Source organism: Anas acuta, chromosome 2 (assembly GCF_963932015.1).
Source record: "Anas acuta chromosome 2, bAnaAcu1.1, whole genome shotgun sequence".
NCBI classification, from domain to species: domain Eukaryota; kingdom Metazoa; phylum Chordata; class Aves; order Anseriformes; family Anatidae; genus Anas; species Anas acuta.
In genome coordinates, this window is record NC_088980.1 from 125,846,501 (window position 1) to 125,917,045 (window position 70,545).

The window sequence follows — 70,545 nt, forward strand, 5'->3', positions numbered from 1 at the left end:
TTCTTCGTCTACGTTTGTTTGCTCTCTCCATCTCATTCAAAGCAGTCAGGACTGGTTTGCTTCCCCCTTCTCTGGAAATTTGCACTAGGAACCATTGTTAGAATCAGAATCCTGATCTGAGAGCACGATGAAAAATGTTGCACTCCAACTTGGACATTGGGGAGGAAAATGTTCATGCATACGTCAGTATGGTACTCAAACAGCTGCTTACACCTTTTAACTTTTAAACCTGAGAAGCAACAGGTAGTTTCTACGTTGCCCCCGGGGATAGTGTACTCTTCTGTACTTTGCTTCTATACAAACAGCTCAAAATTTTAAAGTCATGTTGTCGCTCATACCACCAAACAACCTTGCACGGCATTACACATTCCCCCCCAAATAGATCTTGCCCTGAATGCGAGACCAGACAAGGAAATAATGCCGGCACGTAAAACTAACTCGTAAATACATCTCTTTTTGGCTTTTTTTGTTTTGTTTTGTTTTGTTTTGATGCTTTGTGGGGCTTAGCTGTACTTCAGTGAGAAGAATGTCTTCTGGTGTGAACTGAAATTATACCTCTATGCCACAATGTCCCTCTATTTTTATTTTTTTTTGGGGGGGGGGATGGGGAGGGGAGAGGAGGGTGTTGATAACTCCTTGTGGACACCTGAAGGAGTTGCAAAATAATAAAATTTTTGTCATTGTTGTTTTTCTTTTCCATCTGGTCATAAAATGAAGGTCCCATTTTCTGGCTTTTGGCAGAGTACAAGTGTGCTGAAACCGTTCACGTTACGTAGACTGTATTTGTCTGAAATGATAGTATCATACCTATAGTCTGCTGCAGGCTCAAAAGCAGCCTATGCCTCCTGGACTGTTTTATGCCTTTGCTTTTGTTACTACGTCCTTGTAAGTCTTCAACAGGGAAATGAAATTACCCTATACAGAAGAAACACCATCCAGAAGAAACTTCAGGTGCTAGGGCCTGAATTTTCACTGAAACCAAAGGCAGGTATCTTACTGACGTGAAGAAAGGGGCTTTAATCTATCCTGGTTTGTTTACTAATGAAGGAGCGTGAAAGAGATGCATGTCCTTGTCTCTGAAGAGGAGGTGAAGGAACAGCTAGTGCAAGGAACACAAAATTCAGTTATGCCGAACTAACAGGTGGTTGTATCCCAGCTTGGAGACCGCAACACAGAATCACCTAGGTTGGAAGAGACCTCCAAGATCACATAGTCCAACCTCTGACGTAACACTAACAAGTCCGCTACTAAGCCGTATCCCTAAGCTCCACAACTAAACATTTTTTAAAGACCTCCAGGGATGGTGACTCGACCACTCCCCTGGGCAGCCCGTTCCAATGCCTAACAACCCTTTTGGTGAAGAAGTTCTTCCTAACATCCAGCTTACACCTCCCCTGGTGCAACTTTAGCCCATTCCCCCTCGTCCTATCACTAGGCACATGTGAGAACAGACCAACCCCCACCTCGCTACAGCCTCCTTTAAGGTATCTGTAGAGTGCGATAAGGTCACCCCTGAGCCTCCTCTTCCCCAGACCGAACAATCTCAGCTCCCTCAGCCGCTCCTCATAAGACTTGTTCTCCAGATCCCTCACCAGCTTTGTTGCCCTTCCCTGGACTCACTGGAGCCCCTCAATATCCTTCTTGTAGTGAGGGGCCCAGAACTGAACATAGTACTTGGGGTGCAGCCTCACCCCAGAGCCAAGTACAGGGGCACAATGGCTTCCTTAGTCGTGCTGGCCACGCTGTTTCTTGTATGAGCCAGGATGCTGTTGGCCTTCTTGGCCACCTGAGCACACTGCTGGCTCATATTCAGTCGACTAGCCACCAGTACTCTCAGGTCTTTCTCTGCCAGGCAGCTTTCTAACCACTCAGATGGCTTTTCCAACCAGCTTCAAACTTCCAGATCTAGAGGAACGCTTCGGCTGCAGCCTAAAAGCCACGTGCACGTAAGCTGTCGCAACCCAGCCAACCTTCTTCCCATGACCTGCCAGGAAACAGCAATGTAGGCACGTAACCAAATTAAAGCCAAAACTCGCAGCCCAGTCCTTGACCTGAATAGTGAGTGAGGATCCGGAGCCTGGCATTTATGCGTGATAGCTTCTATGCAGCCGAAGTAAATACACCCCAGGTGCCCTGAGCTGGAGGACCACGATGGTGGGAATGATCAACTCCCAACTGACCCTGAACGTGTGCGGGATTTGCTGCTCCACCTGGATCTATACAAGTCCGCGGGACCGGGTGGGATTCATCCCAGGGTGCTTAAGGAGCTGGCTGGCGCCATTGCGGGACCTCTCTCAATTATTTTTCAATGATCTTGTGAATCTGGAAAGGTCCCAGTGGACTGGAAGGTGGCAAATGTCGTACCAATTTTCAAGAAGGGCAAGAAAATAGACCGTGGCAACTACAGGCCTGTCAGTCTCACATCAGCACCTGGTAAAATCCTGGAGAAGATGATCCTTGAAATTCTTGAAGCGCACCTGGGGGACAATGCAGTCATTGGTCCCAGCCAACATGGGTTCATGAGGGGTAGGTCCTGCCTAACAAATCTGAATTCCTTTTATGATAAGATCACCCATCTAGTTGATCAAGGGAAACCAGCTGACGTGATCTTTTTGGACTTGAGCAAAGCTTTTGACACGGTTTCCCGTGGGATCCTACTGGACAAAATGTCCAGCATACAACTTAACAAGCACATCATATGGTGGGTGAGCAATTGGCTGACAGGCAGGGCTCAAGGGCTTGTGGTAAATGGGGCCACATCAGGCTGGCGCACGGTCACTAGTGGGGTCCCTCAAGGCTCCATTTTAGGGCCGGTCCTCTTCAATGTTTTTATAAACGATTTAGATGTAGAACTAGAAGGTGTTTTGAGCAAATTTGCTGATGGCACCAAACTTGGAGGAGCTGTAGACTCAGATGAGGGTGGAAAGGCCTTGCAGAGAGATTTGGGCAGACTGGAGAGATGGGCGATCACCAACCGCATGAAGATTAACAAGAGCAAGTGCCGGGTCCTGCACCTGGGACGGGGCAACCCTGGCTATACGTACCGACTGGGTGACGAGATGCTGGAGAGCAGCCCCGCAGAGAGGGATCCGGGGGCGGTCATTGATAGCAAGTTGAACATGAGCCAGCAGTGTGCCCTGGCAGCCAGGAGGGCCAACCATATCCAGGGGTGCATCAAGCACGGCATTGCTGGTCGATCGAGGGAAGTGATTGTTCTGCTCTACTCTGCGCTGGTGTGGCTTCACTTCGAGTACTGCATGAAGTTCTGGGCACCACAGTACAAGAAGGACATTAAACTGCTGGAGGGTGTCGAGAGGAGGGCGACGAAGATGGTGAAGGGCCTAGGGGGGAAGCCATATGAGGAGCGGCTGAGGTCACTGGGCCTCTTCAGCCTGGGGAAGGGGAGGCTGAGGGGGGACCTCATTGCAGCGTACAACTTCCTCACGTGGGGGAGTGCAGAGGCAGGTGCTGACCTATTCTCCGTAATCACCAGTGATAGGACCCATGGGAACAGTGTTAAGCTGAGGCAGGGAAGGTTTAGGCTGGACGTCAGCAAGAGGTTCTTCACCGAGAGGAGGGTGGTCGCACACTGGAACAGGCTCCCCAGGGAACTAGTCACTGCACCAAGCCTGTCTGAATTTAAGAAGTGATTGGACTGTGCACTTAGTCACGTGGTCTAAACTTTTGGGTAGACCTGTGCGGTGCCAGGAGTTGGACTTGATGATCCTTACGGGTCCCTTCCAGCTCAGGATATTCTATGATTCTATAAATAGCGTAGTCAGAGGTCATGGGGCTAGATTTAGAAAAGTCCTGCATAAGGAAGGGATCTCAGAGAAGAAAATGTAAATAACATTAATATCAAGAAAAGGAATTCTGATTGCTAAATTCTTTATCTGTCATGACTAGACAGATGAAAATCTATGGCGGCAAGTTTGCCTTTAAGGTCATTTTCTTTTTTATTAATTTCTTTTATTTATTTGTATTTATTTTTTTTAACAGGCTCTGCATTAATTTTGCTCACAGAATGACTAACAGAAATATGACCCTTGTGCACCTTTTGTAGTTAATTCATCAGGTCAACTGTAACCACTAAGCCCCTTGTCAGGTTATTTCTACTAGTGATAAGGAGCAATAGACCTTAAAACTTTGAAGCCACGTAGACGAGCTTATTCCACAAGGTCTCTTGGCTCCACCCTTGTTAAGTGAAACCTGCCAGGTGTAGGTCATTTGACCTTTGCTATATAGGAAGCCTGAGGACTTGTGGAGGAATTGCCTCCCCAGGAGAGACTGAGGCTTGGGTAGCCTGGGGTGTTTTTCTCTCATGGTGAATTGGGCTCAATGTTCCCTACTAGGCTACTTTTCCTTCATGTTTTCTGCTCTCTCTGTGAAATAGTTTTAGAGACTCTATGAGCTAGTTAAATTGGTGGTGCCTTCTTCAGAAAAACCCTGGTGGCACTATTTCACTGCGAAGCACTTTGGGAGTGACTCGAGTTCAGAAGACAGCAGGTCAAGGGAGGTGATTGTCCCGCTCTACTCTGCGCTGGTGCAGCCTCACCTCGAGTACTGTGTGCAGTTCTGGGCACCACAGTATAAAAAGGACATGAAACTGTTGGAGAGTGTCCAGAGGAGGGCTACGAAGATGGTGAAAGGCCTGTAGGGGAAGACGTACGAGGAACGGCTAAGGGCACTGGGTCTGTTCAGCCTGGAGAAGAGGAGGCTGAGGGGAGACCTCATCACAGTCTACAACTTCCTCGTAAGGGGGTGTCGAGAGGCAGGAGACCTTTTCTCCATTAACACCAGTGACAGGACCCGTGAGAACGGGGTTAAGCTGAGGCAGGGGAAATTTAGGCTTGACATCAGGAGGGGGTTCTTCACAGAGAGGGTGGTTGCACACTGGAACAGGCTCCCCAGGGAAGTGGTCACTGCACCGAGCCTGTCTGAATTTAAGAAGAGATTGGACTGTGCACTTAGTCACATGGTCTGAACTTTTGGGTAGACCTGTGCGGTGTCAAGAGTTGGACTTGATGATCCTTAAGGGTCCCTTCCAACTCAGGATATTCTAAGTATTCCTGGGTTCTGTGGTTGTTACTGTTGAGGAGTTTGAGTACTTCCTTCACCTTGTCTGTTTTCTGTGAAATTACTTAGGTGGATTCTAAGCTCCCTTCCAAGCACTGGAGGAAAAAAAAAAAAAAGGCCTCAGAAGCCCAAGTGCACACAGGTCAGCCTGATGCCGAAGAAGGTTCTTAAGCATTTGGAAGATTGAAAAATGGGCTGTGTGAAAAAGGTGCCTTAATGTGAATGCAGATTTTGCCTTGTGGTAAGTAGAAGCAGGTTGGGATGGATACTGGTGGAAAGATTGCTACTTTGACTAAGTGGAAATTGTGAGAATGTGTTGTTGTTAATGAAAGAAATGCTGTTTTCACAATATGCAGGTCAAAAGCAGTATGAAGAAAGTCTGTCATTTTCCCTTCAGGCCTGGGTCTCAGCTGGGGACTGCTTCCTGAACAGGTCGAGCAACTTGAAGAGAATTGAAGTTCCTCCCAAGCTCTATGAACCAGGGACTCAGCTATCAGGGGTAAGCGTCTTTCTGTGCAATAAAGGGCGCAGAAGTGAGGCGCAGAAGTGAGGCGCAGAAGTGAGGCGCAGAAGTGAGGCGCAGAAGTGAGGCGCAGAAGTGAGGCGCAGAAGTGAGGCGCAGAAGTGAGGCGCAGAAGTGAGGCGCAGAAGTGAGGCGCAGAAGTGAGGCGCAGAAGTGAGGCGCAGAAGTGAGGCGCAGAAGTGAGGCGCAGAAGTGAGGCGCAGAAGTGAGGCGCAGAAGTGAGGCGCAGAAGTGAGGCGCAGAAGTGAGGCGCAGAAGTGAGGCGCAGAAGTGAGGCGCAGAAGTGAGGCGCAGAAGTGAGGCGCAGAAGTGAGGCGCAGAAGTGAGGCGCAGAAGTGAGGCGCAGAAGTGAGGCGCAGAAGTGAGGCGCAGAAGTGAGGCGCAGAAGTGAGGCGCAGAAGTGAGGCGCAGAAGTGAGGCGCAGAAGTGAGGCGCAGAAGTGAGGCGCAGAAGTGAGGCGCAGAAGTGAGGCGCAGAAGTGAGGCGCAGAAGTGAGGCGCAGAAGTGAGGCGCAGAAGTGAGGCGCAGAAGTGAGGCGCAGAAGTGAGGCGCAGAAGTGAGGCGCAGAAGTGAGGCGCAGAAGTGAGGCGCAGAAGTGAGGCGCAGAAGTGAGGCGCAGAAGTGAGGCGCAGAAGTGAGGCGCAGAAGTGAGGCGCAGAAGTGAGGCGCAGAAGTGAGGCGCAGAAGTGAGGCGCAGAAGTGAGGCGCAGAAGTGAGGCGCAGAAGTGAGGCGCAGAAGTGAGGCGCAGAAGTGAGGCGCAGAAGTGAGGCGCAGAAGTGAGGCGCAGAAGTGAGGCGCAGAAGTGAGGCGCAGAAGTGAGGCGCAGAAGTGAGGCGCAGAAGTGAGGCGCAGAAGTGAGGCGCAGAAGTGAGGCGCAGAAGTGAGGCGCAGAAGTGAGGCGCAGAAGTGAGGCGCAGAAGTGAGGCGCAGAAGTGAGGCGCAGAAGTGAGGCGCAGAAGTGAGGCGCAGAAGTGAGGCGCAGAAGTGAGGCGCAGAAGTGAGGCGCAGAAGTGAGGCGCAGAAGTGAGGCGCAGAAGTGAGGCGCAGAAGTGAGGCGCAGAAGTGAGGCGCAGAAGTGAGGCGCAGAAGTGAGGCGCAGAAGTGAGGCGCAGAAGTGAGGCGCAGAAGTGAGGCGCAGAAGTGAGGCGCAGAAGTGAGGCGCAGAAGTGAGGCGCAGAAGTGAGGCGCAGAAGTGAGGCGCAGAAGTGAGGCGCAGAAGTGAGGCGCAGAAGTGAGGCGCAGAAGTGAGGCGCAGAAGTGAGGCGCAGAAGTGAGGCGCAGAAGTGAGGCGCAGAAGTGAGGCGCAGAAGTGAGGCGCAGAAGTGAGGCGCAGAAGTGAGGCGCAGAAGTGAGGCGCAGAAGTGAGGCGCAGAAGTGAGGCGCAGAAGTGAGGCGCAGAAGTGAGGCGCAGAAGTGAGGCGCAGAAGTGAGGCGCAGAAGTGAGGCGCAGAAGTGAGGCGCAGAAGTGAGGCGCAGAAGTGAGGCGCAGAAGTGAGGCGCAGAAGTGAGGCGCAGAAGTGAGGCGCAGAAGTGAGGCGCAGAAGTGAGGCGCAGAAGTGAGGCGCAGAAGTGAGGCGCAGAAGTGAGGCGCAGAAGTGAGGCGCAGAAGTGAGGCGCAGAAGTGAGGCGCAGAAGTGAGGCGCAGAAGTGAGGCGCAGAAGTGAGGCGCAGAAGTGAGGCGCAGAAGTGAGGCGCAGAAGTGAGGCGCAGAAGTGAGGCGCAGAAGTGAGGCGCAGAAGTGAGGCGCAGAAGTGAGGCGCAGAAGTGAGGCGCAGAAGTGAGGCGCAGAAGTGAGGCGCAGAAGTGAGGCGCAGAAGTGAGGCGCAGAAGTGAGGCGCAGAAGTGAGGCGCAGAAGTGAGGCGCAGAAGTGAGGCGCAGAAGTGAGGCGCAGAAGTGAGGCGCAGAAGTGAGGCGCAGAAGTGAGGCGCAGAAGTGAGGCGCAGAAGTGAGGCGCAGAAGTGAGGCGCAGAAGTGAGGCGCAGAAGTGAGGCGCAGAAGTGAGGCGCAGAAGTGAGGCGCAGAAGTGAGGCGCAGAAGTGAGGCGCAGAAGTGAGGCGCAGAAGTGAGGCGCAGAAGTGAGGCGCAGAAGTGAGGCGCAGAAGTGAGGCGCAGAAGTGAGGCGCAGAAGTGAGGCGCAGAAGTGAGGCGCAGAAGTGAGGCGCAGAAGTGAGGCGCAGAAGTGAGGCGCAGAAGTGAGGCGCAGAAGTGAGGCGCAGAAGTGAGGCGCAGAAGTGAGGCGCAGAAGTGAGGCGCAGAAGTGAGGCGCAGAAGTGAGGCGCAGAAGTGAGGCGCAGAAGTGAGGCGCAGAAGTGAGGCGCAGAAGTGAGGCGCAGAAGTGAGGCGCAGAAGTGAGGCGCAGAAGTGAGGCGCAGAAGTGAGGCGCAGAAGTGAGGCGCAGAAGTGAGGCGCAGAAGTGAGGCGCAGAAGTGAGGCGCAGAAGTGAGGCGCAGAAGTGAGGCGCAGAAGTGAGGCGCAGAAGTGAGGCGCAGAAGTGAGGCGCAGAAGTGAGGCGCAGAAGTGAGGCGCAGAAGTGAGGCGCAGAAGTGAGGCGCAGAAGTGAGGCGCAGAAGTGAGGCGCAGAAGTGAGGCGCAGAAGTGAGGCGCAGAAGTGAGGCGCAGAAGTGAGGCGCAGAAGTGAGGCGCAGAAGTGAGGCGCAGAAGTGAGGCGCAGAAGTGAGGCGCAGAAGTGAGGCGCAGAAGTGAGGCGCAGAAGTGAGGCGCAGAAGTGAGGCGCAGAAGTGAGGCGCAGAAGTGAGGCGCAGAAGTGAGGCGCAGAAGTGAGGCGCAGAAGTGAGGCGCAGAAGTGAGGCGCAGAAGTGAGGCGCAGAAGTGAGGCGCAGAAGTGAGGCGCAGAAGTGAGGCGCAGAAGTGAGGCGCAGAAGTGAGGCGCAGAAGTGAGGCGCAGAAGTGAGGCGCAGAAGTGAGGCGCAGAAGTGAGGCGCAGAAGTGAGGCGCAGAAGTGAGGCGCAGAAGTGAGGCGCAGAAGTGAGGCGCAGAAGTGAGGCGCAGAAGTGAGGCGCAGAAGTGAGGCGCAGAAGTGAGGCGCAGAAGTGAGGCGCAGAAGTGAGGCGCAGAAGTGAGGCGCAGAAGTGAGGCGCAGAAGTGAGGCGCAGAAGTGAGGCGCAGAAGTGAGGCGCAGAAGTGAGGCGCAGAAGTGAGGCGCAGAAGTGAGGCGCAGAAGTGAGGCGCAGAAGTGAGGCGCAGAAGTGAGGCGCAGAAGTGAGGCGCAGAAGTGAGGCGCAGAAGTGAGGCGCAGAAGTGAGGCGCAGAAGTGAGGCGCAGAAGTGAGGCGCAGAAGTGAGGCGCAGAAGTGAGGCGCAGAAGTGAGGCGCAGAAGTGAGGCGCAGAAGTGAGGCGCAGAAGTGAGGCGCAGAAGTGAGGCGCAGAAGTGAGGCGCAGAAGTGAGGCGCAGAAGTGAGGCGCAGAAGTGAGGCGCAGAAGTGAGGCGCAGAAGTGAGGCGCAGAAGTGAGGCGCAGAAGTGAGGCGCAGAAGTGAGGCGCAGAAGTGAGGCGCAGAAGTGAGGCGCAGAAGTGAGGCGCAGAAGTGAGGCGCAGAAGTGAGGCGCAGAAGTGAGGCGCAGAAGTGAGGCGCAGAAGTGAGGCGCAGAAGTGAGGCGCAGAAGTGAGGCGCAGAAGTGAGGCGCAGAAGTGAGGCGCAGAAGTGAGGCGCAGAAGTGAGGCGCAGAAGTGAGGCGCAGAAGTGAGGCGCAGAAGTGAGGCGCAGAAGTGAGGCGCAGAAGTGAGGCGCAGAAGTGAGGCGCAGAAGTGAGGCGCAGAAGTGAGGCGCAGAAGTGAGGCGCAGAAGTGAGGCGCAGAAGTGAGGCGCAGAAGTGAGGCGCAGAAGTGAGGCGCAGAAGTGAGGCGCAGAAGTGAGGCGCAGAAGTGAGGCGCAGAAGTGAGGCGCAGAAGTGAGGCGCAGAAGTGAGGCGCAGAAGTGAGGCGCAGAAGTGAGGCGCAGAAGTGAGGCGCAGAAGTGAGGCGCAGAAGTGAGGCGCAGAAGTGAGGCGCAGAAGTGAGGCGCAGAAGTGAGGCGCAGAAGTGAGGCGCAGAAGTGAGGCGCAGAAGTGAGGCGCAGAAGTGAGGCGCAGAAGTGAGGCGCAGAAGTGAGGCGCAGAAGTGAGGCGCAGAAGTGAGGCGCAGAAGTGAGGCGCAGAAGTGAGGCGCAGAAGTGAGGCGCAGAAGTGAGGCGCAGAAGTGAGGCGCAGAAGTGAGGCGCAGAAGTGAGGCGCAGAAGTGAGGCGCAGAAGTGAGGCGCAGAAGTGAGGCGCAGAAGTGAGGCGCAGAAGTGAGGCGCAGAAGTGAGGCGCAGAAGTGAGGCGCAGAAGTGAGGCGCAGAAGTGAGGCGCAGAAGTGAGGCGCAGAAGTGAGGCGCAGAAGTGAGGCGCAGAAGTGAGGCGCAGAAGTGAGGCGCAGAAGTGAGGCGCAGAAGTGAGGCGCAGAAGTGAGGCGCAGAAGTGAGGCGCAGAAGTGAGGCGCAGAAGTGAGGCGCAGAAGTGAGGCGCAGAAGTGAGGCGCAGAAGTGAGGCGCAGAAGTGAGGCGCAGAAGTGAGGCGCAGAAGTGAGGCGCAGAAGTGAGGCGCAGAAGTGAGGCGCAGAAGTGAGGCGCAGAAGTGAGGCGCAGAAGTGAGGCGCAGAAGTGAGGCGCAGAAGTGAGGCGCAGAAGTGAGGCGCAGAAGTGAGGCGCAGAAGTGAGGCGCAGAAGTGAGGCGCAGAAGTGAGGCGCAGAAGTGAGGCGCAGAAGTGAGGCGCAGAAGTGAGGCGCAGAAGTGAGGCGCAGAAGTGAGGCGCAGAAGTGAGGCGCAGAAGTGAGGCGCAGAAGTGAGGCGCAGAAGTGAGGCGCAGAAGTGAGGCGCAGAAGTGAGGCGCAGAAGTGAGGCGCAGAAGTGAGGCGCAGAAGTGAGGCGCAGAAGTGAGGCGCAGAAGTGAGGCGCAGAAGTGAGGCGCAGAAGTGAGGCGCAGAAGTGAGGCGCAGAAGTGAGGCGCAGAAGTGAGGCGCAGAAGTGAGGCGCAGAAGTGAGGCGCAGAAGTGAGGCGCAGAAGTGAGGCGCAGAAGTGAGGCGCAGAAGTGAGGCGCAGAAGTGAGGCGCAGAAGTGAGGCGCAGAAGTGAGGCGCAGAAGTGAGGCGCAGAAGTGAGGCGCAGAAGTGAGGCGCAGAAGTGAGGCGCAGAAGTGAGGCGCAGAAGTGAGGCGCAGAAGTGAGGCGCAGAAGTGAGGCGCAGAAGTGAGGCGCAGAAGTGAGGCGCAGAAGTGAGGCGCAGAAGTGAGGCGCAGAAGTGAGGCGCAGAAGTGAGGCGCAGAAGTGAGGCGCAGAAGTGAGGCGCAGAAGTGAGGCGCAGAAGTGAGGCGCAGAAGTGAGGCGCAGAAGTGAGGCGCAGAAGTGAGGCGCAGAAGTGAGGCGCAGAAGTGAGGCGCAGAAGTGAGGCGCAGAAGTGAGGCGCAGAAGTGAGGCGCAGAAGTGAGGCGCAGAAGTGAGGCGCAGAAGTGAGGCGCAGAAGTGAGGCGCAGAAGTGAGGCGCAGAAGTGAGGCGCAGAAGTGAGGCGCAGAAGTGAGGCGCAGAAGTGAGGCGCAGAAGTGAGGCGCAGAAGTGAGGCGCAGAAGTGAGGCGCAGAAGTGAGGCGCAGAAGTGAGGCGCAGAAGTGAGGCGCAGAAGTGAGGCGCAGAAGTGAGGCGCAGAAGTGAGGCGCAGAAGTGAGGCGCAGAAGTGAGGCGCAGAAGTGAGGCGCAGAAGTGAGGCGCAGAAGTGAGGCGCAGAAGTGAGGCGCAGAAGTGAGGCGCAGAAGTGAGGCGCAGAAGTGAGGCGCAGAAGTGAGGCGCAGAAGTGAGGCGCAGAAGTGAGGCGCAGAAGTGAGGCGCAGAAGTGAGGCGCAGAAGTGAGGCGCAGAAGTGAGGCGCAGAAGTGAGGCGCAGAAGTGAGGCGCAGAAGTGAGGCGCAGAAGTGAGGCGCAGAAGTGAGGCGCAGAAGTGAGGCGCAGAAGTGAGGCGCAGAAGTGAGGCGCAGAAGTGAGGCGCAGAAGTGAGGCGCAGAAGTGAGGCGCAGAAGTGAGGCGCAGAAGTGAGGCGCAGAAGTGAGGCGCAGAAGTGAGGCGCAGAAGTGAGGCGCAGAAGTGAGGCGCAGAAGTGAGGCGCAGAAGTGAGGCGCAGAAGTGAGGCGCAGAGTGAGGCGCAGAAGTGAGGCGCAGAAGTGAGGCGCAGAAGTGAGGCGCAGAAGTGAGGCGCAGAAGTGAGGCGCAGAAGTGAGGCGCAGAAGTGAGGCGCAGAAGTGAGGCGCAGAAGTGAGGCGCAGAAGTGAGGCGCAGAAGTGAGGCGCAGAAGTGAGGCGCAGAAGTGAGGCGCAGAAGTGAGGCGCAGAAGTGAGGCGCAGAAGTGAGGCGCAGAAGTGAGGCGCAGAAGTGAGGCGCAGAAGTGAGGCGCAGAAGTGAGGCGCAGAAGTGAGGCGCAGAAGTGAGGCGCAGAAGTGAGGCGCAGAAGTGAGGCGCAGAAGTGAGGCGCAGAAGTGAGGCGCAGAAGTGAGGCGCAGAAGTGAGGCGCAGAAGTGAGGCGCAGAAGTGAGGCGCAGAAGTGAGGCGCAGAAGTGAGGCGCAGAAGTGAGGCGCAGAAGTGAGGCGCAGAAGTGAGGCGCAGAAGTGAGGCGCAGAAGTGAGGCGCAGAAGTGAGGCGCAGAAGTGAGGCGCAGAAGTGAGGCGCAGAAGTGAGGCGCAGAAGTGAGGCGCAGAAGTGAGGCGCAGAAGTGAGGCGCAGAAGTGAGGCGCAGAAGTGAGGCGCAGAAGTGAGGCGCAGAAGTGAGGCGCAGAAGTGAGGCGCAGAAGTGAGGCGCAGAAGTGAGGCGCAGAAGTGAGGCGCAGAAGTGAGGCGCAGAAGTGAGGCGCAGAAGTGAGGCGCAGAAGTGAGGCGCAGAAGTGAGGCGCAGAAGTGAGGCGCAGAAGTGAGGCGCAGAAGTGAGGCGCAGAAGTGAGGCGCAGAAGTGAGGCGCAGAAGTGAGGCGCAGAAGTGAGGCGCAGAAGTGAGGCGCAGAAGTGAGGCGCAGAAGTGAGGCGCAGAAGTGAGGCGCAGAAGTGAGGCGCAGAAGTGAGGCGCAGAAGTGAGGCGCAGAAGTGAGGCGCAGAAGTGAGGCGCAGAAGTGGAAGTGAGGCGCAGAAGTGAGGCGCAGAAGTGAGGCGCAGAAGTGAGGCGCAGAAGTGAGGCGCAGAAGTGAGGCGCAGAAGTGAGGCGCAGAAGTGAGGCGCAGAAGTGAGGCGCAGAAGTGAGGCGCAGAAGTGAGGCGCAGAAGTGAGGCGCAGAAGTGAGGCGCAGAAGTGAGGCGCAGAAGTGAGGCGCAGAAGTGAGGCGCAGAAGTGAGGCGCAGAAGTGAGGCGCAGAAGTGAGGCGCAGAAGTGAGGCGCAGAAGTGAGGCGCAGAAGTGAGGCGCAGAAGTGAGGCGCAGAAGTGAGGCGCAGAAGTGAGGCGCAGAAGTGAGGCGCAGAAGTGAGGCGCAGAAGTGAGGCGCAGAAGTGAGGCGCAGAAGTGAGGCGCAGAAGTGAGGCGCAGAAGTGAGGCGCAGAAGTGAGGCGCAGAAGTGAGGCGCAGAAGTGAGGCGCAGAAGTGAGGCGCAGAAGTGAGGCGCAGAAGTGAGGCGCAGAAGTGAGGCGCAGAAGTGAGGCGCAGAAGTGAGGCGCAGAAGTGAGGCGCAGAAGTGAGGCGCAGAAGTGAGGCGCAGAAGTGAGGCGCAGAAGTGAGGCGCAGAAGTGAGGCGCAGAAGTGAGGCGCAGAAGTGAGGCGCAGAAGTGAGGCGCAGAAGTGAGGCGCAGAAGTGAGGCGCAGAAGTGAGGCGCAGAAGTGAGGCGCAGAAGTGAGGCGCAGAAGTGAGGCGCAGAAGTGAGGCGCAGAAGTGAGGCGCAGAAGTGAGGCGCAGAAGTGAGGCGCAGAAGTGAGGCGCAGAAGTGAGGCGCAGAAGTGAGGCGCAGAAGTGAGGCGCAGAAGTGAGGCGCAGAAGTGAGGCGCAGAAGTGAGGCGCAGAAGTGAGGCGCAGAAGTGAGGCGCAGAAGTGAGGCGCAGAAGTGAGGCGCAGAAGTGAGGCGCAGAGAAGTGAGGCGCAGAAGTGAGGCGCAGAAGTGAGGCGCAGAAGTGAGGCGCAGAAGTGAGGCGCAGAAGTGAGGCGCAGAAGTGAGGCGCAGAAGTGAGGCGCAGAAGTGAGGCGCAGAAGTGAGGCGCAGAAGTGAGGCGCAGAAGTGAGGCGCAGAAGTGAGGCGCAGAAGTGAGGCGCAGAAGTGAGGCGCAGAAGTGAGGCGCAGAAGTGAGGCGCAGAAGTGAGGCGCAGAAGTGAGGCGCAGAAGTGAGGCGCAGAAGTGAGGCGCAGAAGTGAGGCGCAGAAGTGAGGCGCAGAAGTGAGGCGCAGAAGTGAGGCGCAGAAGTGAGGCGCAGAAGTGAGGCGCAGAAGTGAGGCGCAGAAGTGAGGCGCAGAAGTGAGGCGCAGAAGTGAGGCGCAGAAGTGAGGCGCAGAAGTGAGGCGCAGAAGTGAGGCGCAGAAGTGAGGCGCAGAAGTGAGGCGCAGAAGTGAGGCGCAGAAGTGAGGCGCAGAAGTGAGGCGCAGAAGTGAGGCGCAGAAGTGAGGCGCAGAAGTGAGGCGCAGAAGTGAGGCGCAGAAGTGAGGCGCAGAAGTGAGGCGCAGAAGTGAGGCGCAGAAGTGAGGCGCAGAAGTGAGGCGCAGAAGTGAGGCGCAGAAGTGAGGCGCAGAAGTGAGGCGCAGAAGTGAGGCGCAGAAGTGAGGCGCAGAAGTGAGGCGCAGAAGTGAGGCGCAGAAGTGAGGCGCAGAAGTGAGGCGCAGAAGTGAGGCGCAGAAGTGAGGCGCAGAAGTGAGGCGCAGAAGTGAGGCGCAGAAGTGAGGCGCAGAAGTGAGGCGCAGAAGTGAGGCGCAGAAGTGAGGCGCAGAAGTGAGGCGCAGAAGTGAGGCGCAGAAGTGAGGCGCAGAAGTGAGGCGCAGAAGTGAGGCGCAGAAGTGAGGCGCAGAAGTGAGGCGCAGAAGTGAGGCGCAGAAGTGAGGCGCAGAAGTGAGGCGCAGAAGTGAGGCGCAGAAGTGAGGCGCAGAAGTGAGGCGCAGAAGTGAGGCGCAGAAGTGAGGCGCAGAAGTGAGGCGCAGAAGTGAGGCGCAGAAGTGAGGCGCAGAAGTGAGGCGCAGAAGTGAGGCGCAGAAGTGAGGCGCAGAAGTGAGGCGCAGAAGTGAGGCGCAGAAGTGAGGCGCAGAAGTGAGGCGCAGAAGTGAGGCGCAGAAGTGAGGCGCAGAAGTGAGGCGCAGAAGTGAGGCGCAGAAGTGAGGCGCAGAAGTGAGGCGCAGAAGTGAGGCGCAGAAGTGAGGCGCAGAAGTGAGGCGCAGAAGTGAGGCGCAGAAGTGAGGCGCAGAAGTGAGGCGCAGAAGTGAGGCGCAGAAGTGAGGCGCAGAAGTGAGGCGCAGAAGTGAGGCGCAGAAGTGAGGCGCAGAAGTGAGGCGCAGAAGTGAGGCGCAGAAGTGAGGCGCAGAAGTGAGGCGCAGAAGTGAGGCGCAGAAGTGAGGCGCAGAAGTGAGGCGCAGAAGTGAGGCGCAGAAGTGAGGCGCAGAAGTGAGGCGCAGAAGTGAGGCGCAGAAGTGAGGCGCAGAAGTGAGGCGCAGAAGTGAGGCGCAGAAGTGAGGCGCAGAAGTGAGGCGCAGAAGTGAGGCGCAGAAGTGAGGCGCAGAAGTGAGGCGCAGAAGTGAGGCGCAGAAGTGAGGCGCAGAAGTGAGGCGCAGAAGTGAGGCGCAGAAGTGAGGCGCAGAAGTGAGGCGCAGAAGTGAGGCGCAGAAGTGAGGCGCAGAAGTGAGGCGCAGAAGTGAGGCGCAGAAGTGAGGCGCAGAAGTGAGGCGCAGAAGTGAGGCGCAGAAGTGAGGCGCAGAAGTGAGGCGCAGAAGTGAGGCGCAGAAGTGAGGCGCAGAAGTGAGGCGCAGAAGTGAGGCGCAGAAGTGAGGCGCAGAAGTGAGGCGCAGAAGTGAGGCGCAGAAGTGAGGCGCAGAAGTGAGGCGCAGAAGTGAGGCGCAGAAGTGAGGCGCAGAAGTGAGGCGCAGAAGTGAGGCGCAGAAGTGAGGCGCAGAAGTGAGGCGCAGAAGTGAGGCGCAGAAGTGAGGCGCAGAAGTGAGGCGCAGAAGTGAGGCGCAGAAGTGAGGCGCAGAAGTGAGGCGCAGAAGTGAGGCGCAGAAGTGAGGCGCAGAAGTGAGGCGCAGAAGTGAGGCGCAGAAGTGAGGCGCAGAAGTGAGGCGCAGAAGTGAGGCGCAGAAGTGAGGCGCAGAAGTGAGGCGCAGAAGTGAGGCGCAGAAGTGAGGCGCAGAAGTGAGGCGCAGAAGTGAGGCGCAGAAGTGAGGCGCAGAAGTGAGGCGCAGAAGTGAGGCGCAGAAGTGAGGCGCAGAGTGAGGCGCAGAAGTGAGGCGCAGAAGTGAGGCGCAGAAGTGAGGCGCAGAAGTGAGGCGCAGAAGTGAGGCGCAGAAGTGAGGCGCAGAAGTGAGGCGCAGAAGTGAGGCGCAGAAGTGAGGCGCAGAAGTGAGGCGCAGAAGTGAGGCGCAGAAGTGAGGCGCAGAAGTGAGGCGCAGAAGTGAGGCGCAGAAGTGAGGCGCAGAAGTGAGGCGCAGAAGTGAGGCGCAGAAGTGAGGCGCAGAAGTGAGGCGCAGAAGTGAGGCGCAGAAGTGAGGCGCAGAAGTGAGGCGCAGAAGTGAGGCGCAGAAGTGAGGCGCAGAAGTGAGGCGCAGAAGTGAGGCGCAGAAGTGAGGCGCAGAAGTGAGGCGCAGAAGTGAGGCGCAGAAGTGAGGCGCAGAAGTGAGGCGCAGAAGTGAGGCGCAGAAGTGAGGCGCAGAAGTGAGGCGCAGAAGTGAGGCGCAGAAGGAGGCGCAGAAGTGAGGCGCAGAAGTGAGGCGCAGAAGTGAGGCGCAGAAGTGAGGCGCAGAAGTGAGGCGCAGAAGTGAGGCGCAGAAGTGAGGCGCAGAAGTGAGGCGCAGAAGTGAGGCGCAGAAGTGAGGCGCAGAAGTGAGGCGCAGAAGTGAGGCGCAGAAGTGAGGCGCAGAAGTGAGGCGCAGAAGTGAGGCGCAGAAGTGAGGCGCAGAAGTGAGGCGCAGAAGTGAGGCGCAGAAGTGAGGCGCAGAAGTGAGGCGCAGAAGTGAGGCGCAGAAGTGAGGCGCAGAAGTGAGGCGCAGAAGTGAGGCGCAGAAGTGAGGCGCAGAAGTGAGGCGCAGAAGTGAGGCGCAGAAGTGAGGCGCAGAAGTGAGGCGCAGAAGTGAGGCGCAGAAGTGAGGCGCAGAAGTGAGGCGCAGAAGTGAGGCGCAGAAGTGAGGCGCAGAAGTGAGGCGCAGAAGTGAGGCGCAGAAGTGAGGCGCAGAAGTGAGGCGCAGAAGTGAGGCGCAGAAGTGAGGCGCAGAAGTGAGGCGCAGAAGTGAGGCGCAGAAGTGAGGCGCAGAAGTGAGGCGCAGAAGTGAGGCGCAGAAGTGAGGCGCAGAAGTGAGGCGCAGAAGTGAGGCGCAGAAGTGAGGCGCAGAAGTGAGGCGCAGAAGTGAGGCGCAGAAGTGAGGCGCAGAAGTGAGGCGCAGAAGTGAGGCGCAGAAGTGAGGCGCAGAAGTGAGGCGCAGAAGTGAGGCGCAGAAGTGAGGCGCAGAAGTGAGGCGCAGAAGTGAGGCGCAGAAGTGAGGCGCAGAAGTGAGGCGCAGAAGTGAGGCGCAGAAGTGAGGCGCAGAAGTGAGGCGCAGAAGTGAGGCGCAGAAGTGAGGCGCAGAAGTGAGGCGCAGAAGTGAGGCGCAGAAGTGAGGCGCAGAAGTGAGGCGCAGAAGTGAGGCGCAGAAGTGAGGCGCAGAAGTGAGGCGCAGAAGTGAGGCGCAGAAGTGAGGCGCAGAAGTGAGGCGCAGAAGTGAGGCGCAGAAGTGAGGCGCAGAAGTGAGGCGCAGAAGTGAGGCGCAGAAGTGAGGCGCAGAAGTGAGGCGCAGAAGTGAGGCGCAGAAGTGAGGCGCAGAAGTGAGGCGCAGAAGTGAGGCGCAGAAGTGAGGCGCAGAAGTGAGGCGCAGAAGTGAGGCGCAGAAGTGAGGCGCAGAAGTGAGGCGCAGAAGTGAGGCGCAGAAGTGAGGCGCAGAAGTGAGGCGCAGAAGTGAGGCGCAGAAGTGAGGCGCAGAAGTGAGGCGCAGAAGTGAGGCGCAGAAGTGAGGCGCAGAAGTGAGGCGCAGAAGTGAGGCGCAGAAGTGAGGCGCAGAAGTGAGGCGCAGAAGTGAGGCGCAGAAGTGAGGCGCAGAAGTGAGGCGCAGAAGTGAGGCGCAGAAGTGAGGCGCAGAAGTGAGGCGCAGAAGTGAGGCGCAGAAGTGAGGCGCAGAAGTGAGGCGCAGAAGTGAGGCGCAGAAGTGAGGCGCAGAAGTGAGGCGCAGAAGTGAGGCGCAGAAGTGAGGCGCAGAAGTGAGGCGCAGAAGTGAGGCGCAGAAGTGAGGCGCAGAAGTGAGGCGCAGAAGTGAGGCGCAGAAGTGAGGCGCAGAAGTGAGGCGCAGAAGTGAGGCGCAGAAGTGAGGCGCAGAAGTGAGGCGCAGAAGTGAGGCGCAGAAGTGAGGCGCAGAAGTGAGGCGCAGAAGTGAGGCGCAGAAGTGAGGCGCAGAAGTGAGGCGCAGAAGTGAGGCGCAGAAGTGAGGCGCAGAAGTGAGGCGCAGAAGTGAGGCGCAGAAGTGAGGCGCAGAAGTGAGGCGCAGAAGTGAGGCGCAGAAGTGAGGCGCAGAAGTGAGGCGCAGAAGTGAGGCGCAGAAGTGAGGCGCAGAAGTGAGGCGCAGAAGTGAGGCGCAGAAGTGAGGCGCAGAAGTGAGGCGCAGAAGTGAGGCGCAGAAGTGAGGCGCAGAAGTGAGGCGCAGAAGTGAGGCGCAGAAGTGAGGCGCAGAAGTGAGGCGCAGAAGTGAGGCGCAGAAGTGAGGCGCAGAAGTGAGGCGCAGAAGTGAGGCGCAGAAGTGAGGCGCAGAAGTGAGGCGCAGAAGTGAGGCGCAGAAGTGAGGCGCAGAAGTGAGGCGCAGAAGTGAGGCGCAGAAGTGAGGCGCAGAAGTGAGGCGCAGAAGTGAGGCGCAGAAGTGAGGCGCAGAAGTGAGGCGCAGAAGTGAGGCGCAGAAGTGAGGCGCCCCACCAGCTCTCCTTGCTGCCTTGCCACCCTGACACAGCAGGTAGTGCAGGCCTCATGCCTGAGACGTGATCAGCAACTGCACCCCCTGAGCTGTCTACAGGGTGGGGTGAGATATAGAACAAGTGTTTTTTGTTTGTGTGTTTGTTTGTTTTGGAGGCTGTGTTTGTTTGTTTAAATCAAATGCCTTACAGGACCTTACTTCATGTACCCTCTTCCCCTCCCCCCCCAGTTCAATTTTCCTTGATGGTGTCTAAAATAAATAATAAAATTGACAAACCTTTTCTCTTGCCATTGAAAGGACACAAGTGGAGACAAAAACAATGTGTATTATTCTGCATTTTTACTTCTTGCTAGTGCTACAAGCGATGTGCGTTTGGCAGTGGAGTATGTATACCCACGGGTCTGATTCAGGAGGAGTTTTGTGGTAACATTTTTTTTTTTTTCTGAGAGCACGATGCCATTGTTTTTGACATTCACGGTGAAAATACCTATTCAAGGAAAAAAAAAAATTAAAAACGCCCTGTGACCTTTTAACCTGCTCCTCCATCTTTCGGCGCCTCCCTCGGGCGGGCGGGTGGCTTCCCCGCAGCCAGAGGCCGGCTGGGGGCGAGCAGCAACCCCCCCCCCCCCCCCCCCGCCCCCCTGCAGCCCCTTTCGTTTAATTTCCCCTCTCTTTTAATTTCCCGTTTCGTTTGATTTCCAGGAGCAGGCCCCGGTCTCCTGCCCCGCCCGGCGCTGCGCAGCGTGCCGTGCCGTGCCGTGCCGCCGCCCGCTCGGCTCCCAGAGCGGCGGCCGGGGATGGCGGGGCCCGGCGGGGCGGCGGCGCCGCTGGTGCTGTACCACTGGACGCAGTCCTTCTCCTCGCAGAAGGTGAGGCGAGAGGGACTCAGAGCCGCCTCCATTTGCAGAAGCCGCGCGGCGAGGGGAAGGCGGCTGCGGGCGGGCCGGGGCGCGGCGGGCTGAGGGAGGGGCCCTGCAGGGCTCGGCTCAGGGACGGGCTCCCCAGGGCAGTGGTCACGGCCCCGAGCTGCTGGAGCTCAAGGAGCGTCTGGACAGAGCTCTCAGACACATGGTCTGGGTTTTGGGTGGTCCAGGAGTTGGACTCCATGATCGCTGTGGGTCCCTTCCAGCCCGGGATATTGCCTGATTCTCTGACAATGCCTTTTCAGGTGCGCTTGGCAATTGCAGAGAAGGCCCTCAAGTGTGAAGAACACGACGTAAATCTGCCCCTGAGCGAGCACAATGAGCCGTGGTTCATGCGTTTAAATTCATCTGGAGAAGTGCCTGTCCTTATCCACGGGGAAAATATCATTTGTGAGGCCACCCAGATTATCGATTACCTTGAAGCAACCTTTGTAGATGGTAATCCTAAAGATGTTTGAATGCATCATCTTTCCAATGTATTTTGCAGCAGTGTCAGAGTCAGTTCTGTATCACTTCATGTTTGTTTTGTTCATGAACACAAAATGTTTATGATCCCACAGGTAAATGGGCTGTTCTGGTAGCTGGTGGTAAGGATAAAAACACCTTCATTTCAAATGAACTGAGCATGACCTTGTGGTACCTTCATAAGAAGCAATGTTTCAAAGAAACACCTCTGTCATTCTTACCTGTTCTGGTGGCACAGAGACACCGATAAAATGACAGCACAGTGCTGTGCTAATTCTGTACTCACGCTGCCACTGAAAATAATGTTGCACAGTGCCAGCCATTGTCAGACAGACCCTGCTTTTCAGCAAGAGAAAAAAAAAAAGGATAATTTACACTATTTAATTCCAGAAAAATCTTGGGGGGGGGAAAAAAGTAGAACAAGTCAATTATTTTTGGAGCCAAAAATGGAATAAATATATTTAAAAAAATGTAGGGAGAAAATTATTGCAAGTGATTACTTCTGAAATTCTTTGTGTCTGTATTGTTCAATTCTTAAGAAAATGCAGACTCATATTTTTTGAGGTGTGAAGAGGTGACAGTTTGTGTTTCAGGGGTTTTGGTTTCTGCTATGATTCCTAAGGAATGAAGAAAATTTCACTGTTAGGCCAACATGATATGCATTTTGTACTGGCATTTTGCTCAAATGAGGAGGCAGGGCCTAGGTAGATTGAGGATAGGGTAAAACTCAGTGGTGTGCAGGAGTAAAACTTACTATGAAGTTTTGAGTGGGATTCCTGTACCTCAGTTTTTACAGCATTAAGTTGTAATGTTTCAGGCATAGTAACTTATCAGAACCCATGTTGTGAGAGGGCTGAACTCCAGAAGTACAACATACATGCTGAATTCCCTGGTTTGAAGGCCTCTTAAATACATGCTTATGTGGGTTGCTGCATAGGTATAGAATTATTCAATGGTTAAAATAAAGCATTGCATAATATACATTTTGCTGAGCCCTGATAACACTATTGAATGACATTGGGGAAGAGAGAAGCTCTTGATGGCTATGTCATTTGTGCTAGTTGAACTAACTGAGGTCATGTCGGAAGACTTTTGATCAATTATGTGATTCTTTTCTAACTTCTATTTTGTAACTGTATTGCAGAGGAAGTGCCAAGATTAATGCCAGAAGAAGGGAGCATGTATTATCCGAGGGTGCAACACTACAGAGAGCTTTTAGATTCCTTGCCTATGGATGCCTACACACATGGCTGCATCCTTCACCCCGAGTTAACTGTGGACTCCATGATTCCAGCCTATGCTACAAGCAGAATTCGTAGTATGTACTGGTATAGATCTGAATGCACGTCATTTAGTAAGATGTTGGATTACATTCATCTTGTGTCTTCAGTGTGCCTTAAGCAGAATATATTGAGCACGTATCTCTGATTTTAATACTGCAGTTCTAGATAATTTTTCATATACTTCTTATTGGGTTTGTAGTCTTATGATTTGGAAATGGAAAAGAGGGAGTGTCATTTTTGATGTGTGTATGAAATCAATTTTTCTAATGCTGGAAAATGTTTCTTGTGCATAGCAGAAAATGACAGCTGTGACAGCAGTAAATATTTTAATTTCTGATTTTGTTGTTTATTCTTATAAAGAAATTTCCAGGGAAAAGCAGTGGAAAGAAGTAGTCTAGGTTTATCTGGAAAATGGAAATTGTTGAAGTACAATTTAAACCAAAGTCCTGTGTGCAAATAACATAGCAATATAGAACCAGGATAAAGAATGAAGTCTGATAGAATCAGTGGTAAAATATCCTTTGACTTCCCTGGGGTCAGTATTTTACCTGGAGGACTTTTTTACACATACCATTTTCCCATGGAAAAATATGTTATGAGCAGAAGCAATAGCTGCAGGGTTTGTAGCCTGGTTTCCTGAATAACAGAGAACCTCCCTAAATGAACTCCTGATTCAAATCCAGTAGTTTTCAGAAATACTTAGTTTTAAAAAAAGTTCAGTGATACTTAGAAGAAAAAACCTTGGCAAACAATCTTTCCATTCCCGCAGATCTTTTTTTATTATTATTTTTTTTTCTGAGTTTGGACACCAGAACTGGAATTCAGAGTGTGTTCCCTTTGGTATCAATGAGGAGATAAAAATTTATTTTTTTATTCTTGTTTTATTACTGTATTACAGAATTGTATGGGTAATCCCTGTTCAGCTGATGTTAAATGATGACCTAGATTTTCACAACTGCTTGCAGACTTGCTGCTCTCTCTACAAGAAACATGACCTGTATCTTTTGTGGACTGCATCTTTTGCTTCAAATTATATTTTGTACTGGATTGTATTGAAGCAGGTATTGGTTTCTTAGGCCCAGGTTATCACCCAGTCCAACTACTAGCTATCACCTGATGTTTTTTCCTAAATTATGTTCCTGCTCATCTTAACACTGTGGCAGACTTTTAATTAACACTTTTATGTTCCCTCCTAAGAATTAAGAAAAGAACCAAATAGTTCTAAACAGACATGAAATTTAATCTTGAGAACTCCACTGGATGGTGATTCCCTGTTTGCGGCTATGTTTTGAGATCTCTGTTTTTTTTTGTCAGTCAGTGGTCAGTCATATATCATGATGATTTTTTGTATTATATTCTAGAATGCTCCATAGAACAAAGTCAAATATTGCAGGTACTTTTAAATATAACCAACTTTATAACATCACAGAAGATGCTGTGTGAGCTTTAGAAACTCCATTTCCAACAAACTGTTATCCTCCTCCACAAAATTTTCAGCAAGTCAGTTCTCCTATCAGCCACCCCATTATTTTGTCAGAAGTTGTATGATTGTTTCTCCTTGTAGTTACATGAGTTATCCTTTATAAAATATTATCACAATATTAGTTTCTTTTTTGTCTGCTGGAAACTTCTTGAGTATTTCAAAAGTCAGCATTGCTGTTCCAATTATCAACGTCTATTTAAAAGTAAAATGTGTATAGAAAGTATCTGGTTTGGTCTTGAATAGGTAATTTCAGTAAGCATAGTTAGCATTCTTTTTTCACTGCAGTGATGTGAATTATCAGTGTACTTCTCCCTGCACCCCAAATGTGGATGATAGCTGTTTACCGAGCAATTCTGATTTACTCATAGGCATTGTTGATAGTTTATCTGTTTTCACATGGTAATAGTGCCATTATTACAGTTCATTTTCCAAAGTTGACTTTTGCTCTGTCAACGTTCCCTTCTTGTTTCCAGTTGCTTTTAACTGTTTTCAGTTCACAGACACATATATGCATGCATTTATGTTGGTGGAGATAAAATTACCGCTTGTCTAAATAGGGAAGTTTTCATATCATCTTATGTTTAAAGCAGAGCCTACTTTTTTGATTTCAGGTGTTGTGTGAATAGCACATAGATGTTCCTAAACAATTCCATTGTTCAGTCTCATTGCTTGTTCAAACTTTTCCCAGATGGTTTAGTTTTCAGCTTTGAAAAGCTGATCTTTTTCAAAGTGCTAGATATAATAACCCATCAGCCAGTTATGTATTGTTTGTGCATACCAAATTCAATTAAGTAATTAATTGCATATAGAAGGCTTTAGTTGTGTGATGAAATCCTTCAACTTCTTCATATACTATGTTGAAAGATGGCTTTCCCAGTCACATCAGGCTGAAACAAAGAATGTATAAAACAGTGAGTTCATTATTCTGCAGAAAGAAGTTTTTATCAGTTCAATTTAAAAGATTTAATTGGAACTACTCGTGATTACCATATACAAGGAAGAGGTGATTCATGCCCTATAATTATTCTGTTCTCAGTTTATTACTAGAAATATTTATTTTTAGGAGATAACTTCTTATGCATCTTTTGATGCCCTAGGCTTGCAAGTGTGTCATTTTCAAGCAAAGCAAAAATTCAGGAGAGAAAATGCTATACATGTGTAACAGAAACCAATAAAATTACCTAAATTTTTAACACCTTTATTTCTTTAAACCATGTAATGAATATTTTTCTAGTGTATCCATATACTCCCTAATAAACGTTTCCAAAATCTATGAATTTAGGTGTCATATTTTAACTGACTGAAAACATATTAGTTCTGTATTCAATAGCATTTAGGCTTTTGTTGTGGAGTTGTGCACATGACTTGCAGTGGCATTATTGAAAACCTCACTATGGGCCTTTCTGCGTATTTACAGCATCAAAAGTACGTTGGGAACCCAGGAATTGAGGCAAAAAAAATAGTCAGAGACATGAGGTATTTGTAGTAGAATTTCAGGGATTTAACATAGTTGTTTGCAGCAAAATTATTTTATCTGAGTAAGATAAAAATAATAACAGGAGTTCCGCTGTTGCCTGACAGATTACCACTTTATATATCTTATTGCAAACTGATGAGCAGAAGGTTTGGTGGGGTCAATGTAGGCAGCAGTTAAGTTTTCCAGACAGTGATGTTTCTGAATCCCAGCTTGGCAAGGGTGCTTCACTGAAGCACCACTTCCCATTTCTTTGGTGTGATATTTTTACACAAAGTATCGATTATTTTCTGGGGGTTGAAGAATGGGTACATTTGGGTATCTAATGTCATTCCTTTGTCTTTTGTATCAGGCCAAATAAGTAACACAGAATCAGAGTTGAAGAAACTTGCGGAAGAAAATCCAGACCTTCAAGATGCCTATATAGCAAAACAGAAGCGCCTTAAAGTAAGAAAACTCTGTGTTCCACCCCTCTATTACCAGGTTGTTAGTGTGAGATTTTTGCTGTCACGATACAAACATTTGTTTCACCTGTCATTACCAGTATAGTCATGCAGTGATTTAACCCTGCAAGGCGTGAAGCACTCTATCCCCCAAATCAGCTACACACTTCAAGTGTGTGCTGAAGTTTTGGACTGGTCCCCCAGATTTCAGAGGTAAGTACACATCTGCGGTGGTGTTGGGTTGTTGGGTGCCTTGCAGGTTGAGGCAGACCTCAATATCTGACATCTCTAATATTTTTTTTTAGTGTTATCTGAATTGTTATGAGTATCCAAATGGTATCCAGCGGAATATGTAGAGAAAATTATATTTTATGACTAAGTACTGTTGTATTTTAGAAGTTTCTCTTGTAAAAGTATAAACTCTATACAGTGATTAAAACACTAACCTGTATATATTTAGTCTAAACTGCTGGATCACGATAATATAAAATACCTAAAGAAAATACTGGATGAACTGGAGAAAGTTTTGGATCAGGTTGAGACTGAACTGCAGCGGCGAAATGAGGAAACACCAGGTAAGGAATTATTCTTGCAAAATCCTCTTGATCCTTATGTTTGGCAAGACTAAGTAAACCAGCTGACAGCACCATTATAGGACTGTCATTAGTGCATCCAGATAGGTACTTTTAGAATACACTGATCTAGGTTCACTGAACAGATCAATACTGATTTTAAATATTTGTTCAGTTTACTGCTGCTGTTAGTGAGTGGAAGTCGTGGTGCTTGGTCACGTTTTCAGCATAGTGTGAGTATAATTGGCTGCATGATTTTTGCAGCCATTTGTAAACAAAACCAGAAAAACTAGCTACAAATGTTATTCTTGATGTTGTAGTTGTAGGATTCAGTTCACTACTATAATGTTTGTGACCTTAATGTTAAACACAAGTAAGTTAAAATTAAGACCTTTTTTAAATACCGTACAGACTTGGGGTGCTGGAATTTGTGGCATGTGCAGAATTAACAACATGTGTAAGCACTCTGATTGTTGGTGCAATCCCCCACCCTCTTGAAAAGCAGTGGTGCTTACCTGTCATCTACCTAAATACAAGTTGAATATTGTTTAAATAGGATTAGTTATCTTCTTTTTGAGAGTTTAGTACAGTTCCCAGTGGAGCCGGTAGGAATGCCTCTGGCTTCACTGGGAGTTGAATGAAGCAGCAGTCAATATCAACTGCATCTGCTCAGATCAATAACGGTGCATTTGGCTCTATAAATAGCTGTTGTAACAGTTATTGGTTACTATTAAGACAGTAGATTTGAAACAGCAATTGAAAATCGAGGGTAAATTTTCTACTGACTCAACAGTTAAAGAGGCGTGGAAAGTGGTTTAGCTCACACAGGATAGTAGTATTTTGTTTGGCAAACAGTCTGTCACCATTCCCAGCAGCCCCTTGCTTTTTCTGTTAAACTTTCCAGTGAGTCAAGTGGTATGATAGTGATGAGCTTGTGAAAGCTGACAAGCTCACAGGATTTAGTAAAACTTAGACAAAACTGAAGTATTTAACAGTCATGAGGTATTGACATTTGGGGGGGTTATGAACAGCACTTCTATCAGCTGATGGCCAATCTCTGCGTCTGCTACTTTTACTGCTCAGATCCCTCATTCAGTTATTGCTGCTGCCACTGCAGACCTCTTTCTTTCACACAGCTTACCTTCTGTGGTCTTCCTTTCTGTCACCTTAACACACTGGGTTATCCCCAAATACCTTTTCAGCGAAATAGGACAGACTCTCTCTTTCTTCCGGACCTACATAGCCAGTTGAAATGGATAGATACCAATGGTGTGCTGTACTGTGGTGTGCTTTCCTCAGGTGGCAAATGGGTTGACAGGGATATTGCAGAGTTCCTCTGCTTCTGCAGAGGTACAGGTGAACATTCATGCCAGTGGTTCTGTATGCCTGCAGTATGGGAAAAACTGCAAAATGTTGCAAACGAGGAGGGAATGGCATAGTTCTGTTTGAGATCTAAGCTGGAGCAGATTACTCACACTGGCAACTATGCTAGATACCTAATTTCATATCCTAGGTTTCAAAAGTTCCCTGTACAATCAGTACAAATAAGCCCCTTCAGATCATCTCACTGAAATTAGAGGTGTGATGCTGCCTAGCAGTGCGGCTCTGAGTCATCTCAGAAAGATTAACTTCTTTTCTTTGACTAGAGAGGGAGCCTGGGGTCTCCAGTTGTGCTCCTGAGTAACGGTGGATGGTGTGAATATTCATCAGTTCTCAAACATTTCAGTGCAGACAACAAGGTTTTGGGTCAAGAAAGGCACAAAGTAAGGATAGGTAACACAAACTGTTTTCTTGCGGAGCCAATATGTTTGGGGCAGATTAGTCGCTCATTTCCTTCTGACTTGAAAGTCTGTAGCAAATTAGAAGCTGTTGAGTGAATACCATAGAGCTGAGTTACATGGACAAGAAGATAAATTCTGAAGGCAAATGGTAGCTTTTAAGCAAAAGCTAACCTGCCTTCCTCCTTTTCCACTCCTGTTACATTTAATCCAGATTTGAGAAATGTACTTGAGAAAAATAAGTGTTTGGAAAGGGGGTTAATTCAAAAACCTGAAATGTGGCTCTTCTTTCCTTTACAAATTTAGGCCAGGCTGCTGAACCTTTATGTTACTGCATAAATAGTGTAGAGAGCGTGTGAACAATGGGAAGAAGATTGGTAAAATGTTAAATTATTAACGTCATAGCTTAGCTGAAGTGTTGGTGTTGTTTATTAACATCCTGAAATAACACTAAACTAAATCTTGGCCCATGCAGGCTTATGTGTGTGTTTGTATGCCATCAGCTACTAATTCTTTATGTTTTATCTCTAATTAGAAGATGGAAGTCAGCCTTGGCTCTGTGGTGAATTCTTCAGTTTGGCAGATGTGTCACTTGCTGTCACATTACATCGGCTGAAGTTTCTGGGTTTAGCAAGAAGAAACTGGGGAAATGGAAAACGGCCCAACTTGGAAGCCTATTATGAGCGTGTTGTGAAGAGAAAAGCATTTTACAAAGTTTTAGGACATGTCAACAATATATTAATCTCAGCAGTTCTGCCAACTGCATTTCGAGTGGCCAAGAAAAGAGCGCCCAGAGTTCTTGGCACTACCCTGCTGGTCGGCACGCTGGCGGGAATGGCTTATTTTGCTTTCGTGTGTCTTCGGAAGAGATTTGCCAACATGATGTTGTCAATTAGAACCAGACAAAATTATTTTTAGATCTGTTTGTCCCCAGTGGTGAGTGGAGGTCATCTCTACCTCTATCCCACTAGGAGACTATCCCCAGTAAAATACAAGCATATAAGAAAGGCTATGTCTGTGAATTAGAACATTGTCATACGGTAATAATCTCCTGCTGTTGTGTAATTGGACTGGCATTGCTGAGATATTTGCAGAAAATGTGTGTTATGGGATGACAACAAAGGAAAGAAGATATTTTCTTTTTAGATGAGGAGGTATAAGGGCTGTGGTGGTATTGAAGTGGTTAATATTTCAATCTTCTTTACTCATTAGCTGACCTAATTATAATGTTTTATTTAATAGATATGCAGCAATGTGACAGCTTTTCACTGCGGGTGAAATGCATTACTGTACAGAAACCAGCATTGTTGAAACACTGAAAACAGCACTTAGCTTAAATGCTCAGAGTAGGACTTGAGTGGAACACAGGCTCAGTGCCTTTGGAGCTAAGTGTCTCTGTACTGATGAATGTCTTGGTTCGCAGTTGGACCTTTAGGAATGTGTTACAAAGCAGCCTTGTAGTGCCACTTTTTTCATAGTATGTTCATGCAGTAGTGTAGGAAGAGACCTGATATGCATATAAACATGAATGATTTGTGGGCCACACGAGTGAAATTCTCTAGAAGCATCAGCAGTCAGCAGATTCTGGACTTCCACTGATACACAGATGGGTGTGAAAAACCGGATGCTTGTCTTTTAAAGGTCTTTTGGGTAGCTTTTGGCCCAGCCAGATACTCAGTTCAACTATCAGCCTTGGCTTAGTCATGCCAGCACACATCTCCTGCTTTCACTCCTATTTGCTCCTTCTCTCTTTTGCTCTTGTGGTGGCTTGGTACAGTTTTCTCCGTGTTAGTGTCCCATGTACCTGGTTTCCACTCTGAGCACTGGCTGTTTTTTGCACTCTTCTTAACTATGTTACTAATTGCATGTGCCTCTGAAATGTTTGCTCACAATGTGCCACAGCCATCAAGATAAGGTACACACAACAACGCCTTTTGTAGAAATACTTTAAAATAGTTCACTATGTTTCAGCGTGGTTGGGTAGCCTAGATTCAAAGTGAAACTAATTTAGCAATCTGTTCACTTAGGGAGAGTTGTCATATTGGTGATAAATGAAACTATAGGTCAGTTTGGAGGCAGATGATTTGTACTGCAGATTTTTTATGAAGCTACAGTCTTGTAGGTAAGGTATAGAAAAACACTTACATACTTTTCACTGCTCAGTAGGTAATGGCACTTCTTTTATGTTTGAATTGAGCTCCTGTTTCAGTTAGAGATGCCCATTTACTGGAAGGTAGACTTTGAATCATTTTGCAGAGAGGAAGCAATTAGGAATGGCTGAAAATTCTGATGGCAGTCGAGTAATTTTACTGTATTCTGATGAACATTCGAAAGCCTCAGAATATCTATAAGCTGTATATAACTGCAACAAGCAAAACATAGCTTTTGGTGTTTGCTTGTCAGCAACCAGTGCTAACAGGCCTAAGAGCATTTTCTATCCCATGCTGGTAGCTGTGGACACCCCCTATAATTACTTTTCAGTGCTAAGAATACCTTCACTCAAGTTTGCTGGGGAGAGTAGAGGCAGTTTCTGTCCTGGCAGTCTCACTGTCTTGCCAGTGTCAAAGTGGGTAAAATTGTTGAATACTCCTACTTATAATTTAGTATTTTGTAAGTTCTCTAACAAAATAAAACCTAAGTCTCATAGCTCCTTTCCATTAATAAGAAAATCTTACCTAGGAAGCATTTTTTAAAATCAAAAAGTCAGTTTTATATAACTATTTCATTTGTTTTCAAGGACTTGTTGATTTTAATCTGCCCTATTAGAAAAACTTTACGTAAGTTTAATCCAACAATACTATTGATGTTCTGGCAGCTTTAACTGAATTTGTTTGTACATTGCAGTTCATCTGTGTTTAGGTGTAACCAACAAATTACGCTAAATTAATAAACACAGAGTGAGACCTGTAAATTAATAAACACAGAGTGAGACCTGTAATGTAAAACTTCCTTGGCATGTGTTTCTGACAGGTCATCTGTAAAATATAATCCAATCAAGTCACAGAGAAATTTGTTATATGTGACAGCTCTCTGAAGGATAAATTTACATTTCATTTATTCCTTCCCCTTTTTTTAAAAAAAAAAAAAAAAAAAACAAAACGTGTTAATTGTAGATCAGAACACATGTATTTACACAATATGCACTAGTTCAGTTTACCCTACCAGCCCCATGCCCTGTGATACAGGCTATTAACGAAGTTGCATAGTTTTACGCAATAAAACCCCAAACCCCAGTCATCTCTGCACTTCAGCTAGCGCTCATTGCTTGCAGGATCTGCAGATATTATTGGGAAGGACTGAATTGACCACCAGGTGTCAGTGGTCCTCTAGGGCTACACTTTGGCATGCCGTAGATGTGCATGATCTACGGATCATCAAGTTTTCATGAACAAAGCATTAATGATTTCAGTGTAAGATGGATGATCTGAGCAGCCTCATCAAACTAGCAGTGTCTCAGGAGCCTAGAAATAACTGCTTCAGTGTACTGAAGGCTAGTTCTTTAATATCTATAATTTATGTTTGTGAGTAGTTTCTATACTGGATAAATAGGATTGTCCAACAGAGGGCACAGTTTACACGATAGGTCACATTAAAATGAGTGTCCCTGAATAACAATTAAACTTCTTGTCTGCAAGAATGAGTGTGGATAAAACTTACTGAGAAAAGTTTGGGTCCCCAGTTTTAATAAAGGCCTGTTCTATTCGATAGGCTGCTTATTTTCACTGCCCTGAAGTACTATGTGCAACATAGGTTTCCGTACAGGTGGCAGCAGAAGGCTTATCCACGATTACATTTGTTGAAATAGGATGAAATTTAGAAGCACATATGCTATGTATGACTCTTTGTGCAGAGTACCTCTTGTGTGGTGCTTATAAATTTTATTTTCAGCCTGTCTGATTTTCTTTGCTCTGGTACCTCTGGCTGCTATTTATACTGGATACAATAAACGATCTTCTGGTTTTCATTTGCTATTTGTTCTCGTATCATGCATCAGATAGATTTCATATCATATCTTTGTATGTGGGACCAGCAAAATAAACATAGATTGTAAGACTACTTTCTAGACTGGTTTATGTCTTCTTTTTTTCAGTAAAACAGCACATTTGAGGATCACACAATATTTCTGCAAGGAGTCTGATGCTGTCCAAGGAAAGAAGCCTCTGATATTTCAGTTTAAAAGGTGTTCAACAGATTTGACTTGCATTTATCTGGAAACAACAGTTAGAATGCTAATTTTCTTTGGTTGTCTGTCTGACCTGTATATGCATGAAGCTCAACAGAGGCTATTTAATAATGTTAAAAAGCTATTTATTTAAAGGAGGTCAAGCGGTTTTTGTGTTTTCAATTAATCGATGTTAAAAAATAAAATTAAAAAAATCTTCCCTTCTGAGTGTGACCCTGATTCTTGGCGTATATTGTTGAGTTGCAGAAGCTGGGGGTTCCATTCTGTTACTTATTGTGACAAATGCATAAGCTGTGTCTACACTGATGTTGTTAAGAAGACCAACCAGTGTGCCTCAGCTAGTGGTAGTCTGGCCATAAGTTTTTGTTTTGCACTGTAGTAATCTGCATTGGATCATCTTCATGTTAAGCAAAGGAATAAATAACAATGTCCTGCTGAAAGTCAACAGAGCTCCTAGGATCAGACCGCTTATAGGGCTTGAGTTTGAGGAGATTATGGCAGGTATGTTCTATGGACCAGCTGTGAAGTGGCCTTGATGTTAGCATGAATCAGAAGTATACAGAGAGCCCTTACTGAGAAGAGCTTCTCTCAAAAACAGACAAGAAATGAGTGGATGGGACGTTAAGTAGGAAGAGTATAAATACCTTGTCCAGATTCACAGTCATATATCCACTGTTGCGTGTCATTTTTAAAGGTATTTATTGGCTTAAGTCTTAATTTTCAGAGCAAGCTACTAGAACTTAAAGAGCAGACTGGTACACCTTGTCTAATTCATGATGATTAGAAATGGCAGGAGACAAAGTAGGTGAAATGTAGTGGATCTAGTTAACTAGAGAACACTGCTCTGCAATAAGGCATATGATTGATTATTCTTTACAGAGGCTGCCTTAATAAACTCGTCTCTTTGTTTAGTTCATGTTAGACAAAGAGGTGTACAGCTGCACTTAGGCAATTTACAAGATGAGTTGAGGAAGTCAAACGCATGTAGAAAAATCCCAAAGTATATTTTTTCTTCGTTCCTTTCTTTAAAAGGAAATTTTTAGGTTTGGTGCAATACCAAGTCAGAAAGTCAGGCACGCAAAACTCAGGAAATTCCAGAAGCCAGAGTTCTTACAATACTATTAACTCACTCATACAGTACTTCAGTAGCATTTTGATTTCTGTTTTTATTTCTAAATTATAATCATGGTACTTTATTCAATGTGCTGTTAAAAATGTTGCACCATTAAATAGTTAAGCTGTGGATAAGCTTGATGTTGGGGAAGAATCTTGAAATTTGCAGGCTTGAATTCTAGCTATTTTCATTTAGCATTACATCAGCATTAATTTTACTACAGTTCAAAAAATAATTGTATAAATGAGTATTATGTAAACTAACACACAGAATAATTCCATATTAATCTAATTCAGATTCCTTATATGTATCCTGTATAACATCCCTTTTTATCCCTTTCCTGGTTATTCTGCTAAAAACAGATAATTGGCAGTTACATATATTGCTATATTTATTTATAAAATCCATTTATGAAGTTAAAATAATGAAAATATAATTGATTTTTTTTCAAATTAACAAAATGATAATCATCCTTTCTTGGTCCAAATGCTGCTTTATTGTGCAATTTTTTGAGATGCTTATAGGATTGAAAACCCTGTCTAAAACCTTCTGTGAAGGCAAATCAGTCCCCACCAGCAGCCTGCCTGGAAAGGATTAAAGGAGATGTTCTTTGCATGCCTATCTATGACTAAAGAAGCAGCTTCTCTAAAGGAAATTGCTTTTCAGGCAGAGCTGAGACCATGCAGAGAGGTAACCAGTCAGACTTTTGGTGTCACTGGAATAGTTCTGTGTGAGTATGTGTTCCCCTTCACTATGTTTCTATGGAAGACATCATCTGCTGCTGTCTTTTGGTAGCTTTATAGCAGGATATGATACCATTGCTACCCTGTGGATATAGAGGCTTGAGAACGGACATATTTGGAGCTGTGTTGTTTAATCTGCATCGTTAGTTGATCATTCAAGTCAGAACCTGAATGCTACTGCATTTAAACTGGACAAAAATAGCCCCAGAGACAGGAACTCACAGACAGTCTGTGCTAGTTGAGGCCAGATGCCCTTTGTCCAATTCCGGTGCATTAATGAGTTGTGGACCCTTCCATTTTGCTAACTCTTAGACTGCTCTAAAACACAGAGGCAGAAGCCATTAAAAGTTAAGGTGGAAACAAAATTGGCCAATGTTGCAGTAATGAAGGTATCAAGATTGTAGTTTCTAATAGACCCACAGTCAGAGCTGGTATGAGTCATTATTACAAAAAAAAATCAGTGGTGCATCTACTTACATCAGACCTGAATTTGATTTTAAAGTCATTATGCCATGAATCATATTTTAAATCTTTGCCTTGAAAAGTTTTGTTTTAATCAACCTGTTACAGAGATGAAAGCTTCGCAGTACCTTTCAGAAACAAAGAATACGTGCAGAGTTTAAGTTTTTAAAAACTGTTTAAGCTTCTAAGATGGGGAGTGCATACGGAATCAAAAATTTTGGAATATGGAGTTATTTTTGGAATAAAGAACTATTTTAAAACAAGTCCAAGAATGTATGTTTAGGACTGATTCCAGAACAGCACCATTTATTTATTTTTTTCCTTTGGATTTGAAAGAAAGCCAAAAAGCTATAGCTGATTTAATTTTTCTATTGTTGTGTAAATTGTGACTGTGATATAAGGAAACTTAACTGAACAAAAAGCAGATTTCTCATATCTATATAGGTATATAAAAGTTAAAAGATAACTGTGCTTAGTTAATTTTCTTGATGGTAGCATACTGGATCTTCCCATTCTTGTGTGTTATAAGAAATTCTTAGGATTCTTCTGCACAAAGGGAAAGATGAAAATCTTGCCTAAATGGCTGGCAGAACAGCAACACCAGCAACATCAGCTGAGACTGCAGTTGTCCATCTGTAGCAGCACATGGAGGTGGAAGTCCAGCAGTAACTGTATGAAATTCATTGCAATCCCCAAGCCTTGTGTGAAATACGGGAGGAGAAGCAAACCAAGCTTCTAACCCAACACTAGTGGCAATGCTGAAACTCAGAAATCCCTCAAAGTGTTTGGACAGCTAGGTGCCCAACGTGTTCAAACAGATTTGTATCTTGTTCTTAGGGACACAGAAGGAAAAAAAGGACACAAGGCTAAGTTATTTGTGCCTGACATTCATAAGACAGCCCAAGAGCAGGGGCAATAATGTCAAGGTACCAGTCAGATCAGCCATGAAATTTCTTTCATACATCTTGAAGTAAAGAGGCAGGTATTGTTATTTAAAGACTGGAGATACCTTCTCTCCTCAGACCAACTACCTTGAAGAAAGACTGAAAAACTTTTATTGGTCTTCCAAACTGCAAAAGGTGTTTCGGTTCATACAGATTATGTTGCATAAAGGAAACGCCAAGGGAGCTTTCTGTGGAGCAAGGACTGTAAGGAAGAAGCAGAATTCTTGCCTCAGCAAGAATTAGATCTGAAACGCAGGCTTTAGCTTAATGCTTCATACTGATGCTTCAGCACTATCATGTTATGGGAAAGAAAATGAACCAGGAAAACATTTATGGAGACTCTGAAATAGGACCTGCAAAAAGCTAAGTTGTATTAGCATACTGATTACCCTAAGGTAAGCAGTTCTCATTGTCAAAGACAATCTCATTGTCTTTGTTTTTGAATAAAGAATAAATCCACACCTGATGATAGAATGCTATGCTGCAGTGCATGTAATACTGTGTTGTGGAGGAGATACAATCACAGGATGTAGTCTTGTAATGAGCAGATAGAGAAGAGACTTTTCTTACTGTGTGTGAGAGCATAACCAAACACCAGTTTGTTGGTGATTCTTTGTGCTAGGAAACAAATATTATTTTTATGTGGTTCATTGACCCATTCAATGATGGTTCTGTTTAAGGAGGTACTCTGTATTTCAGCCACAGTTCAGAACATGTATCCAGGACAGCAGTAAGTAACTTCCCTGCTTACGTCCACTAATGATTTATTAGGTATTAGTAACTGTTATGTTTTTGTATGTATTATAATTAATCTCTCCACAAGACCTTCCCTCAAAAGTGGTTTTGTCCTGCTACACTGCAGTCCTTCATCTTGTGTTTGTTTGTGCAGGAGTGGTTCTAATCTGGGCTGTTTGCCCTGTAACCTGCAGTTCCCCAGGCTCCTGCTGGCTGTGGGCACTTTTTGTAATGTTGTGTCCTGTTGACATGTAACCACAGAATTGAATTTTGGAATAGCAGGCTGACATTGTCTAATGTTACTGTGTCACAATTATACAGTGTACTTCAACAGCACTGGCCATTTGGCAGTCTAAAGGTGCTTAGCAGTACTAAATGAGACATATTCATTAACATTAATGCAGTAGGAATACAGTAGGATTGAGTTAAATACTTGTGTCACAAATGAGAAAAAACAGAAACAGAATGCTTCCTTATTTTAACAGTTTTACCAGAGCTGATGGAGTCTTAGGTTTGACTATGGAAATAGGAAAATTGGAGGGACGGTGGTGGTGTCCCTTTCAAAAAAGAATAAAAGGTAAAACTTTAGGCAGACTTTTTTTTTTTTTTTTTTTTCCATGAGACAATGGCCTACTTTAATGTTGCCTATTTTATCACTGCTGCCATTTGTATTTACAGTGCTTTGTGTAAGGACATTGGAGTTGCACAGACTGATTCTGGCTAGCAAAATGGTTTAATTTAAAGTAATAGCTTGCTGAGCTTAAGAAACTAGGGAATTTATCAAGTTTTATGTGCTCTAATGCAAAGTTCTTGGTAATAATAGCTGCTTGGCATTAGCTGTAATTGATATGACAGATACTTTTGGTATTTCCTAGCTTTCCATGAGGAAAATACATGCATATTTCTAACTTTACATTTCTTCAATACTCAAATTCCACTAAGATAAATATAACAAAGTTTCTTGCAGTAATCTGCAAAGGACAATGCCAATTCTTCAGACCTTAAATAACAGAGATCCATTTACTATTGTGGATACTTCATCTATAACACAATGCTCTTTGCATGACTGCATATGAGAATGTATCAGTCTAATTATCAAGGCTATAGGGAATTTAAAGCTCTCACCTAACTCACTAAGACTGTGGGCTGTTAGGACCTCTGAGGTCAGGCCCACAGTTAATGTCCATATTATTATATATAATGCAATTCATGTAGGAGTAATGTACAAAAGTAAGGTTTAGAAACAGGTCATTTTCACATAATAAAATTCCTTAAACCTTGCATATAATGGGCATGTCTGATAGAGCATGGTGCGACAGTGATCAGTCTGATGGATTAGTAATTTATCCAAAAGCAAAAGTTTAATTTTACAAAAGCTTGTGGAAACTTTCTTTTTTCTTCTATAGTTGCACTAAGATTTTCTGAGTTTTATTATTTGAGTCTCATATTCAGACTATCTAAAACTTAGAACAGACCAGTTAATTCACTGGCTACCAATTGTAAATTTCTCATTCACTGAACTTACTCTGGAAGTGGCCTTATTAGGTTCAATGTGACTTCTGAAAAAGTGTTCAAAATAATAAGCAGTGGTTCTTCAGTCTGGCTCCCACTATTCCAGAGCTTCCCCAGCATCGCCAGATGGAAGGTTCAACAGAAGTGCAAGTGCTCATTTGTGCAGTTTTTATATTAAGATTTTTCACTTCTGTGCTTGCAATGAAATATTGAACATGGGACAGATTTAAAAATGGAGCTAATTAACTGTTTGGGAACATGTATTTCTTCATTCCTTAATCTGGAGAAAAGTCCATTAAACACCTACATATATTATTTTAGCAACTGTCATATTCTTAACTGTACTACATGGGAGACAGCTAGATTTCAGGTGAATGCATGTGGAATTTTCCTTTCTAGCCTAGCCATGCCAAATGTTTATGGGGTTTACATGACTACACTTGAAAGTTTTGCTGATGAAGTGTATCCATTGTACTTTACCAAAAGGGGCTCAGTACAAGTACATGGTTTATGGTCAGGAGTGTTTGGGTAAGGCATTTGCATAATTTTCTCAAGTGGCAATGACTCCACACTGTCTGCTCAAGTAGCTTTAAGAAAACACTAGATAATTTTCCAAATGGTAGTACCTCTGTTTGACTGTGAACCTTGCTGCTGTGTTTAAAACAGAGTTTTTATACATGATAGATTATTTTTTCCCTTTGGTCTCTGGAGTCTGGCTGATACAGTGTGTGTAAGGAAGATGAGGTATAATTTCTGAAAAACTTTTCCAGGCCTGTAACAGAAGTAGCCCAACAAAGAATGATGAATTAATATATACTACTGCTTTGTATTTCAGCTAACACTAAGGTCTGATAACTTTTGACATAGTTAACTAGAGGAAGAGATATTTTATTCTGTGAATTGGACTATATTCTTAGGCTATTGATTAACACCGGTCATGATTTGGCCTAATTTGGATGGGGCTGTGTGTTTTAAGGATAATAGAGAACTTTAAATCTTCCTAAAAACATCTTGGTACATTTTCTTTCTTCTTCCTCATTATAATAGTTGATATCCTTACAACAGATTTTTTAACAAATTGTCATCTCTCCTGAACTCCTCTTGTTCCTACATTAAATTTGGAGTAAGGTATAACATATACTATAAAGGTACTAAAATGTGCTTTCTTAAATTCACATCTTTGTGTTTTCCTTCCCTTTTTTCCTAAGAAACATGAACCTTCATTGTTACTGTTTAGTCTTACTGAAATTGCTAATGCATGCTCACAGTCTGGTGGTTGGTTATAATCCTATTAGCTGTTTACTTCACTTTCAGGAATAAAAAGGCACATACTAAGAACTTGCCTAAATTTGTCCCACTATGCTGCTTTTAAAGATATCTGAGGAGTATCTGCTAAGCTTTGTGCCACAGCTGATTTGCAAAAAGCCTAATAATTTTAATATTCTGGACATGGAGGTCTAAAAAGAGAGCTCCGTTTCAGGGCATTGCTTCCCGTGCTTATCATTATTACAGGAATTTCAGCAAGTCTATTTCCTTTCTTCATCTGAAACGAAGTGCTAAGTGGAGAGAATTAAGAGCAGGTTTATCACAAACAAAAAGGCACCATTTTGTCAAGTACTTTTTGTTGCTTTTTCTCTTCTTTATTTTACACTTCATGTCTGCCCTCAAACGCCTCTATTTCCCCCCCTTTTTTTTTTTTTTTTTTCCCAAGTCTTTGAACCAGTGCTTTTAAACTATCAATTTTTGAGGCCATCTCCTCATTTGGGTGCAGAGATCAAAGATCAAAGGGCTGGAAGATAGAGCCTCCTTGTTCATACTTAAAATAGTTCTGGCTCTTTTCACAGCATCAGGCTTTAAATTGTAAACTACCATGGAAAACACCAAAACCATGCCTCCTTCTCCCATGACACCTCTTCAGTGTGTCAAACTTTTCTGTCAGGTTGTGTCTTAAAATAAGTTTGGCTTCTTGTGCCCCTATCATCTATTGCAAAGCATCTACTGCACAATCTCACTTCTTCAATGATTAAAATATGTAATCTAAGCTTATTTCCAGCTTTCATAGCTTAGTCATACCCCATTGTTCTTGTACTAGTAATGTTGTTACAGCTTAAGCAAATTTTCTTTCTTCCTGGTATATGCTTACATAAGGTATCTATGTACAATAATTATTCTATAAAAATAGTAGAGCAAAATAGCAAAACTAATAAACTACTGTATTTTACAGGAGGAAAGAAAATTTCCACAGGGTGCTATTCCCAAAAGGTAAGATTATAAGCAAATATCTGTACTTGGAGCCCATAACTTCTGAAGTGTATTTACTAAATTAAAGCCTATCACACAAAAGCACAAGTGAGAACAGTATTCATCACAAATCCAGCATTTTCAGCAACATGCTAAAAAAGTTTAAATGCTTGAAAATAAATACAGTATTAATAATAATAAAAAGAAAAAATAAAACCAACTCACAAGATCTTTAACTCCCCTTTTGGAAAATTAGTTCACATGAATACTGTTAATACTGATAAATAAATAGTGATTTCATGATGCTGTTTATTTACTGCCATTTAGATTTTATCTTGGATCAAAATATGTAAACAAATACACAACTCCAGCAGTTTTGGAATTAAATACAGAACTGGTATTAAAATTATAGTTCCAGTTGATACAAAGCATGATCTAGCCAGAAACTTAAATTAAGGTTGAATCACAAGCCATCTGTATTGCTATAAACACCCTTGCTGCATGCAGAAATCTAGTCACAAAAGAATACTCCTTATTCAATGCTGAGTTTTGTAAGAAAAACACATTTATTCATCCCATTTATTTTATATTGTTTTAATTATCTCAACAATATGATCATTCAGAGAAAGGCATTCTTGACCATGAAGAAAACTGTGATGAATGATTAAGATAAAAATTGTCATTTCAGAGTCTACTTTAGCAAGTTTCCCTCTTGCCAAGGAATTGACATCATAGGTGACACTGGCAGCTTCATAGTATCATGAATCATCTATGACAGAAGAGTTTCCATCCTAGTTTGAGAATAAATATTAATAATATGTAATTAATTACTAGGTTTCTATTTTCCAGATTATTAAAAAACATTAACAAGTCCTCATAGCAACACTCTTCTCATTTTTCATGCAGAGAAAAGAACAGGCTGACTAGGTACTTCACATTTACTTGGCCAACTGTGTCATCTGCTCCACTCAGGGCACAGTTACTTGAATTCCCCCCTCCTGAAGTCCCAAGTGCTGTCATCTGCAAAAGTAAGTTCAGCTGCCTCCCATCCCTTCCTGTCCACTTCTGAGGTCACTGGAGGTCAGCTATGACCACTGAACGTAGCTTACAACTACACAGGAGGCTTTGAACACGGGCTATGGGGAACCCCTTCAAAAACAGATAGGCAAACACGGGAGTACTGGGAGCACTGGCTTGTGAGTCCTCCCCACCTCACACGCCTTTGCTTCATCCCTCATGGGTACAGAGAGTCTTTAACATCAAAGACCACCACCTCCCAGAAGGAAGCAATAGGTCATTGCCTTCACAGAACAACAGGTTGGAGGGGACCCTTGGAGGCCATCTGGTCCAACCACCCCCACTCAAGCAGAGTCACCCTGAGCCAGTGGCCCAGGACCATGTCCAGACAGCTTTTGAATATCTCTGAGGAGGGAGACCACAACCTCTCTGAGCAATGTGTGCCTGTGCTTGAGTACCCTCACAGAAGAGGGTACCCGAGTACCCTCAGTTCTTTTCATGGCCAGTTCGAACAGGCTCTGATAGGCCAGAGGACCTGTCCTGCGCCAAGGCCTTGGGCAGTCAGAGGAGCCCAGCAGGCCCTCAGCAGGTGCATTAATGAAACTGCAAGCCATGATGGCAGGGTGGGACTGAGAGGTATGTGCATACCTGACGGACTGCAGCCATGGGCCACCTGTGGGCCACCCAGCTGGCAGCACTGCAGTTCTCGTGAGAGGATCACCACCCATGATCTCTGCCATTTCTGTTCCTCTTCTCTTCCATAATATCATGAAGGATCTCCTCTGTTTTTGTGTCAGCCTTCTTTCTGTTTCCTCCATTTCATTTTTCATCCGTGAGCATTTATGACGCATAGTAAGAGAAGCAGAAGCTTTTATGGCCTTTGTGTGGATGAGGGAAGGAGAAGCATCAGTTTTCTGCTCCTTCTTTTCCTCATCCCAGTCTCTGTTGCCCCTCTGTTTTGTGTGCTAACATGGGACAGTGGAACTAGCCACAGTGCAAAAAGTTAAGTTGCTCAATTCAGTGGAGAGTACTATTTAGGCCAATGCAGCCATTCAAGCAAGCAATTGAAAGCACAAAAGGTTGGTGCCCATGCCTGTGAGCTTTGGTCATGATTGAGCTTACTTCATTGAAAAAATGTATAGGTCAGACTCACTTGAACAGAGCTGGCTGGCAAGGAGTTGGTAATCAGAAAAATATCAATGTTAAGTGTATTAGACATTAGGCAGTGCTGGTCCATTTCTTTTGCTGTACTGTTTCTCCTTTGCTTGTACAGAGGAAAAATGTTTTTCCCTAAAAATATTTTCAGACAGACAAATATGCACAGCATAGCTTCATTTCTGAAATAAATGAATGTTTGCACTGATCTCTTTCATGCTTCTGTCTCTAATTTTATACTTTATTGTGCTAACTCTTCTTCAAATTTCCATTCTCATTCTCTTCTTTTGCAGCTCTGACAACTGGGCTTTTCTCCAGGCCTCCACCCATCTTTATACATTTCCTTCTTTTCTTCACTAGCAGTTTGCTTCACACAGGATTTCTCTCCTATCTCGTGTGGTTTCTCTCCCTACATCCACATTTATTTTCACATTTTACAATGAAATTCCCTCCCTCCATTTCTTTTTCCCACCTCCCTCTAACAACATTTTCTGAAATATTATTTATTTCTGGTGATTTCTGGTTATCATTTTTCAAGCTATTGTTTGCCTCCTTATCTCTTCAACCTGTTGAAGACCTTTCAACCTTTCTTCTTTCTTTCCTGCTATTCATTATTTGCTTCCTTATTATTTGATCTCTTTGACTCAGTCCCTCCAAGTCTATGTCTAGTTATGCTTTCCATTTATTTGGCATTTATTTTCTAGAAAATGCTAGATAGTCCTGTTAGATGATGAACAGCTTCCAAATTCAGCTGAGTTCAGTGGATACCGAATGGCATTCTCCATCTCATGGAATTTGATTCTCTCATTCTCTCTGTTTCTTTCCTGTACACCTGTCCTCATGTTTCCCATGCCACTTTTTCTTTTGTTTTCTTTGATACTCAGAATTTTTTCATTCTCCTGGGTTGATCCCTTGTATTCCTCCCTCTCCTAAAGCTCCATTTCTTTCTTTACCTTTAATAGTAACTCTACTATTCCTTTTGTTTCATAAGTAATATGAATTTGATTGCAGTGATGATAGTGAATTTAACGAAATATATAATAAACCTAGTAACCAATATGTATTAAGTATAAAAAAAAACAGTGTTATGTTATTTTTATACAATTTATTAAGTAAAACATAAGAATAATAAAAATTATAAATAAAACACATTAACTGTACAACATCACAAAGTAAATATAAATATCTTCTTTGATATATTAATGTTTTGGAATATCTGTCATTGAATCAGAATGTACTATAAAATCAGTTGTAGGTAAAAATTTTAATCTACAGAGCATGTGGAAAATTTATATTTTCATTGTTTTAGAAAAAATTAAGATATATTTAACTGTTGAAATATGAAAATCATCTTTGGAATTCATTTGGATATTGCACTTTGCAAAGTGTCTAATTTTATTTCCTTTTTGCTTTTCAGAACTGTAACCATACATGTAATCCTTCTCTTCAAGAGGAAAAAATATTTCATTTTATTGAAATATAATTAAATGTACATATAATTTCTAAATATTAAATATTATATATATAACACTAAATCTCATGAGCCAATTGTTGCCTTTATTTCCATTATACACTATTTAAATATGTAAAGGTTGAGTGTCAGGAGAACGTAGCCAGGCTCTTCTCTATTCAATGATAGGACAAGGGGCAATGGGTGCAAGCTGGAACATAGGAGGTTCTGCTTAAATGTGAGACAAAACATATTTATGATGAGGGTGACAGAACACTGGAACAGGCTGCCCAGAGGGGTTGTGGAGTCTCCTTCTCTGGAGACATTCAAAACCCACCTGGATGCGATCCTGTGTGACGTGATCTAGGTGTTCCTGCTCTTGCAGTGGGATTGGGCTAGATGATCTTTCAAGGTCTCTTCCAATCCCTAACATTCTGTGATTCTGTGATTTATTACTGCATGTTGTTATTTTTTTCTCTGCATTTCAGTAAGCTGCTGGTGCTTTTCACTATCCGTGAAAACTTTCCTGACAACACCCAAATCTTCTTTTGCTTGTGAGAAATGTTTTGCTTTGGATCTTCCAAAACAAGACTGAAGGCATTTTGGTGGTACAGACCATATGGCAAAATTGGTGAGTAGTGCATCAAAAACTTTCCAGCAGTTGCATTATTGACTTAGAGTTGACTTAGAGGAAATGCTGTTGAAAGAGATAAGTTTTATATTAAAACTTATTTTTCATTGACCAAGAAAACTCTGGGTCATACTACTTCTGCTGTTTGACAACTAAGTAGAAGGGAAAGTCCAAAAGAAAAACAAGCCAAATGGATTCAGTCTCAGTCCTGTAACTTCAGAGCCCTCATAAAGTAGCTATATGATAAATCTAATCTAATGTAAACGTGGACCATCAGGGAAGCCTTTGGGAGTTTAAACATTTTTATTAAATTGTTTATACCTTATGTCCATTTATGTACTACACACAGTGAAAATTTGACTTCTAAAATTCTGGTGGATATAAAAACAGTTATTATGATCTACTACTTCTTGAGAAGATTATAAATGTCAGGGTGAGGTTGGGTGTTGCAGTTGTAAATTAAACATGAAAGTTACCCGAGAGTGTTTGTAGCCTGTACCCAATTCTCCACCATGAGACTGGAATGAGGCTTATCTGTTTTTACATGAAAAAATCCAGTTAAGAGAGTACAACCAGCAGTAGTTATCTATATATTGGTGTGAATTCAGAGTTTATAAAAGGTTCTGGCATGACAGTAGCAAGGACTGAACTCTTTGACTTGTCCTCAGACATTTACAGCAGAACTCGCTCTCTTCTCTGTTCAGCAACAAACTTTATTCTATTCTAAAAAGTAAAAAACAAAACAAAACAAAACAAAAAACAGTGCTCCTTTTTTTTTTTTTCTACAGTTAAATTATTAAATCTACAGACTGGTATACAAGCAATGCTTTGAATTTATCTGCCAACCAAAGAATTGCTAAATTTTATGATGCATTCACCTTGTGGATGTGAACTGGATTGGAAACATGCATGAGAAGGAAAAGGCGAGTGAAGACGGTAAGAAAAAACACAGTGCTTCCCCAGATAATCTAGAGAAATAGTGATTTTTAACCCTTACTCCTCATATTTTTCCACTATTTGGTAGGTGTCTTGCCTCTCACCCTGATTCCCGAATGCCAGAATACCATCAACCCCTGGGATATGGAGCTATGTCCCTGGGTCCTCCCACTGCACTGTAGAGGGTTAGTTCTAGTCCTGCTGTACCAGAAGCACCATCTCTGCTGAAGAAGGAAGGTCTGTCCTCTCACAGAAGATGTATAAATTTAAAAGCAGGTGTTGAAAAGTGTTGCAGTTGCAAAATCAGTTGAAATAAAAATAAGAAAATTCAGCTTTCCATTGTGATCTTTCAAAGCTACATTTGACAATAGCAATTACAGACAACTCCACAGTGTAAAGAAAATATAAATCTGGAGTTTCAGATTATATTCCTTCACATTTAAATAACCTCAGCTGTGCTTATCATCACTTCAAGCTAATTCAGTTGAATGAACTGTAAACCAAATAGATGCTTGTCCTTAAAGACAATAGCTTCTGTGTCCAGGTCAAGCTCTAATATTCACAGTGGTGGATGAGGAACTGCTAAAATAGTTAATGAATACATTATGTTAACATGACTGTTGAGATGACTGTTGGGTTATTTGTGCAGTTGAATACTGGTCTGTAAGAAAAGCAAACAAGAATAGTCTGAGATAAGCCGTATCTTGGCAAACATTTAAAGGCGGAAACAATGAAGGCAGAACCAGGGCCTTTACATGTATTGTCTTAATCTCCCATTTAGCTCCTTGTAAGGAAATAAAAACCCAGAAACTGAAAACAGGCTGGGTTAAAGGAGTGTCTGCCTTAATATATAGAACTGGTAAGTCCTGGGGTGGGGGAAGAACCAGGCCATGACATAACCATCTGTTTCAGCATTTGTTGTTTTAAAGTCCATTTTGTACTCTGTATATGAAAACAAGCCAAGGAGCATCACAGAAGAGAGGCTGTATTAGGTCATTCTGCACGACTCTCTTGTCTTGAACAAAAGCCTAAAGCAAATGCCTCGGAAAGAAGACAAGTTTAGGGGAATAATATCTTGACAATTGCTCTGAGAAAATTCCCAGCTGACAATGGTTTGTAGTGCAGGGACTACCTGAGGTAGAAATGATTTCTGTGCATTTAATCATCCCCTGTTTATTTCTTTTCAGTGTTCTTATCTTGTCTCTTCTCAAACATATATAAATTTTTAGCACTAGCTATCCTGTGTCAATGAGTTTCATTAAAAATATGTTGTATGTAAAAAATGTCTCCTTCAGTTTGTTTTGGATCTCCCACTTGCTGTCTTTATTTGAATGCCCTTCACACTTGCATGAGGTCAAGATCTAATGAAAGCCATTTCAACAAATACTGAAAACTATTTCAGGCAAGTGTTTTTGTCCTTATCAGGGCCTCCAGACAGTATGCAAGTACATAGACAAAAGGAACAGGAACAGTATACACCTGAGACCTGGTGCATAGAGACATCCTCTGAGAGATTGTTGAGACAGCTGCCTTGAGAACCATTTTGAGAACCAACCTTTAAGAAGCATTTGAATTGGAGAAAGCTGAAAATGAGTTCTTCAATGAACACCCATCACAATGTCATAACTTGTAGTTAAAAATGCAAACAAACAAATCCATCATTAACTTTGGCAGAGAGAATTCTCAACATTGACTATTCATTTCTATCATTAAAATTCAATTTTAAGCCAGTTGGTATCAGTTGAAGTTCACGGTTTATGATGCCAGTGACTGATAAAAATGACAGACTGCTTTCCTTTTTATGACATGCTCTCTATCTCATAGGTAGGCAGCTAGTGGCTCTTGGTTATGCAAGTGTAACTTTGCAAAATTCAGTGAAGTTAGTCCAGATTTCCATGAGTAAAAATGCATTTGTATGGCCAACTGACTCAGCTGATATCCTTTTACTCCAGTGTAAGATTATCACCTTATCTTAATCTTACATCAGAGACAGGATTTTCTAAGACCTCTTTATAACCTGTAGAGTCATGTAACAGAGTAATTATTCAGGTATTCAGACAGCAGCCATAACTTCTGTTTGCAGTAGAAATCTGACATCTCTTTACACTAGTTTTAGTCTAATAAAAATCTGTGGTGGAGAATCACACCTTTATTTCAGTTCCTAAACTGTCCAATGTCACTGACAGCTGAAACAATCAAGTCCTGCACAGAATTTGAAAAAATTGTTTCTTCTTTATTTTGTGGAAGATACTTTTAGTCTTTATTAATGACCCCACATATGCTTTGTTTTTCTGTGACAGCCTGAACAAGTCAATGCAATCTATAGTAGTTTCACTGAATTGTATTTATCCCTGTCTGAATGTTATGTGGTACTTACAAATAACTAACAAAAGTCAACATATATTTTATCCTGTACAATTTCCTCTATTCGTTAAAAAAAATACTACTTAGGCATGATACTGTGTTATGAGTATGCATTGCCTTTATCACATTTTATGCCACTGCTTATGAATTGAATGATTGTTGGAATTTCAGAAGAAAGTTCAGGATATAAGTAATGGATAAGGCGTATCCATTACAATCTCCGATCCCTTGCTGCTAGCCAGACCATGGAAAGGAAAGGAGCTCATTGCAATGTTAAACCCTGTCTGAAGGAACCAGGGGTGGAGATTGTGATGGATTCCTATAAATTGTTGTAACCCATGATCTGAATTGCATGTTATAGGAAATTCCTATAGCATGAACCACTCAAACCAATGGAGGATGAGCCTTGCAAGACAGATAGCAAGTGCAGCAGTGACCTGACCTGAGCTGGCTTTGGCATCCAATAGCTTCATGCAACACACCACTTTTCCTGTCCTGAATTACCACCATAACAGATGGAAGATAAGTCATGGAGTAAAAGAACTCAGTGGACATTTAATGAACATTTTAGGAACATTTCAAAGAGGTGATCCTTAGACCAAGGGAATGATATCTATGTATTAATTAAAGGGTGGTGATTAATGAGGATGTATGGGACCTGAGCATGTTGTAAATGGTATGGAGTAAGGGCTAGGTGCTGTTCAGATTTTGGCTGGGATAGAACTAATTTTCATTATATAGGCTCACACAATGCTGTGTTTTGGATTTTTAAAGAAAATGGTGATAACACACTGGTGTTTTGTGTTTTACTTGTTGAAGAGCATTGCTTACACTGAGCCAAGGACTTTTCAGCTTCTCATGCTGCTTTGCCAGTGAGGAAGCTGGGGGTGCACAGGGAGCAGGGAGGGGACACAGCCAGGACAACTAACCCAACTTGACCAAAGGGAGGTCCCACACCAAGTGGTGTTGTGCTCAGCAATAAAAGCTGGGGTAGAAGGAGGAGGGCAGGGATGTTCAGAGTGATGGCGTTTATCTTCCCAAGAAACCATTGCATATGCTGAGCCCTGCTCTCCTGGAAGTGGCTGAACACCTGCCTGCTGATGGAAGCAGTGAATGGATTCCTGACTTGACTTTGCTTGCATACATGGCTTTTGCTTTACCTATCAAACTGTCCCTATATCAACCCTTGAATTCTCACACTTTTACCTTTCCAATTCTCTCTCCCATCCCACTTGGGGAGAGCGAGTAAGCAGCTGTGTGGTACTTAGCTGTCTTCTGGGTTAAACCACAGCAGAGTCCTATTGTAAATCATTGAGGCTTGTGCTCCAAGTGTATTCTGTCAATAGAAAACAAAACAGACATACAAAAAACAACCTCACAGTGCTTTAGTAATTATTTCTGCTATGATGTATGAGAATAACACTTACTAGCCTACAATTCATGCTCTTCTCCATTTCTCAAATGGATGATATGAATATGTTACTTTCTTTCTCTTGTTGACTCGTAATCTTAAGGGGAAAGAAAGATATAATTCTTGTTCTTTGGCCGTTCTGGGGTGAATTCAACAGCACTTGATTCCCTTCAGTCAATCTGACAGCAAGGAACACCAAAAGAGAGCAATAAATTGCCAAATGTTGATCATAGAGTAATATTCAGCAACTGCATATTTCTATTTCCTTGGAGATAGACCTAGCTGCAGGTAAGGGTAAGGATTATTAGTGCTATACTCATGTTGTTGGATTAACAAATAACTTCACCTGTACATTCTGTACCTGTTTGTGGAGGTATGTAAATTTATATGCATAGCATGCCTCTAAGGCAACATGGGAAAAAGCCAACATGCTATTGATGCAGCCAACCACCAATAATTTTTAAACTGCTTTATTCTGTTTCTTCCTTTTCAGTCTGAAGAAAGAATTTTCAGATTCTTTCTCGTACCACCAAAACTGATGCAAACAAGAAACGGTGAAAGTAATGCATTTCTTTTAAGAATTATTTTTCACGATTCCTTTTCTTGGAGAGGGCATCAACTGTTTCTAAACTGGAAAAAAATGAGTATAATGAAAATAAAGGATGGTCTTGGGAATGAAATAGTCATGGTAAATACTGCAAGTTCAGAAACAAACATTTAAAAAGAGATTTTTAGCAGAATTGTCACCGTCTCACTGAGTTCCCTCTCAGGTGTCCCATGGATCATAACTATTTTCTGTCTCCACTTCTTCTACTTTAAGTTGTTGTTTCTCTCACAAATGGAAAAGTTTAAGCAAGCTTAAATGTTTCAGCATCTGAGATCCTGATCTGAAAGATGTTATGAAAAGGTAAAGAATTGCAGTGCAATCTTTCTCAGCTTAGGATTTAGATCTTGTTTTTGAATTGAAGTTATCCTTGATGAAATGAAGTTTTAGTTTAGAAAAACACATCATTTCAGAGCAGAGAGCTGGAACATGTGGTGTTTGAAAGCAGTCAAGTTGTCTGATACTTATCAACAGCTACAGTTTCTTGGAGAGAAATATGATAAATGAAAATTCTGGACTGCCTTCCAGGAAGGGTTCAGCTCCTCCAAAATGGAACACAAGTTCAGAAGGAATCACTGATGAGCCAAGGGAAACAGCTGTAGTTAGTTAACATTGCAAAAATTAAGCAGAATAATTGCAAGATGATGGTAATATAGCTAAATGATTTCAAACCAGCATTTTAAATGAAATTCATTACAGTAAAAGGCTTGCAATTTTATACTCTTGCAACGTGAGAAAACGATGAAAAAGAAACAGATGAGAATAGTCTTAGTTAATTTCTTAGTTCATTACTGGTAGATTTACAGTTTGTATCTATGTGCATACTATTAGAGAAGTGTCCTGAAGATACCATTTTCCTAAAATCTCTCTGTCCTTAGAAGTACCTATATGTAGTGCTTGACAGTATGTATACCCAAGCCACTGTAGCCCTAAGTGCTTTGTTGTTGTCATTTTGTTTAATTTAAAACATATAACTAATGCACAAAAGACTAACTTTAAGACTAACTTTAACCCTGGGCAAATAATCTTTCTTCTTATTCTCTATTTAGCTGTCCATCCCAGTATCTATTCTTGGCAACTAAGAAATTTCAGTGTTCTGGTGTTTGTAATGCAGAAACTCTAAACTAATTGTGATATATTTTTGAAGACAGTGCCAGGAAGTATAAATGCCATATTTATAATACTTATTATGACAGGAATGTGTCAAAGAATATTCTGCAGAACTGTTCTAGTTAGCACTGTTGAATTGTATGAATGTCTCCATGGCAAGTGGAGATTAATAGACAGACAATCTAATGGGCCTTTGGACCTGCAGACATCTTAACGGATATGCCACCAATGTCTAAAGTAGACCTTGTTGACAACTTGCTCTTAATTGTTACAAATTCTGCGAATTCAACAACTTGGTAAAAACTTTAGAGAAAGCCAAGACATTAAGCTTGACTGGAAGTAAACACTTCTGACCAAATGGTTGAGGGCAGAGCTGAGTCAAACGACAGTTTAGGCTAATTTGATGGAAGACCTGAAAAGTATTGCAGACTGGTTTACCTCGTGCTCTGATTAGATGTAAACTAGCACTTCTTTTCTTAATTCTGCATTTAAATTCCAAGTATTTTCAAAAAAACTACATCCATTTCCTTCCTAATTCATAACTTTTCCATGCAGTGAAATAACCTGAGGTGTGAATTTAAAGCTTAGCAACCTTCCATGTGCTATATATTCTTCAACACTTTATTACAAAACACTGCCGAAGTAGCTTAAAAGGCACCTGTGTTGAAGGAAACAAACAGTTCTTAGCTTCATCTGCCTTGTAATTTGGTTTGGAAGCTAAGTAGCCACACTGTCTCAGTAAAGATATGTCCCCTACTTTATGCTTCAGCAGCACAGAGAAGGATGAGCAACAGAGGTGCAGACAGGAAGAACATTTAAAAAGGAAGGCAAAAATGAAGCTATGATTATCAGTTTGAAGCTTTCCTTCTTCCACCTCCTCAAACATCATTATCTGTACAGCCCCTGAGGCTCACCCAGGATCATTTCCTTCATTTTGCCAGCCTCCCCTGGAAGGAAGCAGACTGTCACCTGCTCATCTGTGTGCACAAGGCAGCCTGCTTCCTCCAAGTTTGGCAAGCTTTATGCAGCTGAACCTGCTGATGCTGTGTGCTCATTCCCCTCCTGCTTGTTCACACCCGTGCTGCATCCCACTGTATCAGCTTTCATCTGGCACAGGCTTTCCAAGAAGGCTGGAGGAGATGTTGGCATAGTGGGGAGGAAGGATGAGAGCAAAGACTCTAGAGGTGGGGGGAACATAGATGCAGGAATAAGATCTGTTCTGCCTCAATGTGCTCATTCTACCCACATACATATGCTCAGAGAGTGGTATGCTGCAGCCAGGGAGCCAAAGTTCTGAGCTTGACAAGATGTGTGGTAATGTTTACTACTGGAAATAGCTGAATGACTGTAAACAAAGTTGAAACAATTTATATTAAGAAGATTTATTTTCTGATAACTATTGTGAAACTTTCAAAAACAGATTTATTTTTTTTTTAATTTTATTTCTTCTTATTCTTGTACACTAGCTATTCAGTATTTATTGCCAAAGGAAATTAGATATTTGTATTTATCACTATTTCTGTCTTTAAAAAGAAGCAAATTGTGTTGAGTTGCAAGCATGGGGGCAAAATGGCAGGAGTCTTATAGGTAATGAGAGAGATTATACATAACAGCCAAATAATTGAGAGGTCAGCTAATAAATGTTAATTTAACAATATATATATTCCCTCCTCGCCTTTCTTTAAAGTGCAGTTTCTGCCCTCTATCCTTTTACTGTAGAATCTATTCTTTCATAAGTTTCAGGATTGAAATCTTGTCCTTATGGCTTCATTGGAACTAGATCTTGGCCCTCCTTTGCACCCTCCCCCAGTTAAATTATTGCAAACCCCAATTTGTACCATAAAACTGATGGGAGGATTTGGGATTTATCCAGCTGCAAAGAGGCTGACTCATACCAATTACAGACATGCAATCTGTATTCTGAATTTTCCCCAAATGTGAACGAGTGCACAGAAGGTCACTGATGGGACTGGGAGTGAGCACTAGAAGACTTCATTCTCCACACTATCTGTAAACTCTGTCTAGCTCTTTTTTTCTGTTAAGAGGCAGCATTGTACTCAAAATTCAAAAGTATTACCATTAGTTCAGTATACTTAATCCAAGATGTGGAAGTAGGAATCCCTTTAGGATGTACAAAAGTTAAATGTATCTTCTTCCATGGTCTGAATACTTTTTTTTTTTTTTGTACTTTTTTTTTTTTCTCTTTCTTTAGATACATGATGAGTTTTTCTCTGTTTTTTTTTTTTTTTTTTTTTTTTTTTTTTTTTTATCTTATCTTTTTAGTCTTCCTTTCTTATCTCCTTCAAGTTCAGCAATCAAGGTTTGCTGGTTTTTTTTTGCAAGCAGTTGAATGGTGGCCCATGTCTGATGACTTCCAGGGCTCAGGATGGATGGAGTTGCAGTTGCTTGCAAAATGCATCAGCTGAACTGTGATAACTGTCCACAGGAGTGCTCCTAGCCCATTGTAGATGTAAAGTAAAACATGTTTTCAAACTGTGATGAAAAGTGTTAAAGCAAATGCATTTCACCTGTTATAAGATCAAGTTTGAAAGTTGTTTCTGGACTGTTCTTGAAGCTCAGCTGAGGCACTGTAATTCATTGACCCATGGTAACTGAACCAGGTGCTTGAGCCTTATGACAAAGAAAGTGAGAGTCATATGAAGTATGAGTAGTCCAGCTGTTTCTCCAGCAGACTTTCTTACTTTTCAAACCAGGCTATCTAATTTAATAAGGGGTGAGCTGAGGACACTTCTCTCTAGTGCATTTGTTTATTCACATAGTGTTTGTATCAGAATTCCCATTTGCTCATCCTTCTCAGAAAACCCTTGAAACTTCTGTAATTTTCTTATCATTTAATGAAAGGCTCTGCAGTACTGCATGTCCCTCTGTGTCCTTCCCTCTGATAAAACTATCATACTGGCTATGACAGACATTCTCAACAGATCATCAGTAACAGATAAAGGTCCCCTAGGAGGAAATATAATCTGTATGTAGCATCACTGCAATTACAACATCAGCCTTTGTGGTTCATGCATTTGGATGGTACTAAACCCATGATTTTACAGAACAGATGTAAACATTTGCTTGAGCCCACCTATAACATGACCATTGTGTATTTTCAGATGAACATGTTTGTTTACAATGGCATATGATTCCATTATTTATTATTGCATCATGTTAACTTGTTATATTATTTTATAGCGATTGATTTATTTGTGACAGCTTTGAATTTCATTGTTTTGGATATTGCTGTATGTTAAATCATCCCTTCGTTAGAGGTCTTGTGATGGAACACTGAATGTTAATTCAGGAAAAAAGTAAGTGGGCAAAAGATTAGGGTTTGCCATTAGGTCAAAATTTGTGCTGTTCTACTGAATGAAATAATTGCTCAAAATAATCAGCCTACTTTGATGTGCCATATGCAGCGCAGGTGAGTAAAATCCAATGTGAGATGTCATTTAGATGTCTTAAAAATGAGGCAGTTGTCATGTCAGAATCAGCTTCCCTTGCTAAATGGCTTATGAACTCAGATATGAGGTGCTGCCTGTTCTCTGATAACAATCAGTGAAGATGAGCTGATAATGAACATTACAACTGTGTAATTTTCCATCCTTAGATACCACATCAGTAAAACATGCTCAGAAACAGTACAGTCTGCTCCACTGATTTCAGCAGAAACTGATCTATGGAGAGACAGGAAGACATGGAGTGTCCTGGAAAAATCAGGGAGTGTGAATGTAGAAAAAAATAATATAAAACATGATTGTCTTTACCCAAAAATGAGTAAAGTGACCATATGGAGCCGGAGTGGCTAGAACGTCTCATTTGATGAAGAGAAGCAGGAAATACAAATCCAAACCCTTCTTTTCCATGCACTGTCACATGAGAGTATAAAAATCCCAGGACAGCTCCACGTTTCCATTATTGTAAAACTTACACTTTTTGTTGTCCCTGTACACAGCCTCAAGCCATCTCTGTATCCTTGGCTGTGTCCCTCAGCACACAGTTCAAGATTAACATGATACTGGTAAGTGGCAAATAGCCTGAAAGTCATCATGTAGCTGTCTTACTGTGAGAGGGATTTGTTTGCTTACATGCCTCACTTAAGAAAGAAAAAAAAATATGCATAAATTTTGCTCCCACCCTCTCCTTACTAAATAATTCATTTGTAGATTAATTTGTGTACTGTCCAAGTACTTTATGCCATATTTTCACAAATTTCCATTAAATTGTTATTGTTGTTGTTGTTCATTTTGTGATTACTTATCCAAAGTAACACAATGCTATGTTGAAATCTGCAAGAGAGGTGCAAACATAGTGGTATTTCCATTCAGTGCAGTAGATATTTGATAAAGGGTCTGGAAGCAATAGGGCTGTATTAATCCTGAACTGTGCCCAGACGCGTTGACTGGGATGTTAAATGGGCCAGATGTGGCCATATACATTGCTGGCTCCAGAACAAGTTCAGATATTTTTCCATTGCATTATTGGTAATTGAGAAAATATCACTTATGCTGAAATAAATGAACAATTCTAGAAAATTACTATGTTTAATTTATGTGTGTATTTTGTGATAATACCTGAAGGCTTGAGAATGATTCCCAGCCATGAATTGATGTTCTTGATACTTGCGCTCCAGGATTATGAACCTCAGAATCTTTGGTGCCTGCAGTCCAACTGGATACTTACAAATGACCTGCCACAGTCACTGCTAGGTAATGATTCCTCTTTAGCTCCACATTTTAAGTTGCAAATCTAATTAAATATTAGGAAGACATGTTTTATTTTTATGTTTATATCTATCTGACTTATTTGCCTTTCTTTTATTTGTAGGTCTTCAAATGTAAAGAAATTTTTTCAGGTAAAAGTGAAGGAAAATGATGGCCAGGCCAAAATAGGCTTTGGAACTTGATGGCTGAGTTTAATTCAGCAAATTTGTAATTTAACTTTTATTAGCCAATAATTCATAGATTTGCAGGCCCACTATTTTTTTTTTTTGATTGCTTGTTTTATTTTAATCTAATTTTTATTAAATCAGTGGGTTTTGTAAGTGAGAAGTAAGTATTTGATATTATTCCCATTATATTCTATTCACTACTTTTGGTGCTATATAGTTGTACCCAATGCTACCATGAGATATTTTGACATTTTGAGGCAAATGACTTGTTTCCTTTCCTGTTGGTTCCTATACTTGAACATTAATTCTCTTTTGTTCTGCGCCCTACAAGTCCTGAGAGCTAAGCTCAGGAGAGAGTAGTTGCAAGTTCTCAGAGCAATCTGAAAGAAGCAGGATAAGGCCACTACAAGGTCTCCAAGGACTCTTCTACAGGATGAACAACCCCAACTACCTCAACCTGTATTTGTAGGAGAGGTACTTCAGCCCCTTGGTCATCTTTGTGGCCTTCCTCTGGACTTGTTCTAATACTTCCACATCCTTCTTGTGCTGAGGGCCCCAGAGCTAAATGCAGTTCTCCAGGTGGGGTCTTACAAGAGTAGAGTAGAGAGGAAGAATCACCTCCTTTAACCTGCTGGCCATATTTCTTTTGATGCAGCCCAGGATACAGTTGGCTTTCTCCCTCTCCCAGTGCATTGTTTATCTGCTGCTCTTTGTCTTCTCCATGTGGCTTTTCATGAACACAGAATCTCTGTTCTATTTATAGCTGCTCTTTAAGCATGGGAATACTATGAAAAGATTCCCCTTAAGCTTTCTCTTCTCCAGGGTGAAAAGACCTAATTTTCTCAGAGTTTCCTCACTGAACAATTTGATTATCTGAAAAGAAGGGGGAAACTTTTTTTTTTTTTTTTCGTTCAAGAACAGGCAGGAGTTCAGGTGTATTCCCAAGAGTGCACGCCTAAAACCCATTTCTGAACTGATTCACACAGACTTCTTGTTCAATTTGAGACTGCAATTAGCTCCAGTTATCTCACAATTAAAGTATATTAGAGTGGATCTATCACAAGAGAAATTCCATCCTGGATGTTCAAGGTCTTCCTGATTCTTTCTTTCTCTCTTTCTTTCTTTATTTTAATAGATAATTTTAAACCAGTGTTTCTCACCAGTGCCTTGTGTTTTATAACTGTTTTTCAGCAAAAAAAAATTCTCCCCTGCTGCCAAAAAAACAAGCAAAAAACAGCCAACCAACCACCACCACCATCACCAACAAAAAACACACCAAAAAAACAACAAACAAAAAGAGTATTTCCAAGGTGCCTAGAACTGAGTAGATAGACAGGTCTGCTCTACTGTCTCCACAATAGAATGCTGACACCCCAGGCAGTGCTGATGGAGTAATTCTTTTTCTTCTTGGGTGGTTCAAGTTCACTGATTTTAAGTTTTATAATACTACCTGGGGCATGCCATAATTATACCAACATGCACTGTCTGGAGTATATTACTCCTTGATCACTGTAGTTATGCTGTACTGCTGGAAAATCAACAGATCAGAATTGTTCCAAAGAATTCTAACTCATCTTGAAATGTGTTGTCTTTTTTCTATTTTTAATTTCTAAGCTAATGAAATCCTGAGTCTTACTATTGAAAACACTTATGTTATAAAAAAAAAAAAAAAAAAAAAAAAAAAAAAAAAAAAAACCAACTTTTTATTCTTAGTCCCTGCAAGGATTAGTAATATTCAAATATACTGTAACAGCAACCGTCATTTGGAATTGCAAACCCCAAATGTGGCACTTGAAATAAAACCAACAAATTAAGCGTGGAATGATAGATTTATTTTTTGCCTGTTGTATCTGAAGAGATTCCGTGATGCCTATAAACTTCATTAAATCTCCAAGATAGACATTCAGAAAAGCAGACAAATAAGAAATACTTTTATTTTCTTCCTTTTATTTTATTTTATTTTATTTTATTTTATTTTATTTTATTTTACTTATTTTTTTCCCTTCTTTCCATTATCTAGTGTCTATTGGAATCAGTGCTTTTATGAATTTAATGTGGCTCAAGTGAAGTAGTCACTCATGTGACTACTGACCTGTAGATCAGTAGTCATATCCAGTGAGATGCAGATGAATGGGCAGATAGGCCTATGCTTCTCTTCCTGCAGTGAATGACAAATAAATGAAACAGTGGAGGAGAATTTTGTGGTGTGCTTGCAGAGGTGCAGAGAGAAGGAAAAACTGTAACACCACCTGGGAGAGATTAAAAGAGGGAGAAAACAGCTTACTGAGCTGGGAGTTCTGCCTAGTTGTGAATATCATTTTATTTTAAGGATAAAATTTCAAATGGAAACTTTGAATTTGGAGAAAGGAGTTAGTTTTGTGGTGAGGAATGGTTGAAAATGTTTTTCATAAAACTGGCAGAGCATCATCATCCAATGAGTGGCTTTTACACAGCAACACATTTTTACACTGAAGCTTACACCCTTGCCACAATTAAAGCTAATGGTATCCTGGGCCACATTAGCAAAGTATCACCAGCAGGATGATGAAGGTTATCCTTCCCTCTACTGAGCACTGGTGAGTACACACACTGTACTGTGTCCAGTTTGGGGCCCCCAAGTTTAGGAGAGACATGGACATGTTGGAGAGAGTCCAGTGAAGGGCCACAAAGGTGATGAAAGGATTGGAGCATCTATTTTATGAAGAGAGAACTGGGATTGTTCAGCCCAGAGAAGAGGAGGACCCTCAGGTTCTCCCAAGGAACCTCGGGGAAGACCTTGTCAATGTGTACAAATATCTGAATGGAGAGTGCAGAGACAGAATCAGTCTGTATTCAGTGGTATCAAGTGACAGAACAGGAGCCAATGGACACTATAAAACACGAGAGGTTTCCTCTTAACATCAGGAAGCACTTCTTTACAGTGAGGTTGACAGAAATTGAAGAGGTTGCTCAGAGAGGTTGTGAAGTCTCCCTCCTTGGAGATATTCGAAAGTTGTCTGGACATGGTCCTGGGCAACTTGTTCCAGGTGTCTGCTTGAGCAGGGAAATTGGACTAGATGATCTTCAATCTCAGCCATTCTGTGTCTGTGTTTCTGAAAAGGAACTTCTCAGACTGGACATGCAGTGAAAAAATGAGAGAATATTTGAAAGGTAGGTTTCTTCTCTGAGAAAGGAGCTGAAGGGGAGGGAGGGGGGGTGGGAGTGGGGAGAAGGGAGGAAGGGAAGGAATCTAGAGTAAGTTTATTTCATGAATTCCTTTTTGGAAACTACTTTGTGGTATAAGGTGTTGGCCACTGGCAGAGATGGGCTGGACTGAAATAATTCCTACTATGAGAGTTGTGTAAGAGTCCCACTCTAAAGCTTTCAGGGTTACTCATGATAATTGTCTTTGCATTAAAAAACTGTTAGCTTCCACTTTTCTGCAAAATCCTATCATTTGATTCAGGAGTCTGTAAAGATGAACTTGATCTGATATTACATCTGCAGGTGAATTATTCCTTTCATTTTATTGTAGAGCTTATCCCCAAGGCTCTATGTGCTAGTGCATTCTTGTTTGCAGTACAAATAAGACAAACTCTTTGTACAAAGAAACTCATAAAGCACAACAAGAAATCCTGATTCTTTATTCCAGAACGTTCTCTGAAGATGGACCTCCAAAAGACTGAATTCCAAAGTGAATGGCCCTCCACTCACATTTCACCTTGTAATTTCCAGAGCAGTGAAACAAGGCTCCGTGTTGTCCTGCTTACTTTGTTCAAGTGACATATTACTAAAACAGACCAGTTGTTTCTAATGTTTTGCAATAGCTCTTCTGCACATTAAATGTCTATTTTGGTCTACAAAATGTATACTTGTTTTCTAAAATGAAGTGTCTAGTAGATTTCTTGGAGTACAATAAAGTATTTCATACAAAAGTTTAAACCCGTAACTTGACACTACAGAGTCAAGCCTTTTGAAGAAAAGAAAATAAATGAGTTAAGACAGTTTGCGTAGTCTAAATTTTCCTCTTGTGCATGTATGCAGAATAATGTTTAATTATATGATCATGTAAGTTCCCTGCTAGGAAGCCATACCCTGATTCCATGGCAGCTTTCAGCTCTCTTCTGTTAGAGCACGAGACAGCAAGCAGCAGTTGTATTGTCACAGGAGATCTGTTGCAAAGTAGAGTATTATCAATTTCTCAACAATGAAATGGCGGTAATCATATGAGATAGCAACGAGTGGCAAACACAACCCTATCAGATACAGTGGTTTGCGTCTAGCGCTGCACACTCTAAGCCTCCACTTTTTGAGTAGGGCTGGCTTTGACTCTATCTTGGAGCTCCCTCTAGTGCTTTAGTGGTCTAGTGCAATTAATATTTAAAATAACAGGACATGTAGAGAAGGGTTATTTTGGAGTGAGTCTCAGTAAATACAGGCAACTATAAATAAAAAAGAAAAAGTCTACGAGTCTTCAGATTTCAAATATTCTACCCGAAAGTTGCCCGGTTACTTCCTTAAATATTTATCGGGTTACTTGCTTTTGTGCCAACCATCTTTTATTTTCATGTAAAACAAGGAAGCATCTTCATCTCGAGCTGTAGTACTGATAACTGAAGCTGCAGCAAAACAGCTGCAACTTGCACTTATCTGATAATGACAGTAGTAAAAAAGTGCGTTCATGTTTTCTGTTATATTAAAAGATTGTAGAAGAAATATGTAAAATAAATGATTGGGATTGTTTTGCTCTACTTTTTTTTTTTTTTTTTTCTCTTTGTGACCTTTTTAGATGTCTTTGTTGATACCACAAAACTGCCTAGGCCTGAAAAGCTCTTATTTGATATTAATGACTATGGGATAAGTTCAGAGTCATCCTCTGTAGGGAGCTACAGTGTGGGGTGTCTGAGTAGACTAAGATATTTTAGACTACACTAAACTGAGATCAATTGGTCTTCAGTTGCCTGTTACAGTGTGTGCTGATTTTTCTTCACGTGCCATCGTCCTCATTCAATCAGTATTGTAATTTATCTGCCTTTGTTGACAGACAGGGCAGGCTTCTACAGAGATTGCAGCAGCTTGCTTTTTGTTTGTTTTCTGTCTCTTGGAAATGATCCAGTTTCTCCACTTTGATGTTAAAGAAAGAGTGCTTATTTCCTGCCATTGCATCCAAATATATCACCATTTGAGGGACAAAAAGAGAACTTTGCTATGTGTTACGGGACTAAACACTTGACATCAGTATCTGTTGACTCAGTTCAGCGGGAATCATGTATTGTGAACTGATGTTTGGTGCAAAACTTATTTGTACTTGTTTATTTTCTTTTAGAACACTAAACACAAAGTATCTGTTCATTCAGACTTTGTATGCACATGTTAGTGATAGCTGGAAAACTGAAAACCTCTTGCCAAGGCAAATAGTTTTCACCAAAGTGAAATGTTATCCAGGAATCTGAACCAGCAAATTCTTTCTGCTAACATTCTAGCATTCTTAGGGAACAATAGTGAAACCTGCACGCAGAAAGAAAACAAAGAAGAAGAAGAAGAAAAAGAAAGGAAAAAAAAAAGTCTGGTGTTCTTGGCACTTCAATTTGTAATTTATTACTCTCTTGTCGACTTGAACCTGCAGATATTCCTGTCAGCGGTCCGATGTGGGGCACCTCATTCAGTCTGTTCAATCTTCTGCATTTCAACAGCAGCTTTCAGAGTGCTTACCATATGTTTGGATCCCACCTGCAAAACTTCAGTTAAATAAGCAATGGTCTTCTGGGAGATAATTATCTGCAATGGGAGACATTATGAATGCTAAGTCAAATGCAGTATGACTCTATTGTAAATGCTGTATAATCTTAAGCAACAATATTAAGTATACAGGGAAAGTATGTTGTAACTCACATTGTTGCTGAGGAAGCAATATGTTGTGGATCAACCTGAACTTTAACAATGAAGTACCCCTATAATATCTTTCCTGTTTTATATTACTGTGGGCCAAACAAACGTAAGGTTTCCAGTTGTGAAAACTTCTGTATTGTTCCTCACATGTTCAGGCAGAGACTGATCCACTCCATCAGAATGGCTATGAGAAAGACAAAAATCTCTTTGTCTTCTCATGTCTCAACTTCATTGCTGAGATATGGGTCTGCTTACTTGCTTTGCATCAGAAAGGCTTACAGCTCACTGGGCAGACCATCTACAGTCCTTCTTCAGAGCCACCCCAGGTATCTTTATTTGTAGACTTCAGATGTGGGTAGGAAGTAGACTTCTGTGTGTTTTCTATCTTGCTAGCTGAACCAGGAAACGCAGCATAGATATTAGAAAAAGTAAAGTAAAACTAAGCTGAAATGAATCCTACTACAGAGGGGAAGGGACCTCTGGAGATCATCTAGACCAACACCCCAAGAAGTTTTCCTTGAGCCTTCAAGGCAGAACAGTCTCAGGTCTCAGCCTTTCCTCAGTATGACAGATGCTCCAGTCCCTTATTCATTTCTGTGGTCCTTTCACTGGAATTGTTCCAGTTTGTCTGTGTCTGTCTTGTACCGTGGAGTCCAGAACTCAATCCAGCACTCTAGGTATTTCTCACCAGGATTGATTAGGGAAGAAGCATCACCTCCCTAGAGCTGCTAGCAATGTTCTTCATAATGCAGATGAGGATGTTGGCCTTTGCTGCAGGCCCACATTGCTGACAGTGGAGGATTCAAATGCCCTTGTGTCAATACGTCTTATTACCCCGTAATAAAAGGGTTATTTTTACCATCCCTTCTCCAGTTGTCTTTGCTAACACCTGGAATATCGTCTCAGGATGTTCAGTACACAACCTGTCTGTCAAGGGGGGAGACTCTTCCCCTCTACTCAGCCTTGGTAAGACATATCTGGAGTGCTGGGTTCTGGAACTGGTTCTAGACTCTCCAGTACAAGACAGACATGGACACCCTGGAGTGAGTCCAGTGAAGTGCCACAAAGATGAATAAGGGGCTGAAGCATCTGTCATATGAGGAACGGCTGAGAGAGCTGGGGCTGTTCATCCTGGAAGGCTCAAGGTTATTAAGGTGTATAAATACCTGATGAGGGAGAGTAAACAAGATGGAGACAGACTTTTCTCAGTGGTATCTTGTGACAGGACAATACTCAACAGGCTGAAACTTAAATGTGGGAAATTCCATTTAAACATAGGAAAAAAAGCTTTTTACTGTGAAGGTGGTCAAACACTGCAACAGGTTGTCCAGGGATGCTGTGGAGTTTCCATTCTTGGAGGCATTCATATCCCAAATGGATGTGGTCCTGAGCAGCCTGCGCTAGTTGACACTGCTTTAAACAAGAATGTGTTTGACTAGATGATCTCCAGAGGTCCCTTCTAGCCTCAGGGATTCTATGATTCATGCACATAATCTGTAACAGATATCTTTTTACAGACATCATTTATCTTTAAACACAAATAAAAACAATGGCAAATGTGTACAGCTATGTGTATATGAATGAAGGAATAATCACACAGACACATACAAACTGGGCAGATCTACTTTAGGAAATGATTTTGGAATAAAAGAAAAGCTTTTAAATCATGAAACATCAAAACAAAATAAAAACAACAACAACCTCAAGAACAAAGAAAATATAAACTGACTCTTTCCGCAATGATACAGACCTCAGATTTAAAAACAAATTATCCAAAATGAAAACTCAGATTTGTGATAAAAGCTAAAGAAGAAGGGTAACTGGGGGTAAAAGAAACGGTCAAATGGGGGTGGTTCAGTCTCTCAGAATAACAGACGATCAGCGATTTTTGTGTGTGTGAGATGCAAGGAAAATTTGTTTTAATGCCTCAGACTACTCATTTAGCAAAATACTTGCTATTACTTATCCTAAACTATAGTTTCTGTGATTTTCTTAACCTCTGTTAGCAAATATAATCCAGAATTTGTACCTCATTTTCTCAGAGAATGCTTCAGGAAAGTGCTCACGTATCTGTAATCAGAGCAAGGGTGGACAGGACTGTATGTATGCACAACAAGTAATCTCTGCAGCTGTGTATTTCTTTTCCTGAGGCTGGCACCGTGATAGATTTTTAATTCCATAATAGATTTATGTATGATTAAATGCCAGCTAATCATTAAGCACAGTATGTGCTTCCTCCTTGATTGCCAAGTAGTGCATTTCCTTTGAAACACACCCTAATGATGTGCATATTATTCAAGCACAGTGGTACAGGAGGGAAAAAGTCAAAAGCTGAAAGTAAGAATGCCTTTTTAGCAGCAGACTAGTAGAGCTAAGCAAAAAAAAACCAAACAAGGCTTTTCATAGCCATTGCAACTGTACCACTCTTTCTGGGCTAAGAAGTAGGGAAGTACAAATTACAGTAATGCAGGCAAGCAAGGAGTCTTGTGAGTCATTAAGTTTTGTCACTCGTTACCACAGAAAACTTTATCATATAAATCCTTTCATGATCATGAGTAAGACAGAGGAATTGCCACAGAACTGGGAAATGAAAGAGCTTTGTCAAATCTGTGGGCTTTAAGTCATCAAAAATATTTTTGCTGCTTTCTACTCACCCTGATTTTAATGTGAGATTTTGTGGACAAAGGTGTATGCAATCTATAGGAACCTTTTCTCCAAAGCAAATTAAGGCAATTTAAACCAGTTATCCCATGGCTTAAGTGCCAAAGAACTAGAATTTCTGGAATGCAATGCTTGCATAAATAAATTCAGAAAACTGGAAATAATTTGGAGTGAGATATTTGAAATGTAACCATAGCTTCTGAGGAAAAGGTCAGCAAGGTGGTGAGAATTCTTCCCAACTTTGTGAAACTGCCTACTCTTATCCATAAAGTTTATCCCACTCACTTAGCATATTAAATAACTTCAAACAAACCAGCCCTGTCAACTGAGATTGACCATGACCAACAAGAGTTGAACTAAGTTTCCAATTTAAGAAAAATTACTGATGCATGTGATAGGATATCCCCTCAGCGCACTCCACTGCAGCCCACTGTATCTGTTACAGTATTCACAGCAAGGCAGTTCAGCCAAGGTACCTGCCTGATAACCCTCCTTGAGGGAATGCTTATAGCAGATGGTGAAATGTCATTAGCAAATAGAGGGCTAAGTGTTTTCTCCTCTTTAACAAAGAGAGTGCTATCAATCAGTTTAATTTAAGCATCAGTAACTGTGAGCTTTCCTTTTCATCTTGCCATTCCTGCCCTGTGGGCCGAATATCTGTAGGCCTGCTTTATGTGAAAAATGAATCCTCCTGGGACTCCTAAATGCTGCTTGGTCTTGAATGAGACTGCCAGCTTTCTAATGAACAATCAGTTAATTACTTAATTCTGTTTAATTTCAGCATTGTCATGTCAAAACACTCAATGGATACAGACACAAAAGGAACATGGAAGATTTTGGAATGTGCAGAATGTAGATTTGGAAAGAGGGACAAAAGACAGGGTTTGAAAACAGCCCTCTGAAACATACATAAAGTCCAGTTGAATCTCAGATTCAATTTTAGGAAGCCTGTTGCTTGCCAGTTTCTCCTAGCCTTGTCTTTCATTGTTTAAAATTCTTATGCAAGAAAAATACCTACTTCTGTATTAAAATGCATCCTGTGTTACAGGGAGATACAGGAACTTTAACAGATCTCAGAAATACCTGAAAGTAAGACAACAGCTCTTAAACTCTATTGGAGTTAGTCCATCTGCAACTGAACACAATATGCTATGGATGCCAAAAAAGGCAAAAAATCCCAACCTAAACCAGAGGTGAGTGCCAGTATTCTTAAATGAAGCAAGCTGCATGAAACATTTAAAGTGCTTTTTTTTTTTTTTTTTTTTTTTGAGAAACGGTGTCAAAGGGGAATATCATTTCAAACAAAAGTAGATAAGCAAACAAAAGAGGCTCATTTTTATTCTGTAAAAGTAAAATATTTACAAGCAAATACTTTGTCACTGTAACATGTGGATCCCATAATGATTTCAATGTCTTTCTGCTTTATAGCAATAGTTTCCCTTAAGAAATTCTAGATTGAAAAACTGAATGTTTACGGGAAAATAACTGATTCACCAAAGGCTTGTATCATGTAAAGTTCATCCTGTGCGGTAGGCCAGTTGCTGGAACAGATAATGGGTGTAGTCAGGAAGACTGGAGAAGACATCAAGCCTGGGAAAATCACAGGAAAACAAATGGATCAATGACCTGTCTGTTTAACATTTACAGTGTGGACTCTTTTGCCCTTAACACAGTAGGAGATCTGGTACATTACCAGTGGATACAGATATCTATGGGCCTTCACTGTGATTCATTGAACTCTGTTAATTTTCTTAATACAAGCAAAATCTTTGAATGTTTTTGAGCTTTAATTTAAAGATTTCCTGGTGTCAGGTAGCAGGGAAAAAGGAAGGAAATATCTCTACAGATACGCTTGTTTGGGTGCTGACTATTTAGTTTGATTTTGAAGTAGCAGAGACCGAATTTGGATCAGTCCTAAACCTTGGCTCATGTACTTGGGATCATAATCAGCTCCTGATGTGCAGCAGATCTGCAGTGCTATGAAGGTGTTACTTACCTCCTTTGTCTTTTATTTTGGACTGAATAGCTTGGCTGTACCTGAGAAATGAGACGAAGGTTAGAGACCCAGAAGGCGTTGAATGACAAAGGACTGTTTGAGCAAGGATTAACATCTTTATTCCTGATCTTAAAAGCCAAATAGCAAGCAGGCAGTCCTTTACAAAGAGAAGGAATACTTTACAACAATGTCTAAAGGAGAGCTAAATTATTCTAACGCCATTTCCAGAGTAGAATGAGAGTGAAAATGATGTGATAATTGCTAGTGAAACAAACAGCAAGGGGCAAAGTAAAAGTAAAACAAATCTGCCAAAGGGAAAAAAAAAAAAAAAGAAAAAAAAAGAAAAAAAAAAAGAAAGGAATCAATACTTTAGATAACAAAATGAGTTACAATATATTTTTTTATTTTATTTTATTTTATTTTATTTAAAATTCTGAAAGGAAAGGAAGGGACAATGTTCTGAAATGTGAAGTGAGATAAGATTAGATGGGATCACTACTTGCAAGTGAAGAGAGAAAGGGAAGATGGCCTAGAAATGAGGGCTGATTACAGGCTCACAGAGAAATTGCACTAACGAGCACTGGTGGATAGGATTTGGGAAGAGAAATTGTCCCTGGTCAATATTTGAAAATACAGTGTAGATGGATATCAGCTACAGGTTGGTGGAACAGGTTGGAGAACAGAACAAATTTTCAAGCAGAGTACTTTATATACCTATGTGGTTTTTATGAACTTTGTTGAGTAAGAAGGCTTAGTGAGGCAAAGTTAAATTTTCAATAAGCTTGCAGATCTCCAAAATCATATCCCAGTTTTGGGTTGAGTTTGATTGTCTAAGAAGAATCCTCTAGTGCTGCTCAAGTGTGGTGTCAGGAACCCACAGTGTTGGTCCAGATTGATCTCCATTGCTCCCTGTGTATTTGCCAGTTTTGTGTATATGTCACAGACACTTTTTGGGGTCTCAAGTGGTTGTATGCAACTGTTTAGGTAAACTATTGGAACTGCTCTTTCACACCTTTTTAGGTCTCTCTTCGGTATTTTCGTCCATGTTAAACTGATTTGCCACAGGTCTGTAACTGTCCCTGTGTTTCATATCTTATTTTCCTCCAACTATCAATCTTACAATACAGCTCTAAATGTTGCCTTACTTTAAAACTTTAAAATTCGTCTTTGTAATTTTTTAATTTTTAATTTTTTTTTTTTTTTTTTTTAGTTGCATCTTCTATCCTGCCGCACTTCAAAATCCTCTCACTCTGTGGGCATCAGCATGTTGTATCATTGGTGCTCAACCACAAACATACTTCTTCTGGTGATAATGCCCCTAAATAACTAGTCTGCAGCCCAGTATTTTGTGTGTTGCACTAAGTCAGCCCCTTTCTACTCCGCCCTGAAACACATAGTAACTGTGTATGATAGAATCAGGAATGGTTTGGGTTGGAAGGGACCTTAAGTATCATCTAATTCCAGCCCTCTTGCCATGGGCAGGGACACCTTCCACTAGGCAGTATGAGAGTATGAGTTAGGATACATGGTAATGCTCAACAAATCGCACTGTTGAATGAATTCTCAAGAACTAAAATAACTTTCAGCAGATTCAGGAAACTTCCTTAACAGAAGCCAAGAACTGTGTCAAATTATGCAAGGGGCACGAGTGAAAATCCTCTATTTTTTTTTTTTTTTTCCCAGAATATTTAAGATTGTATTTGAGTTTTCCCTCAAAAGAATTGTACCACTTTTTTTACACAACACATGTACACTAGAATGACTTAGATAGACTCATATTGATACAGTGTGCCAAATCCTTAAGTCACTGTTGTGGATACTTAAATATTAACCATAAAAGCTTCATGCAATAATTACAGCTCTGTTTTATGGACACAATGAAGGAAAGCCTATAGATGCAAGTTGTGCATACACATCATCCCCATAACACCCTAATCTTTTGTTCACATTTGGCATATGATTACAGTTTGCATTTTGTAGATAGGTTGCTATAATTTCTGCATAGTAATGCAGAATCTGACCATTACTGTAATTGCCCTGCACTGGACAAAATTCTTACATGATAAGGTAATAGCTACACCTGCCATAGAATTGTTCAATATTTAAAAGCACATTTAAGACAGAAAGTGAATCTTACTAAATTTTCTTTAAATATGTACCATTGACTGTCAAGTAGGAAGAGAAGGGCAATCTGAAGAGCGGACAGAACCCTCCAAGATCTTTGCTAACCTCTTCCTATTTATAAAATGATCTTAAGGACTGAAAAAAATATGACCCAAATGGCAGCACACGTGGTGGTGCAGCGCCTGAAGCCTGAATGGACCTGAAGTACCTGTAGTGGGTATTTTATCTAAATGTGAAATTACCACTTCTAGAATAATCTAAATGACAAGTTTTGATTTTTCCCCAGGATTTTACTTTCAATCAGTTGCAGAGCTAAGAAAATGACAGAATGTGGAGACTGTTAACTTGCCTTAGGTATTTTTAGTCTGTTTCCTGCATATTTATTTTATTTCTACATTTAAGAGTGAAAAAAATAGACTGATAAATCATTTTAATGTACACAGATATGGCTAAAATTATACCACTTTTTTTTTTTTTTTTTTTTTTTTTTTTTTTTTTTTTCATGCTATGATCTGGATTTATCTTGACTTTTTGTTACCACTGGAATTTTTTCTTATTGCAAGTGATTTAAGAGAAAGTCCATGCCTTCACACAAGTCTGCATGGTTCCTAGAAAAACAAAACTTTAAATGTGAGCAGAGCCTTAGGGCACTTTTGCTGACTAAATATGGACCTTTACTGTCTAACCAATGTATTTTGAAGTAGGTAACCAAGCACATTATAAGATATTGAAGAATGGATTAAGATTTGGGGTGCTAATATCAAAAAACTAGATAATAAACACTTTCACCCCCCCCTAAAAAAACAGCATAGAGAAGATACTAAAAGGAGGATTTTTCTCTGCAAATCCCTTGGAAGCAATTCTGCCTGGATTGTTCTGTGGAGAAATTAGGTCACATTTGGCTTACATCAGTATATTGTCAGGGTAACCTGCTCCTTTGGTCTCTCCTGCTTAGATGTGTATGTATTTGTGATAGTGTGCACTTTCTCACAAAGACTCACTAACAGACTACTCTGGGAATCCAGTAAAGAAGCAGATTTTTTTCTTTCCTCCCACATCACTGCAGGTGTTTTAGAAAGATGTGGACCAAAAGGTTACTAAATGTTTAGGCTTGTTTGATCTTGGCATTCATTTTGGTATCTTTTTCAAGAAAACCTATTTCCAGTGTAGAAGGTTGAGAACTGCTAGGCTGTTTTGCAGACCAAAGTCTGTCTTGTAGAAAACAGCCTTCCAATAATAATAACTGTACAAAGTCATTTCAGACTAACCTCCTATTATCTAGTCAATATTGAACAAAGAAAAAGAACATCTGTTTTTTTTTGTTTTGTTTTGTTTTGCTTGTTTGTTTTGTTTTTGTTTCTTAATCTGAAAGAAATCCAGAGTTCAAGAGTCTTTTGGCCTTTACAAGAACAAGTTCACATGATTTACTCATATGGCTGCCATAAAATTATGATACGTTCTTTATAGCTCTGTTATCCATCTGATATTGAAGCTATCATAATTAATGTGTTAGTATTATGTGTTATTCCAAAATCCACACACAACTTCAGAGGATGCCAAGTTTTCCTATATCCTCACAATTTTATAAATACAGACAAATCTAAGTTATTTGTGATTTTAAAATAGTAACAAATATAATGCTTCCAACCATCCCAACATGTGTTACACACCAGAGGTATACATGTATAATCTGAATAAACAGTCCCTGTACCACAAATACAAACAGCAAGCAAATTCCATACAATAAACTGTACAGCCTCCCAGAACAAAATTACTTTGAACTGGAGACCTTATGAGATGGCTTTCTATTGCCATTGAGGTTGCAGAGTCCTGGGGCCAGTAGGGACTGAACCAGACTCCACCACAATTTGTGAAACAAGAGTTTCTGCTTTTAATAAGGGCAGTGGTGTAGAACATGGGTCTGAAGCAGCAATACTAATTAGTCTGAAACGGCACAAGTGGAAATTAAAAAAAAATCAATATGGAAGAAAAACTCAGTGAGCTTAAGTTCTAACCTAAACTGTGAAGGTGCTGGAATTCCAAAACCAAATCAAAAGGATATTTAATAAGTTAAAGTACTTGGTTTTATTATGCAAAGGAAGAACAGAAAAGAGGAGAAAAAAAAATCTGAGTAATGTCAATTATATTAGCATAACCCAAACTGTAGTAAAAGACTGAGGACTAATTTTAAAGGAAAAATAATGAAGCACATGGAGGTAAAAGAAAAATAGGATAAAATGCAATATACTGTTACCAGAGACTATCTTGAAGTTTAGCCCAATATTTTTCTTTAATAAAAATGGATTTTTATACTAGAGAAATACAGTAGATCTGTCTGGATTTCAGTAAAGTGTTTGATATGTTGCCACATAGGAAATTATTAGTTAAACTGAAATAAATGGGAATTAGAAGAAAAATTGCAAGGTGAGTAAAGAACTGGCTACAACGAAAACTTCATGGGTTTTGCTTAAGAGGGAACTCTGAGTCTAATGGGAATTTGCTAGAGGCATACATAAAAGATCTATGCTGGGCCAATCTCACTAAGATGAGATGATTTGGTAAGAATCACTGACTGAGAAAAATAACAAGAGCACTGTTTTAAGAGCACTTGTTGATGACATGAAATTGTGATTCTCCATGCTTGAGGGATACAGGTTGTCTTTTAGGGAAATAAATCTGGCTTGCAGCCAGGTCCTACTAGACTACCTTTTCCAAAGAAAATGAGGCATATGCAAGAAAGCAGGTCCGAAGCTCCTGACAGGGCATCACCCAGGGTAGTCTCATTACAAATTGTTTCAACAATGTTCTTCAGAACCACAGAACAGCAATAGCATAGCTTTGTGCTCAAGACAATATACCCAGCCTCTCGTCAGGGTGTACTAACCGTGGCACGGTACTGTGTGAAGGCTCTTACACATCTCTTGGGTCAGACCTTACTAGGGGCTGCCCAGATTGGCAATGGGACTCAGATGTAGACAGATTCCAAGAGTGCTTAGCTAGTTTAGCCTACCAAAATGAAGGCTCAGAAGAAACAAGATTGTATGGTAATTTGAGGAATGGAACTACAGTAAATTGTTTCCTCAAGTAACAAGAAACTGGATTTGATGTTCCTTCCAGTCTCATGTCCTAAATTTCTCAGTCATGCCTAACTAACTGTGGCCACAAATGGCTCTTTGGGCAGCAAAGGCTTGCCAGGAAGGTCTGTAGCCAAAGGATGTACACTCAATTAATTCTTAAAGGTAGCTGTGGATGGAGGGTTCTA

The 70,545-nt window shown here is 43.1% G+C and overlaps 1 protein-coding gene and 1 long non-coding RNA gene across 8 annotated transcripts; both read left to right on the forward strand.

The window, feature by feature from the left end:
- The first annotated feature begins 4,263 nt into the window (after positions 1-4,263).
- On the forward strand, positions 4,264-30,029 carry GDAP1 (ganglioside induced differentiation associated protein 1). Of its 4 annotated transcripts, none has more exons than XM_068672117.1 (9): positions 4,264-4,506; positions 5,146-5,317; positions 5,433-5,575; positions 19,407-19,573; positions 19,873-20,065; positions 21,237-21,410; positions 24,685-24,779; positions 25,236-25,350; positions 27,661-30,029. In XM_068672117.1, the coding sequence occupies exons 4-9, from the start codon at positions 19,502-19,504 to the stop codon at positions 28,041-28,043; spliced, it is 1,032 nt and encodes a 343-aa protein (XP_068528218.1). In that variant the 5' UTR covers positions 4,264-4,506; positions 5,146-5,317; positions 5,433-5,575; positions 19,407-19,501; the 3' UTR covers positions 28,044-30,029. The 4 variants fall into 4 exon arrangements, with proteins under 4 accessions (XP_068528218.1, XP_068528219.1, XP_068528220.1 ...); XM_068672118.1 differs by having other exon boundaries at positions 5,474-5,575; XM_068672119.1 differs by lacking the exon at positions 5,146-5,317.
- A 2,979-nt stretch (positions 30,030-33,008) lies between these two features.
- LOC137851203 (uncharacterized) lies at positions 33,009-44,579 on the forward strand. 4 transcript variants are annotated; one of them, XR_011093054.1, is made up of 6 exons: positions 33,009-33,152; positions 39,043-39,080; positions 39,966-40,087; positions 43,170-43,312; positions 44,101-44,248; positions 44,337-44,579. It is a non-coding gene; the product is annotated as an uncharacterized lncRNA (long non-coding RNA). The 4 variants fall into 4 exon arrangements; XR_011093055.1 differs by lacking the exon at positions 39,966-40,087 and having other exon boundaries at positions 33,029-33,152; XR_011093056.1 differs by lacking the exons at positions 33,009-33,152; positions 39,043-39,080; positions 39,966-40,087 and adding an exon at positions 42,872-42,919.
- Positions 44,580-70,545: the final 25,966 nt, after the last annotated feature.

Coding starts and splice junctions, on each gene's coding strand:
- GDAP1 (XM_068672117.1), top strand. CDS start 19,502: ATGGCGGGGCCCGGCGGGGCGGCGGCGCCGCTGGTGCTGTACCACTGG. Junction 24,780..25,235: donor CAAAACAGAAGCGCCTTAAA/GTAAGAAAACTC, acceptor GTATATATTTAG/TCTAAACTGCTGGATCACGA. Junction 25,351..27,660: donor GCGAAATGAGGAAACACCAG/GTAAGGAATTAT, acceptor ATCTCTAATTAG/AAGATGGAAGTCAGCCTTGG.